The sequence below is a fragment of the Miscanthus floridulus genome, chromosome 8 (genome assembly GCF_019320115.1).
Source record: "Miscanthus floridulus cultivar M001 chromosome 8, ASM1932011v1, whole genome shotgun sequence".
Taxonomy (NCBI): Eukaryota; Viridiplantae; Streptophyta; class Magnoliopsida; order Poales; family Poaceae; genus Miscanthus; species Miscanthus floridulus.
Genome location: NC_089587.1, coordinates 224332201 through 224403524, shown reverse-complemented (window position 1 = coordinate 224403524; position 71324 = coordinate 224332201). Strand labels below are relative to the sequence as shown.

Here is a 71324-nt window from a genome sequence, read left to right as displayed (position 1 = left end):
TTCCTTACTACTATCCCATCTTAATCTTGCTTGTTTCTAAAAACCCATTTGGTTCCAATCACATTATGTCCCTTTGGTCTTTCTACTAATTCCCATACTTGATTTCTTGTGAAGTTATTCAACTCTTCATGCATAGCATTCACCCAATCAACATCCTTCAAAGCTTCATCTATCTTCTTTGGTTTAATGGATGACACAAATGAGAAGTGTTCACAAAATGATGTCAATCTTGATCTTGTTTGTACACCTCTTGAAATATCACCAATGATAGTGTCCAATGGATGATCTCTTGCAACATTGGTTGGTTGGAGGATTGAAACTTGATTGCTGGCACTTGCTTGATCATTTGGTTGAGATGATGTACTAGCCACTTGATCTTGTTTATTGTCATGAGAGCTGCTTGTACTAGCTTGATTTGTATCATCTTGCACATTTCAGTTGGAGAGCACTTGCACTTGATCATCTTTATCATCATTCACTTGCCTAGGCCTCAATTCACAAATATCTATGTTTTTCATGGCATTTGAAAGTTGAATGCCTCTAATATCTTTCATATTCTCATTCTCTACTTGTGAACCCTTAGTTTCATCAAATTCAACATCATAAACTTTCTCAAGAGTACCACTATCTAAATTCTAAACTCTATATGCTTTGCTTATAGTGGAATAACCAAGTAGGAATCCTTCAACACATTTCTTGTCAAACTTGCCCAATCTAGTGCCTTTCTTCAAGATATAGCATTTGCAACCAAAGACCCGAAAATATGCAATGTTGGGCTTTCTACCATTCAAGAGCTCATAGGGTGTCTTCTCTTTGAATGTGTGACAATCCACCGGTGGAGTTTCTTACCCTTGCACCCAAACTTCACCACCCTTGATCCAATGTGCCAACCACCAAGTGTATCACCTTATGCACATGTGTTAGCGTATCTTCACAAACATTTTCAAGGATGTTAGCACTCCACTAGATCCTAAATGCATATGCAATGAGTTAGAGCATCTAGTGGCACTTTGATAACCGCATTCCGATACAAGTTTCGCCCCTCTTAATAGTATAGCTATCAAACCTAAATATGATCACACTCTCTAAGTGTCTTGATCACCAAAACAAAATGGTTCCTACAATTTATACCTTTGCCTTGAGCCTTTTGTTTTTCTCTTTCTTCTTTCCAAGTCCGAGCACTTGATCATTACCATGGTATCACCATCATCATGTTATGATCTTCATTTGCTTCACCACTTGAAGTGTGCTACCTATATCACGATCACTTGATAAACTAGGTTAGCACTTAGGGTTTCATCAATTCACCAAAACTAAAGTAGAGCTTTCACTATGGCCCATTTAGGCCCTGGAGTTCGAAGGCTGGCCCACCGGTGGGTTTGTGGCCAATCTAGGGCACCCTAAGAGCGAGGGGTGGAATGGGATGGGCCTGCTAGTGGCCAGTACCTAAGCGCACGAGCGTCACGGGCATCCCGGCCCACGTTTGAGTCTTGGCCAGATTCGATCCATGGTTTTTCCTCGAAGAAAGGCTGAGTGCCCTCGGGACCGGTCGAACGGACCCGAGAACTATATGGATTGATCGCTGACAACCTAGAGCCGGTCACTAGCTGACCCAAGCTGGATCCCCACGAAAGGGATGTTGGGGCCCCACTCGGACTAGCCTGTTAACAGCTCACCGAGTGTCATGATTCGTCCATACATGAAAATCATGACACGGCTCGGCCCCTCCGTTTTTTCGGAAAAACGCTTGAGCGAAGACAATCGAGAAGACGACCGATCATTGACCGAACCTCTGCTATAGGTGGGGGCTCGAGGAAAGTTGGACTCGCACAAAGGCCGAACGCTCGATCATAGAATGACAGACCCCCATAGGGGTCAAAATCAGGAAAGACCTTTTTCGACCTACCAGATCTTGCGGCTATACCCTGAGGGGTTCGATCTCGACGAAAGGAAATCATCGTCCCTAGGTCACGCTGTGGGTGACAAAAGAAGGCCAAGGCCCTCAGAGTCCTCCCATTCAGAAAAAGCCTCCGAAGGAGTATTCTACTCCTCCGCGGGCTCAGGGGCTACTATCGGGGACCAACACTAGGGTAGGGTACCTGAAGAGGAGAGGCTAATGGTCATCAATATTAATTCATCTGAGTAGTCAAGAGTGCGACTACAGCTCCAATCGACCCCCAGGTGTGTGGGCTCCTCCTCGCCTGACCTCTGGGGGAGGGCACCGCCTCGCCTGACCCTTAGGTCTACGCTCCGTCTCGCCCGACCCTGGGGCCACGAATTCCGCCTTGCCTGACCCCGAGGCCGCGGGCTCCGCCTCGCTCGACCTCTAGGAGAAGGCTCCGCCTCGCCCGACCTTTGGGTTTGACCTCTGCCTCGCCCGGACTCTAGGGGAGGGCTCTGCCTCGCCTGACACTGAGGCCATGGGCTCCGCCTTGCCCGACCCCAAGGTCGTGGGCTATATCTCGCCCGACCCCGAGGCCACAGGCTTCGCCTCGCCCGACCCCGAGGCCACAGGCTCTGCTTCGCCCTGCCCTTGGGTTCGTGCTTCGTCGCGCTCGACCCCAAGGCCACGGGTTTCGCCTCGCCTGACTTCTGGGGGCAGGCTCCACCTCACTCGACCCTTCGGGTGCGGGCTCCGTCTCGCCCGATGGGGTCCCATACCGCCACCAACCACTCTAAGTCCAGGCATATGGGCCTAGATCAAAACTCTGACGCCAAGAGACCGGCACGCCCCGATGTAACCTGTGGCCATGACGGGCCATACCTATGGATTCACATCAGGAACGGTGTCAGGCATACCGGTGTTGTTCTGCCTAACCCCCGTACGAATGCTGACAGGCGCGTCAGCTCACCATGACATCCACTACGATAGAATGGAATGCCATGACCGGCGGACGACGCCTGCGCATGGTGCCAGTGATGGAGAGGGCCGCGACATGGTGCTGTCCCTGTACAAGGTCGGCGGGACCCGCATGAAGGAGAAGAAGGACCCAACGATTCTAAATAACTTCTTCTCTCTCTCGATCTTCTCTTTTCCTCCGTTGTAACTCGTGCTTTCCCTTGGCCTATAAAAGGGAAAGCAGGGCGCCCCATGAAGGGGATCGACCGATCGATTCAGGCCAGACCCGATCGAACCATCACGAACCCATCGAATCTCGAACCGATCAGAACGCGACACAAGCACACCGCTGAGGAGCAACCGAGCTCTCGGCACCCGTTCACTTCTTCCATCAGAGACTTGGGACCTGTCCCTCTCTCACCCGTTTGTAACCCCTACTGCAAACTTTCAGTGCTAGTAACACGAGCAGCAGCGACGAATTGGACGTAGGGACATTCTATCCGAACCAGTATAAACCTCGTGTCCTCTAAGCACACCATCCGAACCAGACGCGCAATACTAGAAATTTACTCGTTGGTGGTAACTCAAAACACCGACAAGTACCATCCATTCCACCACCTGAAGCTAGGCCAGTAATTCACAAATTTTACACAAGAAGAGATCGAAATGTGCTCCTAATCAGGAACCTTGGAGTTGAAGACAAAGATATTTGAGCTGATATTTTGTGCTGTATTTGTGGCTATCTACAGGCAGTCACCACTTGCAGCCAGGTAGAGTATAGTAGACTAAACTATTTGTTTGTTACTTGTTAGCTGTCCAGATTCATGTAACAACCTCCATATTAACAGTAGTAATAGACTTAGCTGTGGACGGTACATTGTAGTAGCATGCACTGTAGCAGCAGCCATTTTGGATATAAAAGGAGGGGTACCTCCATATGTAAGAGTTGAATTCTGTTTTAGTTCAGTTCAGTTCTTTTGGAAACTACTACTTGTGTTGTCTCTTGTGTCGGTTAGACCAACAGACCAACCTCTACTCAAAGTCTCATCTTAATATTTTACTATATACTTATAATTTCAGATTGCTTGCACCTTGTTCTTGTTGGTTTTCTTCTATTTCTTGTAGGAACAGACCCTAGTGATCAGGTCAGCTTGGTTTTAGCTAGGCTGATAACATCTCAAGGGTTGGTTCAGCGGTTGCGAGGCTATTGAAACCTCTTGGTCAGTAGCCTGGATCGTGTGAGTCACCCTCACAATTAGAAGGCATCTCATTTCACCCAAAGGTTGGGCCACTAAAGTGTCACATCACACTCACAATACCCTATATTAGGAAAACGCCACCCATGTATATATGCTCTTCTTTTTGTGAAAAAAATAAAAAGCCAATTCAGTGACCATGATGGCACTATGCGCTTTTTCTCGTAAGAGAGTATCGAAAAACGTAGTGTTATTGCTAAAAAGAGGTTAACATTATTGGCTTGGTCCATGTATCAAATTACCACCTTTTCTCATGCAGTAGCTATCAGTTGGAGCTTTGCTAAAGCGTAGACGGCATCATGCTGGAATAAACCCTTGGTTGTTGTAATGGGAGCAAAACAAAATTCAGTTGGAGCAAAAGGCTCATACAAATCTATGGACATCTCATGACCATTGCATCTCAATTTATGCGCTGTTTATCAATCTGCCGCTATGACAGCTACATTATGTAGAGCCAAAAACAGAAAGAATCTGCAGCGAAACTGAACTGAGAGACAGCAACGCAATGTGCGCATTTCGCTTCTCATCATGAGCAACATGAACTCAACAAATCCGGGGAAAAAGATTGCTTTGGTTTTGTTGCATCGATCATGGAGTCTGACGAGCCTCCGAGGGATCCATCTTTATCGCAGCTCGCTAGTTTCCAGAAACGTATGAAACTCTCCCGGATCCATGCAGGATATCCAGATAGAAGCCTGAAAGGATGCACATTCTTAGGTGGAATATCTTAAGCATGCAAAAGCCCATTTACTTACGTGAAGATTACAGACTCGTTAATTAGTAGGGTATAAAGTTAACTTGCTGCCATACAGACACTGTAAATAAATTGGGAAATAAACTTTGGGGCTAAACTTTATGAAGACAAAAGCTAAGTGTCACTAACCAACGGCCCAAGCCATGACGATTGGCTTTGCTCTACCGTTTAAGTTTGTAGCCAAATCACATAGCACTATATTGAATTAATAGAGTTTCAGAGTTTTCCATTCCAATCCATGGTGAATTAAAGTGCAATCAAGAGGAAGCTGTGTGCAATTAGCCACAGAATTGTGGCATGCATTGGTGCTGTCTGAACTTACTCACTCATACATGCTCAGAATGAAAACAAGGCGTGCACGAGTTAAATTCAGACTCATACTGCAATAACAGACTTAAACTATGGACATGTTACCAATTACGTGGCTCCTAGTGTCCTGCAACCTAAAATGGAATAGGAGACAAGGCAACTTAGCCAATGATTAGCCTAAACATGGGCCGTACCAAGAGGCCAAGTATACAATATTTCAACACCAGCAAGATAGTGGGGTGAAGTTTTCAGGGTCGATCAGAGTGGCCTCTTTTTTCTTATTTGTGTAAGCATTGACCAATAGGGGATGGGATGGCTTAGGAGAAGAGAGAGCGCTACTAATTGTTGCAGCCATGCAATGATCTTCCCATTCTGGAAAAAGGGTGGCCTCTCAACCTCTCTTTCATTTTGGGTCACACATTTATTTGTGCTCGAGTGGACACTCATGAAATGGCAGCAGCAGCAACAGTAGCAGCAGCAACAGGCATAGCAAAGGGAGGAGTAAAGGGGCTTTATTTTTGTCATGCGTTCAAGCTGAGGAGCATTTGGCCCTGAAAAAGGAGGCGTTCGCCAGTGTCTTGCAACGTTGGTGGCTTGGTGAGGTTTCTTCAGAATTGTTTAAGCTATCTCTACAAGGCTCCGATCCTCAGGCACCTTGAAGTTTGCCTTTTCTCCGGTTTGTGCTCAGTGACTAGGTTTCAAGAAACCAGGATGAAGGTTCCAGCAGAGAACAGGAGCAAGGAATGATGCGTGTGCCAGTGTGCCGTGTATGCATGCACACTTCGGCACTTGGCTGATGGGGCAGTAGTTCACGGTTTTGACCCTGGCACAGGAGCAGCAAAGGTGAACAGCGTCCGGAGGAAAGATGGATAGAGATGTGCTTGAAGTGCTTCCATAACTGACACCTGGTCTTGAGTATATTTTGAATCATCGTCGACTATTATTAGTAGTATTAGTCGACTATTATTAGTAGTATTAGTATTAATTATTTCTTACTCTCAGGATGTAGTTACTCTCATACGTATGCCTGTAGATTTAAGAGAGTATATGATCATACTAGACATCTATGGTGGTTTGTATGTTAAGTATACAAGTATACATAGAGTATACGATTACAATTATTTTATATACTGCTAAATAATCCACCAAGTAAGATTTGGAGTCTTGAAGTGAGTATATAAACATACTTAAACAGATAAATGAGTACTGCTTTCGCGTAGTACAAGTTTTGTAGCACTTTGGATCCTGCTTTTGGCTTTAAGCCTTCTGTTTTTTCAAATGGGTGAAAATAAAGAGACATTTTACAACTGTTTCAAAGGATATAAAAAGAGGGTGGTATGTTTCATAATTGTTTTAATCAAACAGCGTACGGTTTTTTCGCAACACATGGCTCACACCAACTTTCCTATAGCTCATAGAATACAACTTTTTCATAACTCACACAGCTGAACCAAACATACACTATGACTTTATGATTAAACCTTGGATTCTACAGATAATAAAATTACTGGGGAGAACAATCATTTGATGATGCTGAACTTTATTATGCAAATAATGTACCATACATCTGCATTTACTAAATCATGTATATATGTCATATTTTGAGTTTCAAACTGACCACTTCGTGGAAATATTTGTTTTTAATATAAAAAAGGACCGGCACAAGTATGTTTTTTGTTGATATTCTCACAAGGTAAAGAATTTATAATTTCCAACTGTATGTCTCTTTCCACATCTTTTTTCAAAACGTACAAACATATGAGACTCTTTGAGATAGAAAAATCGGCATACCACCAGTGGTGGTGGACTCATATTTTGTAGTCTGAGCGAACTTTTAAAACAACCATTAGTTTCTTATCAATGCTTGACTATTTCACACTGTTTTTAAAATTTTTCTAGTATACTTATTTGATGCCATAAAATCTTTATAATTCTCTATATAATTTTGATCAAACTTGAAATGTTTTGACTCTCTTCAAAAGAATTAAAATGACTTATAATTTGGAACAGATGAAGTATGTTAAATTGACATGTGCAGGTTCAAGGACACTTACCGAGGAGGCAAGGAGATCGTCGTACCCTAGATCCATCCGCACGTGCACATGGTATTCAACTAATAGGGTGTTCGGTTTAGCCTAGATCCATCCGTACGTGCACATCCTATTCATCTAATAGGGTGTTTGGTTTGAGGAGCCATCAATCCTAGATGAGGTGATGCATCATATGAGTTTATTCCTTAAATTTTGAGTAATTATTAGCTTGTGAAAAATGAGGTGACGATGCATCAACATATTCTATTCCACGAATGAAACAAAAAAAAGTGAGGAATAAGTATGCGATGGACCTCCTCATTCCTCAAATCAAACACATCCTAAATGAAATGGCCGTAGTAACAGCAAGACTAATAATACAGCCAGCATGCTGGCTGTAAGGTTCTTTACAGTTCTCTCTCGGTCCACCCATATAATAGTTAGTTTTTCACTGATAATACATGGCCCACTCGTCTCTCTCACAAAGTTTCTTAGTTCTTATGCCTAAGCTGTAGCCCGCGCTTCTCATTTCTCTTCTCTCCCCTCTCCTTCACCTCAGTATTTAGCCAACTTACAACCTGTTGTTATACTTGCTCTAATACAACGTGTCAAACCTGAGGTTTGATTCTAAGTTATTGTTTGGTTGTCGTCTCTTTCATCGTTGGCTAGACTATTATCCTTCTGTTTATACACGAGCCCTAATTATAATATCAACGTTGAGAGAGTGGTCCTGTGTACTTGAGCGTAGGCACCGGAGTGTTTGAACCCGATCGGCTGGAGTGCTGGTCCTTCTCTATATATCGCCGTTGTATGGTCTTCCAGTTAATTTGGCCACTATTTTTCTATTAAAATTTATAATATAGTATCAAATAATCATGATATTATGAAATTAGATTTTTGTGTTTCCAAAGTTAAGAATTTGAAAACTATTGGTGGTCAAAGTTCTTAAAATTGACCATATTTTGGCCAAACATAAGCATCTGTGACCACAATGAGTATGTGTAGCCATCCTGAGCTGCGCATACTTTTACTTTTATATTCCTGATGACGAGGGATTACGTACTGAAGGTTTAATTAATCAATGTTTTGTAAAGTCAACCTGAATTTTCATGAAGATATGCAACGCAGTGCATCCATGATTTGTGAAAATGAAAGCATGCATGTAAGAGGGGAGGTAAGAGGTATATAAAAGTCTACATGGTACACGAGGGTACAGTAGAAAAACGTTCATTCCACCAAAACATGCACACGGTACTAGTTGTGGGAAAAAAAACACGTGTCAATAACCAGCGCCCGTCCGGCCTCAGGCTCCGCCCAGACGCAGCTCCGCTGCACCATGTCCTGTCTCCCGCGTAACAGGGAGCCCGCTTGCTCGCCGCGTCCGCTTGGGGTCTCAACCTCGTCGCGCCCGCGTCACCCACCATAGCCAGGCTGCATCTCCATCGCGTGAGGAGATGCCACAAGCTTCTGCTCCAAGTGGAGTGAACGATAAGAGATGGTGGGAATCAAAGTTGTAGTGCACGTCTCACCACTCGTCCGTCCGGAGGGAGTCATCGGCGTCGGACGTCTTGTGGCATTATTGCATATATATACTGTACTCCATAGTTGCGACAATGTATGGACCCACTCGTCAGTTGTGCAGGGCAGATCACATGCATGTGTTGGAACTGAGATATGTGCACTAGTAGAGAACAGACCTTTGATCCTCGGCCAAAATGGGCTCTAGTCCCGGAATTTTTTGCCCCCGGAACTAGAAATACCTTTAGTCCCGGTTGGTGGCTTCAACCGGGACTAAAGGTCCCTGCCCAACGGCTACTGCGCCAGACAGAGGTGGCAGGGACATTTAGTCCCGGTTGGAACCACCAACCAGGACTAAAGGTATACTTTTACTCCCGGTTGGTGGCTCCAACCGCGAGTAAAGGTCTACTCCCGGGCCGTGGCTGCACCCGGGGTTGGAAAGTTACCTTTAATCCCGGTTGGAGCCACCAACCGGGACTAAAGGTCCCCTTTATATATCGGCCGTCTCCTTCTTCCTCCCCGAGCCCGAGCTCAGCGTATTTTGAAGCTCACTGCAGTAGTGTTCTTGCTTCCTCCCTCCCTCCATTGTTCCTCCATCCATTCTTCGATTCCTCCGTCGATTTCTTCGATTTCTCCGTCGATTCTTCAGTTGTAAAGGTTACCAATCTCATACTCTCATTTTCACCATTGTCTTATCTCATTTTGTTCACTATATATATATATGGTTCTTTATTGTGGGTTTTTTCATTTGTAAGCAATTTGAGCTCAAAATCACTTCAAGCTTGCATATTTACATGAAAGAAGGTTAAAGTAGCTAGTTGAACTTGCGGACCGTGTTCATCTCAGCGACCATGTTCTCTGCCGAGCGGTAACAGACGTCAAGGAGGAGCTTTGATTCTACGAGGGAGAGCGGCAACGGTCGTGGGAGACCGTGTTCCCTTCCTTGTAGAATCAGAGCTCTTCCTTGACCAAGTACGGTGCCGTCCGGTGGAGAAATACTCGCCGAGATGATCACGTAAGCAAGTTCAACTAGTACGGATGGTTATTTATTCACATGTTCCGATATCGTCGCAGTAGTTTGTCAATCACCGTACTTTTTATTTTAACTTTTTATGAAATGAAAAACTTAGAAAATAGTTAGAAAATTATAGAAAATCCGTACTAGTTGAACTTGCGGACCGTGTTCAGCTCGACGAGCATGTTCTCTGTCGAGCGGTAACGGACATCAAGGAGGAGCTTTGATTCTACGAGGGAGAGCGACAACGGTCATGGGAGACCGTGTTCTCTTCCTCGTAGAATCGGAGCTCTTCCTTAACCAAGTACGGTGCCGTCCGATAGAGAAATGCTCGCCGAGATGATCACGTAAGCAAGTTCAACTAGTATGGATGGTTATTTATTCGCATGTCCCGATATCGTCGCAGTAGTTTATCAATCACCGTACTTTTATTTTAACTTTTTATAAAATGAAAAACTTAGAAAATAGTTAGAAAATTATAGAAAATCCGTACTAGTTGACTAGCGGACCGTGTTCATTTCGGCGAGCATGTTCTCTGCCGAACGGTAACGAACGTCAAGGAGGAGCTTTGATTCTACGAGGGAGAGCGACAACGGTCGTGGAAGACCGTGTTCCCTTCCTTGTAGAATCGGAGCTCTTCCTTGACCAAGTACGGTGCCGTCCAGTGGAGAAATGCTTGCCGAGATGATCACATAAGCAAGGTCAACTAGTACGGATGGTTATTCATTCACACGTCCCGATATCATCGCAGTAGTCTGTCAATCACCGTACCCAAACGTAGTATATATATAAATATAAATGATAATCGATTGTTATGTGTGTACACTCCCAATCTTCTGTTAATTTGCAGAAATATCATGTGAATTACTTACCTGCCGCAGTAAAAGACGAGAACACAATGACCATTAAAAATATCATTGTTTAGAGATCTAAATAATTTTATAGTTTCTTAATTTTATTTGTTTATAAAAGGAGAAATTTATAGTGTATTAAAAAATGAGTATAGAGAGTAGATGGCAACTGCTTCCGGGTCCTCGGCCTCTCATGGGTTTCCAAAGCGACTTAGGCCGGGCCTCCCTCTCATTTCATGCGGCAAGTGTCGTGATGAGACGAAGATTGTGATGGAGTACCGAGTGAAGAAGGAGGGTCCCAACAAGGATCGTATCTTCTACAAGTGTCCGGATCACAATGTGAGTTATTTTATCGTATTTAATGATTATGGTTAGTTTATACCTATTTTCATGATGGTTGTGATTAAAGTTCTAATTTTTTGTTTTAATTTTAGTGGGATGGCAGTGGACGATGTTCAGGCTTCTACTGGGAGGAAGAGTATGTTAAACTCATGCAAAAATATCTTGCACAACAGGCAGATACGACGGCTAATGAGGCAGTGATCCAGCCGAAGAAGCCCAAAGATATTGCACAATCGGGGGATCTGTCTGTTTTAGTTGAGATTGGTCGCGAAATCCTTGTGCTCCTGAAATATATTTTAGCTTTAGTTCTTTTAGTGGTAGTTGGGATTGTCTACATTGTAGCGATGCTTTCATAAATTTGTATCTTTTGTGGTGGCACGCATGTTGTATAAATAATTAATTATGATCTAGGTTTTAATATGATATTTATGTCATGTAATGCGGATGAGCCATCATTGGATGTATAATGCTGATCGCCGCTCCCAAGAGTTTATTGACGGCGTGCATTCTTTGTTACGTGCGGCCGAGGCAAACAAACACGACGGTTTCATGTGCTGCCCATGTGCCATATGTAAGAATACGGTGGAATATCCTTGCTCAAGGACTCTTCATTCACACTTGTTCAAGTCGGGTTTCATGCCAAACTATATTTGTTGGACAAAGCACGGAGAAACCGGTGTTGTAATGGAAGAAGGTGAAGAAGAACAATGGGACGACAATGATATTATTCCCGATGGTGCGTGCTTCAATGATACTGCAATGGGAGAAGCTGAAAAAGAGGTAGCCGCAGAAGATGAGCCGGCTGATGATCTTTCTCAGGTCATTCGTGACGCACAAAGAGAATATGAAAGTGAAAAGGAGAAGATCAAGTTTGAGCAGATGCTAGAAGATCACAAGAAATTATTGTACCCAACTTGTGATGCAGGGCAGAAAAAGTTGGGAACCACACTAGAATTGCTGCAATGGAAGGCAAAGAATGGTGTATCTGACAAGGGATTTGGAGAGTTACTAAAAATCCAAAAGAAGATGCTTCCGAAGGACAATGAATTGCCCGCCACTACCTACGAAGCAAAACAAGTTGTCTGTCCTATGGGGCTAGAAATAGAGAAGATACATGCATGTCCTAATGACTACATCCTGTACCGTGGCAAAGAGTACGAGAAATTGGATGCATGCCCGGTATGCCATGCGTCGCGGTATAAGATCAGGCGAGATGACCCTGGTGATGTTGAGGGCGAATGTCCACGGAAGAAAATCCCTGCCAAGGTTATGTGGTATGCTCCTATAATACCACGCTTGAAACGTCTGTTCAGAAACAAAGAACATGCAAAATTGTTGCGATGGCACAAAGAAGACCGTAAGGTAGACAATATGTTGAGACACCCTGCTGATGGGTCCTAGTGGAGAGCAATCGACAGAGAATTCCTGGAGTTTGCAAATGACGCAAGAAACTTAAGGTTTGCTTTAAGTATAGATGGTATCAATCCTTTTGGGGAGCAGAACAGTAGTCATAGCACTTGGCCTGTTACTCTAAGTATCTACAACATTCCTCCTTGGTTATGTATGAAGCGGAAGTTTATTATAATGCCTGTGCTCATCCAAGGCCCAAAGCAACCTGGCAATGACATCGATGTGTACCTGAGACCACTTATTGACGAACTTCTCATTTTGTGGAATAAAGAAGGTGTACGTGTGTGGGATGAGTACAAACAGGAACACTTTGATCTGCGAGCATTGTTGTTCGTAACAATCAATGATTGGCCTGCTCTAAGTAATCTTTCAGGACAGTCAAATAAGGGATATAATGCATGCACACACTGCTTCGGTGATATTAGAGGTGTATTCTTGAAAAAATGTCGAAAGGTTGTGTACCTTGGCCATCATTGATTTCTTCCTACAAATCACCCCGTAAGAAAGAAAGGCAAGCATTTTAAAGGGAAGGCAGACCACCTGACCAAGCCTCGCAACCGAACCGGTGAGGATGTACTCGATATGGTCAATGATGTGAAAGTCGTCTTTGGAAAAGGACATGGAAGCCAACTTGTTCCGAACGACGCTAACGGTCATGCACCCATGTGGAAGAAGTCCATATTTTGGGACCTACCCTATTGGCAAGTCCTAGAGATCCGCAGCTTCATCGACGTGATGCACCTGACGAAGAATCTTTGTGTAAACCTGCTAGGCTTTATGGGTGTGTATGGAAAGCCTAAGGACACATTTGAAGCACGACAGGACCTACGTTGTTTGAGAGAAAGAGACAACCTGCATCTAGAGAAGACATATGATGGACGCCATTACTTATGTCCTGCTAGCTACACTCTAAGCAAAGAGGAGAAGGAAATCATGTTTGAATGCTTAAACAACATCAAGATGCCATCTGGATTCTCCTCGAATATAAAGGGCATTATAAATGTGCCAGAGAAGAAATTCTGTAACTTAAAGTCCCATGACTGTCACGTTCTCATGACGCAATTACTTCCAGTTGCATTAAGAGGAATTCTATCTCCAAATATACGTCTAGCCACCATGAAGCTATGTGCATTCCTTAATGCAATTTCTCAGAAGGCAATTGATCCAACTGATCTAGCTAAACTACAGAATGATGTGGTTCAATGTCTCGTCAGCTTTGAGTTGGTGTTCCCTCCTTCCTTCTTTGATATTATGACACACCTCCTAGTTCACCTAGTCAAGGAGATTTTCACTCTCGGTCCTGTGTTCCTACACAACATGTTCCCCTTAGAGAGATTCATGGAAGTCCTGAAGAAATATGTTCATAACCGTGCTCGCCCAGAAGGAAGCATCACCAAGGGCTATGGAACAGAAGAGGTCATTGAGTTCTGTGTTGACTTTATTCCCGACCTTGACTCGATTGGTGTTCCTGAATCGAGACATGAGGGGAGACTAAGCGGAAAGTGGACACTAGGGAGAAAACATATATTGGTATGGATGATGATTATTTCAATAAAGCGCACTACACAGTTCTACAGAACTCCTCTTTGGTAGATCCGTATATTGAGACACACAAGGATCTCTTACGATCCGAGTTTCCAGGGAAGACTGAAGCTTGGATTACGCGTAAGCACATGGAAACTTTCGGCGGTTGGTTGCAAAAAAAATGTCAAGGTGATGAGAGCATCCATGAGCAACTGTATTTATTGGCTATGCAACCATCATGGCATATCGTCACATACAAAGGGTACGAGATAAATGGGAACATATTCTACACAGTAGCCCAAGATAAAAGGAGTACCAACCAAAATAGTGGTGTCCGCATAGATGCCACAGACTCGAATGGGAATAAGCAGACATATTATGGACGTATAGATGAAATATGGGAACTAGAATATGCACCTACTTTGAAGATCCCATTGTTCAAGTGCCAATGGGTCAAGGTGACCGGAGGCGGGGTAACAGTAGACAACGAGTATGGAATGACAATAGTAGACCTTAGTAATATTGGGTACAAAGACGAACCATTCGTCCTTGCCAAGGATGTGAATCAGGTGTTCTATGTCAATAATATGTCTACCAAACCAAAAAGAGGGAAAAACGATAATGACTCAACCAAAGAGCCAAAGCGCCACATAGTTCTTTCAGGGAAAAGAGTCATCGTGGGAATTGAGGACAAGTCGGACATGTCAGAAGATTATGAAAAGGATGACCGAATTCCACCATTTAAAGTGAACAAAGACCCTAGCATCTTGGTAAATGAGGAGGACACTCCATGATTACGACGCGATCATAACCAAGGGACATACGTAAAGAAGAAGTTCACTGCTGTGCCCACTTGATGATCTAGTGATTTAATGTAGTGTGTGTTTGAGATATTATGTAATAATTGTGAATTCAGATGTTTATTATGTCATGTTTCAAATTAAATCAATGTTTGATTTGGTGGGATTTCTCTCTCAAAAAGGTAAATTAGGATATTGAGTGATAAAAAATTAAAATATTAACGTTAAAATGATGTGAAAACAAATTTCCTGTCTAAAACCAATAGTTTCAATAATTTTAATTAAACACTACATTTTTGCATTAACGAAATAATAAATATTAGTTACATTATGTTTTATAATTGTAACAAAAAATAAAAAAAGTTAGGTTATAGATTTTTCCTATGTGCAATAAAGAAAAAGAAAATCCATATTTTTAACAAAATCATTTTATGCCTTTTTTTAATTTACTATGTATTTAACAAAAACTATTGCATTTCTATTGTATTTAACAAGACTATTGCTTAAAACAGGCGGGAAACGAAACTACAGGCTACCTTTACTCCCGGGTGGGAAGCCCACCCGGGAGTAAAGGTGGGCTGCAATTTCGTGGCCCGCCAAAAAAAACCCTTTACTCCCGGTGCGTGTTACCAACCGGGAGTAAAGGTATATTTACTCCCGGTTGGTAACACGCACCGGGAGTAAAGGTACCTTTACTTTCGGTTGGTAACTCGCACCGGGAGTAAAGAACCTTTACTCCCGGTTGGTGGCTGGCACCGGGAGTAATTCTCTCTGATATATAACCGCCAGCGCCTGGCGCAGATCAATCCGCTCGTCTTCTTCCTCGTCGAACACCGCCGCCCTCTTCTTCCTCGCGCCGCCGTCCGTTCGCCTTCCGTGACACCGCCGCCCTCTTCTTCCTCGTGCGGCCTCCACCGCGCGCGCCCGTGCCCCTCCACCACGCCCGAGGCCCTCCACCGCGCCCTCCTCCGCGCCCGAGGCCCTCCACCGCAGCTGCCGAGCTCGAGGTGATGTTCGTCGATCTCTTTGTACATTCTCAGACGGTGGCCGGAAACTAGAACATTGTTTCATGAATCTAGAACACTGCCTTTGCTCAATAGAAGAATTTTTTCTATCTTCATAGATCAATGTTTGTTAACGAAATTTTATTCAAATATATTCATGCAGGGTCTTTTTTTTGAAGGATTTGTTGTAGGATATATAATGGTCAAATAGGAACTCAATTTGGATATCCAGTTTGTAAACTAAGCGTTTTTTAGTTTATAAAAAATATCACATGTGATGATGTAAGCAGTTTTGGTTGGACTTGCATGCATGGCTACAGACAATGAAGGAAAACTTCAACGTTTCTTCATTTGTGAACTTTGAATATACAGATATAATATATTAATGTTGCTAAAGTAATATGAGCATTACATATTTTTTTCGGGAAGACTATCTTCAAACTTTATATCATAGCATCAGAGACGAAGTACTGTGCCTGTAGAAGAAGAAAATAAATTCTTATCATTTCGGAAATAGTAATGGTTATATTAGCAATAAGACACATATACTTACATTTCATAATGACTTATACTTACATTATCAGCATAGAATTTTCTCATATGATGAATGACTACATGGTTCACATGGTACATAGGATCACAACATCACGCACCGACACCGCCCCGGCCCGCCTCACGTCGTCGTCGTCAGCACGCCGGCCCGCCTCACGTCGTCGTCGTCAGCACGCCGACCTGCCTCACGTCGTCGTCGTCAGCACACCGGCCACCGTGCCGACACGTATATATACGTCATTTGTATTCATATGCATGTATATATACGTCGCGGAGCACCGCCGCCCTCGTTCGCCCATGCGTTTCTATGTATACGGCAGAGCACCGCCGCCCTCGTTCACCCATGTGTACAGACATATATACGGCGGAGTGGAGCACCGCCACTCTTGTCACACTGCCCTCTCTCGCGGCCTAGTCGATCAACATTCGTATTATCGTTATCGTTAACGCTAAACAATCACACCAAGGCGAACCGCGCTGTTGATGTCACCGACGTGGTTCGCCCTAGTCACCGACGCAATTCGCCCTCGGCCGTTTATGTATAGCCCTAATTCGCCCTAGTGTGGCGAATTGCGTCCGTGACCGAGGGGCAAGATTTAATAATGCATATTGTTCGTAGATTTTACGCATGTAAGCAAAGATTTGACGTACTATATATTGGTTTTGTTTTTTGAAGCTAGATGGCCGACCCGAGAAACATGGATGAGGAGGAGTTGATGATGAATTTGATCAACACTGGCACTCAAGTTGCCAGCGATGATGGTGCTAAAAATAACATGCAAGAGGATGCAGATGACGGGAGTCAGTACTTAGCTCTTGAACAAAATGAGCAACAACATATTCTGTTTGTGGCGCACAACCAAAGAGAGGAGTGAGGTGTAGGTGGGGCGCGCGACGGGCAGGGGAGAGGAGCGAGGAGCAAGCGGCGCAGGGTCAAGGTGCTGTGGGATTCCTCCGAGTGGAGTGAACGATAAGAGATGGTGGGAATCAAAGTTGTGGTGCATGTCACGCCACTCGTCCGTCTGGAGGGAGTCACCGGCGTCGGACGTTCTGTTTGTGGCATTATTGCATATATATACTGTACTCCATAGTTGCGACAATGTATGGACCCACTCGTCAGTTGTGCAGGGCAGATCACATGCATGTGTTTGAACTGAGATATGTGTTACCGTCTGCATAGTTATAAAAAAACCGTCTGCAAGAGCATTGGTATCCTTGTCATCACCTGTCAATATTCTTGTCAGTGAACTCAAAGCCTTATTTATTTGATGAAATATAAGTTGTGCACGTAGTTTCTGACCGAGAGGGAAAAATAAACTAATAAATTAAGGAACAAGAACAAATGATGCATTGCCCTTAACTTGATGCATGTGAGCTTTCAGTCCTATTTTTTAACGTAAAGCTGGCAGGAGTTTTGCCAGAATTATATTAGTAGAGGAGGCATGTTTGTGCTAATATAAACTCATAGAAGTGACGAACAGAAACGAAAAGTAACGGACGACATAAAACTGTACAAGGCCATGAATGGTCTTTCAGTCCTATGATGACTTGCATTGCTGAATTTATGCTATCTATGTATCTGTCTACAGGCTAGCCTTTTGTGGTTCGTGCTGAGGCTTGGCTCCCAGCATGGATTGGAAGACTAACACTAGGAAGCAGCTTTTCCGGCGCCGGCGCCGGTGCCGTGCAGCGTGCATGCATACTAGTGATTTGCGCGCGCGAGTCACTGGCCGTGCTTGTATCTAGGCAACGGAGAATTCGCAATGGAAAAGCACTGATAGTGAATGCAACAGGTATTTGCCTGCACCGTTCAGCTAACCGGAAGTCCAGCGATGTATTCTAAAATAGCTGCGATCACGTGCGATATGTCGAAACAGCACATATATATTTTACGCGAGACATAAAGAGTGTTCAAATAGTATTTAGTTTTACACGAGACAGGCCTACACTGACACGTTAGATGTCTAAGCAGTACATATATTTTACATAGAACAGTCTTAGGACAGAAGACAAAGGAGACATACATTGCAAGATGGCACAACATAGCATACTGCATACAGCAAAAGTCATAGTAGCAGATGATAAGATGTAGCCCCTAAGGAAATTGGCATATGCTTGAGAGGCTGCACTGATCTCTAGTGCCATAGGAGCACAATGCTTAGCACATATCATAGGAGCACAGTGTTAGCTATAATATTTAAGGAAAGTAGCTACTGCTCTTGAGCTTCTCCTGATCTTGGTTATGAAATGTCAATGTATTGAAGCTTTGGGTTCTAGTTGAATATCACCTCTACGCTGCTGCTCATAAGTTTCTTCAAGGATCTCCGTACCCACGTCGAATTCTTCCGCTGGTATACAAACGTAAGAGAAAGTGTTCATTGAAGTAAATTGGCAGCGAGAATGGTAAATGACATATAAGATTATTGTTTGCTCTATCTATAAAAAAAAAGATGACCATCTGTTCATTACTTGTGCTACCACCGAAGCATAGTTTTTTTTATGTTTGTATGTAGGTCTGTTGAATCAGAGTGACCGCAAAGGTGAACCTTAATGAAACTATTTTTGTAATATCCCGTGAAAATGTGCGAGTAGCTGTGGCTGCAACCTGTTTTCTCTTGACTACAATTTTCCTGACCTTCAAACTCTAATATGTAAATAGTATATCAATAATAACATATTAGTAATATAGAGGTTACATCTTATTTTGTGTTATTTTCTAATTTGCATACAGAGTTTTTTTAGGATGTCATACATAGTGCATCTGCTTAAAATGGTCCAGACCCTGAAAAAAGAGTGATTAAAATACCCTAGCTAGAAGCAGTGTTTCCACTCTATTCTTGGCTTGATATGCTCCTATTAATATCAGTAATTGGATGCCTGATTCTAGGATTTTCCAAAAGCAGTAAAATGATAATTAAATTACTTGGGTAAGTCTTTGCCAGGCTCCAAACAATAATAATATTTAGTTTAGCTTCAACCTCAATATACACCTGGCAAACATACATTTACAAAAATAGAAAGCAAATCAATTTGTAGGGCACATTCATAGGACAACACTAAAATGCCAGCGAAACGTATAGAAAGACAGGTTACTGGTGCTTAATTGCTCTCAAACTTCAACCTCGCATAATATAATAGGATATACTCAAAGCATCAGATGATTCAGTGTCAAAAACTACAGAGTTGAACATATAATCATAAATATATTTTATAGACCGGCTATCCATTTGCTTCCTATGCGATAATAACCGTATGACCAGACTATAATTAACAACAAAAAAGAGCTGGCAGGAAACATTGTTCGTGCTTTCAGTTCTAGACCTTCTTGAACACCAGGCAACATTTAACCCAATTACCCAATATTGTTAATAAAATGTTGACACCTAGATGGCTTGGAGCAGCGAGGATCGTCGAGCGGAGGTTGGTGATTGTCTCCGGCTCCGATCGTGGTGATTGTGAGGGGTTCTTGACTTTTCCCCGACGGAGAGCCAAAAGGTACTCTAGTAAATTGCTCATGAATTGTGTGATCCTCATCTTGTGTTGGTTGTACGGCACCCTATTGTGGGTTTGGCGTGTGATGCCAATTAGCGCGTGAACCTCCAAGTGAGTGAATCACCACAACGAGGACTAGCTTGCCGGCAAGCAAGTGAACCTCGGTAAAAAAATCATTGTGTCATCATTTGATTTTAAGGTGATTGGTCTTCATTGGTATTCATTCTTGTGATTGATTGGTTCATTCCTCGACACAGCGGTATAACTATCTTGCTCTCTCTCTCTTTACATTACCACAAACTAGTTGTCAAGCTTTTTAGTGTAGCTAGTTGTGAGAGCTTGTTAGTTTGGTTAGTGTAGCTCTTTAGTTAGCCATTGAGAGCACACTAACTTAGTGTAGTGACATAGCCTTTGTGTGGATAGACACTATAGAAACTAGAATTGTGGTAGGTGGCTTGCAATTTTAGTAGGCTAGCGCAATACTTGTTTCGCCTCATAATTGTCTAACCGGTTTGTTAAGTGTTGTTGTAGATTTTTAATAGGCTATTTACCCCCCTCTAGCCATTAGGACCTTATAGGTGGTTTGGACCTTAAAATCATAGGCGGCGGGTTTGACCGATTTGGGCCTCATCAAAACCGAGGAGTCACAGATCGGTAGACATATGGTGGAATCTTGAAGCTTGCACCGAGACGAAGCGAACGAAGTCGAGAAGGCACCGGGTCCATTGTATCAATGACGAAAAGCTTGGATGATTTTACCCCTCACTTATTTGGGATGAATACTTCATGTAAGAAAAATTTGGGAAATAAGCAAGTGTTTATATATATGAGAGATGGCTGGTTGTGAGGACACAACTTGGGGGATTAGAAGGATCGATTGGACTCTCTTTTTGTTAGGTGCATAGTTTTTGCTTAGATCTAGAGAAAGGGAGAGAGGAGAGGCTCTTTGATTTGAGATTTTTGTCATCCAGCTTTGGATCTGCTAAAAGTGGCTTGCGATCGCACATCTTGAAATAATCTAAAGTTTAGTTTCACGCTCAATTTGTTCTCCTCTTCCAAATTTGAAAATTCATTTTTTTCATTGATTTTTTGGAGCCATTTTTGGGTGATTTTCGATCTGCTATATTGGATAAGTTGTAGGATTGATTTCAGAGTACTTTGGCATCCTTGGAACTTGTTTAAATCATGGCCTGAAGCTCAACCCTTATCTCCATAGTTCCAATCTTCCTTTTTTTAGCCTCTTTTGATGATTTTCTTCAATATCTTTGTGTTGAGTTTTTGGGACGTCTTTGAATGATCTTTAGGTGCTACGAGGGCTAGCAAATACACGTAGCCAGTGCATTTGACAGATTTTCCACGAGCACCTTGAAATCCCTATTTAGAGGAATCTTAGCAAAACCTCCAATTTGAGAGAAGGATTTTGAAAATCCCATCCAAGATTTAAATTTTTTTGCTAGATCTCTTTGGGATAACTTCAAAATGGGTTAGTTAGGGTGTGTGCAATGTTTGGTAATTTTTGGAGCTTATTTGAATTGGTTTTGGTTTTTTCTCAGAGGAGATTCTGCTGAAAACGGCGAAAACCAGCCCACGCCAGTTTTTCAAACTTGCTCCAATTGAGGTAACTTTTGGTGAAGATGTTCTCTGTAATGTTATAAACCCCTCCACCAATTTTCACGATTTTATGAGGTCATGTGATTAGGTTTCGACATTTGTTCTTCGAGTTCTGAGTGGTGCGTTTTGACCTCCATTTTTTTTCCTGCATCTGTCTAACCTAGTTTGTAAGATCTGTAGATTCGTTGTGACTTTAACTAGATTTGTTCGAGAGATTCATGAAATATAGACCTCTCTGTTAGTTGTCATTCCTGAGAAGAGAATTTTGAGGTTTCCATTCACCCTACTTTGATTGTCGCTTCAATCCTTTAAATAATTTATATTAAATTATATTTATTTGGCTCCCTAAATGCTAAATGCTATTATTGTTTTATAAACTTCGTTAAATTTAAAACTTATTGATTCCTAGGAAAACAAGAATCGCATTTTTTAAGGCCTAGAGGGGTGCTATGCTGACCGCTGGCCATCAGTTGAGAGCGGTTTCGCTTGCATTGACCCTTTGCAACGCAAGAGAGAGGTAAGCTCGTGCGCGTGGCTGAAAGAGAGACATGCGTGCATATGCATGCATGGATCGTTAGAGCATCTTCAAGACTTTTAATAAACCTTCCAATCTAAGATTATTGGCAAGAATAGAAAAAATTAATCTATAAAAGTTTTCAATTCCATCTCCTACTCTTTAGGCACTTGGAAAAAATCACTGAAAATGCGGATATATGCACGTTTGGAAGACGCACGTATCGGTCTCCCAATCTAAGGTGGAAGGTTGTGGGAAAGAATCAAAGACGATCTTATTTATTTCTTCTGATACTTTTTGACGAGTTGAAAAACTTTATGATTTTAGCAAGAAATTGTTGAGAACTCTTGTAGATGCTCTTAGCTTCCCCTTCTTGGTACGGTGCGGTGCGCTCACTGTCAGCCGTAGCTGTAGGCCAGCGCGCGGATAGCTGAACAGGAAGACTCCGAAAAGCTTGGCAACGCTCGCAGGTTTTCCGCTTGCGTCCCTTGGCACCGGCCGGGACACGCTATGTATAGTGTATTGCCTATGCAGCCAGATCGAATACGATGATGTGCGATGCGCCCATGCCGTGCGTAGCATAGGCTGTACGTATGTGGCAACAGCGCGTTTTCGGTTGCGGGAAATCGCGGGACGCTACAACATCACCAGTCACACACGCACACTGACGCAGCCAAAAACTTTTAGGATCGGAGCTTTGCTCTGACGATTTTCATTATGCACAAATGTTTTTTCTTTGATATATATACACAATTTTTCTTTGGGCGTGGCTCGGAACGTCACGCAGCCCGCCCTCATCCGCCTTCGCCCCGCCTCACGAGTGCGCAGCATGCCAGTCTTTCACCTGACCCCCTCCTCTCTCTTCGACTCTCCACGCGGGCGACACACGAGAGCCGGGATGAGAGGCTGAGGACAAGCATGCCCCCAGCGCCCCCATCCGCCAGCGCCCAACACCCCCATCCGCCGGCCCCCCGGCGCACCGCGTGCCCCGTCCGCCGCCTCCCGGTTCGCCCCTAGCCAAACAACATAAAACACTTGCAATATGAATGCAACATAAGACTGAAATAGATGAAATATTTGGAATATGCTTTAGACATGTGTGAAACACATGAAACATCCAACATAAAATATTTGCAATATGAAACCACTTGCTGCAACATCAGACTAAAACAGCTAAAATGTTTCGAACACACTATTGCAACTACATACTTATGAAAACAGATGAAACATTTTGAACAAACGATTGCAACATGTCTCTGCAACACATGCAACATATGCAACATCCCGATCTACTTTTGCAACATCAAGATGAAGTAATTGCAACATACATCTAAAACGTCCGAAACACTCATGCATATGCAACATAGCGTAAGGGAAGGACGGGCCGGTCGATTTCGACCGCCGGTCCGACCGTCGGAGTGGGACCGGTGGTGAGCCGCGGCGCGCGAGCACCACCAGCACCGCCCGCGCTTGTGGCTGCACTTGGCTCGGCCGAGGAAGACCTGAGGCGTCACGGCACGTGCGCCCCGGCCATGGCGGGGTCAACGGCGTGCGCGACGGCGATGGGAGATGGACATACGGACGGCGAGGGAGCGAGCGGCACAGGTGACTGGGACAGGCCGCGCCATCAAGATGGGGCGTGGGGCAGTGGGGGGGGAGGGCACAACGAGTGGGGATTCATTTTTCTGTTTTTTGAGAGAGATGGGGCCCGCTCCTGCGGAGCCGCTGCCTGCGTCTGGATGGGAGTCACGTACAGACGACCGTGGCATATCATTATCGTTTTTCTTTGCGCAATTCGCCAAGCCCTGGGGCGAAGATGAAGACATAGAGGGGCTGGAGTCTGCCCCCCTCCCACCCCCACCTCACCCTAACTTGGTTATTTCTCTAGTACACCCCTCAATGACCTAGTTAATTTATCATGTAACAGAAAAGTAAATGCCTCCCTCCCCGGCTCCCCTCCCTCTCCTCCAATTAGAACTTCGGGCTTCGCCACTGGTCGAGCCCGAATAGTTGCTCGGGTCTCGGGGTGGCAGGGCGATAACCTCGCCATTGACAACTACTATACTATACAAAGTTAATGTTTTCTTCTTCACACTTACACAAAGTCAATATTAATTCACACAAAAAAAATAGAACGCGAAAGTTTTGCCCTTAAAGGGTAAGGGCACACATGGCCTCATGTATCGTTGGGTGCATGTTGGGTGGGTGCGTAAAATCGATTACAAGCCGGGCCCGCTTGTCAGCGCGGTATTAGTTCAGCGGGACATGAACAGGTCTGGCCACGGGCCACGGGCCTCGGCGCCTGCTCTCACTGTATGTCGCTCGCTCGTTGTGACCGTCGTGTCACCGTCCGAGTTGTTGGTATACTCCGACTCCTATCCGCTTTTTCACCTCTTGCTCGTGCTCCCATCCGCCGGCCGCCCGGCCTCTGAAAACACACATGCATGCATGCTAAAAACCGTGTGAACGCAACAGTAATTAATCAATCCCAAGAACTAACGACCGAGTTTGTTAATTGATCTATATATTAAAAAGGCAAAATAGCCGAATTCGTCCCTGAACTATCGTGCTGGGCTCAATTTCGTCCCTCAACTACGAAAACGTCCGATTCAGTCCCTGAACTATCGTACTGGGCTCAATTTCGTCCCTCAACTACGAAAACGTCCGATTCAGTCCCTGAACTATTGTGCTGGACTCAATTTCGTCCCTCAACTATAAAACCGTCCGATTCAGTCCCTGAACTATCGTGCTGGGCTCAATTTCAAATTTAACACAGTTGTTTTTTTATTTTTAAATCTAACCAGGTTAATATACTGCTAAAACTTGGTTTGTTTTTTTTTTTCTGAGCATCTTAAAGACCTCAAATTAAAAAAACTTAAAACTAGAACGTTATAGATCTCATCGAGAACTACAATTTTCATATATAAAGTATCTCCATTTGACCACATATATGAGAGATACGATTTTATCGCGTACACGGGCTCAGGTGCGCATGCTGTTGCGGCGTCACCGCCACGTCAGAGCCTCGCCGCCGGCCGACCTGCAGCTGCATGCACCACCACTCCACCACCAGTCCACCACCACCATCGGCGATCGATCCAATTGACATGCGATCGAGACGTGTAAAGCATGCAGCATTGGTGCATTACACACATGCACGCAGTGACCTGTAACTGTAACGTACCTAGCGCACTGCACTAACAAGGATTGTTTAACTTAACAAGGGTGTTTTACGGCACCACTAATCCTCCGATCATATATCCAAGCTCACGGTTTGCACCCACGCACGCAGCTGATGACGATGAGCCAGCAGCACTAGCAGGCGTTGCGTTGCGTTGCTTGCATAGAGAGACCCAGGTCGCCCGGCGGCCTGCTGAATTCCTGGCACGCAATGCAATGCAGTCCCTGAGCCATCCATCCATGGATCCACCTGTCTTTTCACCAGAAAGATGGCACGGCATGCACGAATCACGAAAGCAATGCAAAACGCCCGGCCCCCACTTTCCTTTCTCATGCCAACAAACAAATAAAAGCGACCGGCCCGCCGGCCTCATTGCAAAACTCAACTCTGACTCAACCGAGTAATTCATCACTATCTATACACATATTTTTTTTGGGTGTTCTGCAAACGTGCCTGAGCACATTTTATCAATATCTATATCTATGTATATATATTTCGGCGGCGTGCAGCATCTACCTATACATTGAGCGCGTGGAGTGCAATAGTAGAGATCGAAGACGCGCTATTTCTCAAAAGAATATATATCTATCTACACATTGGCTCTGTGTCTGCCTGCGACCGACCGCAGAGACCAGAGACATTCCATTTTCTAAAAAAATATATATCTATATATATTGTTTTTAAGGAAGCAGCGGGCGAGTTGTTTGTTATATTAAAAAGTAGAAAAACCCAAGACGATGTGTGTGTGGCTGGAGTGACCGAAGACATTCCATTTTTTCTAACAAAATTTATATCTATACATATAGATGCACACAACAAATATTAATATTTAGTATTTACACACACACGTGTGTGTGAGAAAGAGAGTGGGTGCATTGTGGGAGCATGAATAAATTGCAAGCTCTATCTCCACTACAAGCAATAGCAGCAGGAGGAGGAGGCATGCATCCACAATGCACATTCCACCAGTTTCTTCGTCCATTCATTCCCCTTTGCACTGGTTACCTTTCTCCCTCTACATACCTAATATTGTTATTCCCTGGCTGGGCTAGCTAGGTGCCGTTGCAGCACCACGCACAGGCTCACTAGCCAGCCTCTATCTATCTGAGCGGGCGGCGAGGCACGCTTCCTCTTCCTCCTCTGTCGTCCATCTCCATCTATATAAGCCGCTCACGCAGCAGGGTTGCTTCCGCCACCACTCCTGCGTGTCCCTGTCCCCCGGCCCTCTTGCTCCTCTCCCCTGCTGATGTGAAAGAGAGGTCCTCCGGCCGGCAAGCAGCGACGACAGGCACGCGCCCACGCGGGCGTGCCCGCCTACTACATATACGGCAGGGGGGGCAGCTGGCGGCGGTCGCGGAGGATGGTGAAGTTCTCGCGGGAGTACGAGGCCAGCATCATCCCCGAGTGGAAGGACGCCTTCGTCGACTACAAGGGCCTCAAGAAGCTCGTCAAGAGGATCAAGATCGCCCGCCGCGACGCCGCGCCGCAGCAGCTCGCCAGGAGGGAAGCCGGTGCCGGTCGCAGTAGAGACGGCGACGGCAGCTACGGCTTCTCCGTCCTCGACCCCGTCCGCGCCCTCGCCGCCCACTTCGCCGCGACGCCGGCCTCACCAGTACGTCGTCGTGTCGTGTTGCTCGCCGCCGCTCGTGTGTGTTCGTGTCGTACGTCGTCGCCGCCGCCGCCGCATACATACATATACTCCAGCCGTACGTGTCTTTCTGAGTGAGTGAGTAGAAATACGGCGGCGGCGGCGACCGGTCGCCGAGTGTTTTCTGACGCGCGTGGACGTGCTTGCGCGCAGACGCAGGTGGGCGACGACGACGGCGACACGGACAGCTTGGAATCGGATTCGGGGGAGCTCGTAAGAGCCACGGACAAACATGTAATATATACAGCCGTCGATAGATCCGAATTTTTTATTTTTCAGTCTTTTTTAAAAAAATATTTACAAATAGACCCTTGGTGGTTTGATTTTCGTTTATGGACCCAGACTTCGGCGCCATGGCTTTTGGCGCCGAGAAACACGTCTCGGCGCCATGGCTAATGGCGCCTAGGTCTTGACGAGGCGTCGGACGTGGTGGTGACCTGACGCCGACGTGGATAAAGCCTCGGCGCCATAGATCTTGGTGCCATAGATCTTGGCGCCGATCTATTACCCTATAGATCTTGGCGTTTGAAATAAAATAAGTATAATTATTCCGAGAAACATGCAACAATACCATTGCGGTTCAGCTGGTTAGGACGCGCGCGACTTAGCTCAAAGGCCTGGGTTCGAACACTCCAGCGCTGAATCTTTTTTGCTATATTTTTATAAGCAATAGAATAAGAAAAATTATTTCGAAAAACTTGTTATATCTTAGTTGTAGTCTAGTTGGTTAGAATGCTTGGCTCTAACATGAGACCTAGGTTCAAATCCAGCAGGCAAATTTTGTTTGCTGTATTTATTAATCATTTTTTTGTTTAATTAGTTATTACTAACATCCTGAGTTCGACCAAACTTTATTATTATTAACATGAGAGAACACTATTCACTAATTTGTAATTTGTTTTGGATGAAGGATACATCTCAAGGTGCATTTATTTATATATTATCTAAATCCAAATCCTCCTTATATTATCATAATCGTGGATGTATTTATTTATTTATTAGTTTATATACCTCGGTAGTAGTGTTTTTCTTACGAGGGGGAGATTCTTCTTCATTCCTCACCAAACTTAGTTGAACGGTCCAAATGATAATAATATGAAGCTCTTAGTTAATACATTAAGCTCATTCTTCTGGTTAATTCTATTTCATGTAAAATAGGGAGGTATGCAAATTAAAGAGCTCAACTTTGAAATAGGGAGGCAAAGAAAATTACACTTACTTAATGTAAAATAAATTCTTTTATTTATTTACTCCCTGTCTCGGAAGCCTTCAACTTATATATGATGACCAAAGCCATATGCATGTAAGTAAAAGGACGGCCAAGCAACAAGATATATATAAACATGTCACTCAACTCAACTCGATCAAGGTACGTAATGTTTCAAAATCAAATAAAAAATAAATTAAATATACAGTGTATGGTGGAACAATGGAATAATAATATACAGTGTGCGGTGAAACCCAGGACGCTAATAATAAAAGAATAATATTTCTTGTTGTAATTGCTTATAAAAAAAATTTAACAAAAAATATTTGTTGCTTGGGTTCGAGCCCAGGTCTATGGGCTGAGATCCGTGCGTCCAAACCAACTAGAACACAATGGGATCATTGCATGTTCCTCGAAATAATTTTTTTGGTTCTATTGCTTATAAAAATGTAGCAAAAAAAGATTCAGCGCTAGGGTTCAAATCAGGCCTTTGAGCTAAGTCGCGCGCGTCCTAACCAGCTGAACCACAATGGTGTTGTTGCATGTTCCTCGGAATAATTATACTTTTTTCATTTCAAACGCCAAGATTTATAGGGTAACAGCTAGGCGCCAAGATCTACGGCGTCGAGACCTTGTCCACGTCGGCGCCAGGTCACCGCCACGTCTGACGCCTCACCAAGACCTCAGCGACATTGGCCATGGCGCTGAGACATGTTTCCTCGGCGCCAAAAGCCATAACGTCGAGGTCAGGGTCTATAAACGAAAATTAAACCATCATATGTCTATTTGTGAATATTTTTCAAAAAAAAAAGACTAAAAAATAAAAATTTGGTCGATCGATCTCTCACTCCATCAAAAAATAGCATGCATGCCAGTACTAGGAGTGGTACATTGTTTATTCGATCTATTTGTTATTTTAGCATGCATGCTAAGATTATTTATGCGTACACATGACATGTACTCACTCTATCCAAAATAGAAGTCATTCTCGTTTTCTGATAAATCAATATTTTTTAACTTTAATCAATTATATATAAAAGAATATTAATATTTACAATACATAATTAGTATTATTAGATAGATAGTTGAATATATTTTTATAATAAATTTATTTAGAGATATAAATGTTGTATGCATTTTCTACATCTAATCAAAGTTGTCAAAGTTTGACATGCACCTTCTTAAGTATGTGCAGGAGCAAGAGTTTCTGGAGAAGGCGGACGAGCAGCTGGAGAAGGTGAACAAGTTCTACGCGGCGCAGGAGGCGGACATGCTGGCGCGCGGCGACGCCCTCATCGAGCAGCTCCGCATCCTGGCCGACGTCAAGCGCATCCTCGCCGACCACGCCGCGGCGCCCCGGCGCGGGCGCGCGCGGCTCGCCCGGACGGCCTCGTCGCCGCCGTCCGTGAAAGGGTCCAACAGCGGCCGCCACCTCCTCTCCTCCCCCTTCGTGGCCTCGCCGCAGTCCATGTCAGGTAGGTGAGGTGGATCGACCAAAACCGCAGCCACGTCATGTCTGCACTGCACGTCAAAGCTGCAGGCACACATGAACCCCACCGGTCGATGGATCGATCGGCCGCCGCCTTTACGTGCTCGCATGCATGCCCGCACGTGACCTGACTGCTGACAGATCGGCATTCTCGCAGACGGGGGCGTGGAGATGCAGCAGGCGCGCGTGGCGGAGGGCGCGGCGGTGGCGGAGGAGGTGATGGCGGCGCTGGAGCGCAACGGCGTCAGCTTCGTGGGCGGCGGACTGGGCAAGGCCAAGAAGGACGGCAGCGGGAAGCAGCTCATGGGCCGCGCCGCGCTGCTGCAGCTGACGGCCACGGTGCGCATCGACATCCCGCCCACCAGCCCCGGCCGGGCGGCGCTCAAGGTGTGGGAGGAGCTCGTCAACGTGCTCCGCAAGGATGGCGCCGACCCCGCCGCCGCCTTCGTCCACCGCAAGAAGGTCCAGCACGCCGAGAAGAACATCCGCGACGCCTTCCTCGCCCTCTACCGCGGCCTCGAACTCCTCAAGAAGTTCAGGTATATGTATATATGTTTGGATGTTTGTCTCTCTTTCTCTTCAGTTGCAAGAACTCGATCGCTCCAACGTATAGGCAGCTGCAAGAGTGTCTGTCGTCACGTCACTTGCGTGTTCAGTTCATCTCACTACACGTCACTCTCAACACTTGCTCTGCTCTGTTGCTATTGGATCCATGCAAGTTTCCAAATTTGAGCCAGATTGAAACTTTGAATGCATGGAGGGAAGCATGTGACTGTGAAGTGAGTGAACCACGTACTACACCGGAGCCATGCTCTACTGCACATTTTACTAAACCTGTCCCTTTCTCCTATTGTTAATTCTAGCAAGTGTAGTTTATGATATGTTATTATTAGACCTGTCCTTTTCTCATGTTGTTAATTCTGGGACTTTTTGTTGTGCGGTTATGGACTGATAAGCCTTTTTTTGTTTCATTTTGGGTGGCGTATCTGTGTGGATGGACGGATGCAGCTCTCTCAATGTAAAGGCATTCACCAAAATACTGAAGAAATTCGTCAAGGTGCGTACTGCGCTCTGCTCAACTAGCTAGGCATCATCATGTATGCCATATATATGTGTTCTTTTGAAACGGATGGAGTACAGGAGAGAACAAACTCCACAATAGGCAGAATAAAGGGAACTGGTACATTACTAAACACATGTACAGGAATATAGATAGATGCATCCCTTATTAAAAGAAAAAAAAAACTACTGCAAATTTTGTAAACATAGAACATTTGTACCAAGAATTCAGATAACAACTTAAATAGTCCGATATTTTAGTAGCATATCATGATTTGTACCAAGAATTCTGATGCCACACGCTGTGTTTGTGTGTGCTTCAGTTTTGCTACCCACAAATGACAAGAAATTCATTCTCTGCATTCCATTCCAGGTGTCGGAGCAGCAGCGGACAACTGACCTGTTTTCTGAGAAGGTGAAGAGGTCACCGTTCAGCAGCTCTGACAAGGTACCATACATCCAAGATCCTACTGAAATCTGACGAGCATGCTACACTTATCTGAAGAAAGCTAGTAGTATCTGAAGAAGGAATTTATTTTACCTGGTCTGGTCGAGCAGGTGCTTCAGCTGGCAGACGAGGTGGAGTCCATCTTCTTGAGGCATTTCGCGGGCAACGACAGGAAGGTGGCCATGAAGTACCTCAAGCCGCAGCAGCCCAGGAACACCCACATGATCACCTTCCTCGTAGGCGAGTCGCCGCCCTAGCTTACAAGACTGAGTTGACAGATATATGGGATTGCATTTTCTCAGTCTGGTGGAGTTGCTCATACTGTTATTTTTTGTGAGTGGTTTCAGGCCTGTTCACAGGCACATTTGTGTCCTTATTCATCATATATTCAGTTCTAGCCCATGTCGCCGGCATTTTCTCTTCTGCCGGAAACACAGCCTACATGGAGATTGTTTACCATGTCTTCAGGCAATTTCTGAATCCAACTCTTCAGGCTTTAGGATGTACGGACAATCTTACCTCCAAGTAACATTGCTGACGGCCTTTGCTTCTGCAGTATGTTTGCACTCATCAGCCTGCACGTCTTCCTGTATGGGTGCAACCTCTTCATGTGGAAGAGCACCAGGATCAACCACAACTTCATATTTGATTTCTCCTCCAGCACCGCCCTGACACACCGGGATGCCTTCCTCATGTCGGCATCCATCATGTGCACCGTCGTCGCAGCGCTGGTCATCAACCTGTTCCTCAGGAACGCTGGGGCAACCTACGCCAACGCACTGCCCGGGGCACTTCTGCTTGTAAGCAACACAGGCCATTTGGAGAATCTGTTTTGCTGTAACACACACAAGTTGTACTGATTTCAGTCCTCCACAACCCTCTGCCTCTGTTTCAGCTGTCAGCAGGGGTTCTGTTCTGCCCATTCAATATTTTCTACCACTCGACGCGCTACTGTTTCATGCGTGTCATGCGCAACATCATACTCTCACCATTCTACAAGGTAAGGGCCAAGGAATTTAGAGGAACACTGTCTGTGTGTTGGAAACATCTATCTGATCTACCAGGATGCCTTGTAATGCAGGTTCTGATGGCAGATTTCTTCATGGCTGACCAGCTAACCAGCCAGGTAAACTAATATGTCGTATACTAGACATGGAGCATTATAGTGCAGGTTCTCATGAGTTCAGGTGTCTTATTTTCCAGATCCCACTGTTAAGACACCTCGAGTTCACAGGGTGCTACTTCATGGCTGGAGCTTTTAGAACTCACGCGTATGGAAGCTGTACCAGCAGCTCTCAATACAAAAACCTGGCATATGTGCTTTCCTTCCTGCCATACTACTGGAGAGCGATGCAGGTATACATTGAATCTAGTGATGTACTATAACATTTAGCAATTTGTTCAGAGTAATTCAAACTAAATGTTCTGCTGCTATGTGGTAGTGTTTGAGAAGGTACCTGGAAGAAGGTCATGATCTCAACCAGCTTGCTAATGCAGGCAAGTACGTATCAGCAATGGTAGCAGCTGCTGTTAGGTTCAAGTATGCTGCGACACCGACATCATTCTGGATGTGGATGGTCATAATATCATCTACAGGCGCCACCATTTACCAGCTCTACTGGGATTTTGTCATGGACTGGGGCTTCTTAAACCCAAAATCTAAGAACTTTTGGCTCCGAGATCAACTCATCCTGAAGAATAAGTCAGTCTACTATGCTTCCATGGTACTATACATTGTTCACCTATTTTTCAATACTACTGAACTGATTTAGGGAATTCCAAGTTCAGTAGCGCTAAGTCGCTAACGCCTTTACAACACAGATGCTCAACCTTGTGCTGCGCCTAGCCTGGGCACAGAGTGTAATGAAACTCCATCTTGGTATGGTGGAGTCTCGCTTGCTGGATTTCTCACTCGCTTCGCTGGAAATTATCCGACGAGGGCATTGGAACTTCTACAGGTAATTGGGTGGGTGGGAGAATTAGTAGAAAGCTGCAAACATTAGTCGCAATTTCGATGTTTGGCTATAACTTGGTGCATATTGATCGTATTGCAGGCTGGAGAATGAACACTTAACCAACGCAGGAAAGTTTAGAGCAGTGAAGACTGTCCCATTACCATTCCGTGAACTTGAAACTGATTGATGAAGACAAAGATAAGAACTTGCCAGCATGTTCCCAGTATGAAAGGAATTGGGGGGGGGGGGGGGGGGGGGGGGGGGGGGGGGGGGGGGGCAGAAGAGTTCCAGGAATGGATACACTGTCCCTGCTAGTGCTTGCGCAAGAATTGGTGTCTAAGTGGTAATAAAAAAAATCAGAGAGCATAACTGCACAAGACCAAGACGTTGCAGATTTTAAGATGGAATAAGCTCAGACGGTGCATTGTAAATGAGGCGCCAGGGTACAACATGAGGCGTTCTGGTCAGGAAAGATGATGTGGATTTACTTACTGGTCGATTGAGAACTGTTGCATGTTAATTGACTAACAAGATCTTAATTTTGTCAATCATTAAGTTACGAATGTATCTGGGAATTGATGACTGAAAAATATTGCATGAAAACATATGGTCGTAAAGCAGAATTTGAACCATGTTTCCATAAATAGTGTTTCAGCTGAGAGCCGAGAAAGAACATAAAAACATGCGAAGCACAAAATAATAATAAAAAAGGTACACAAGAGAGAATAATTTATAATTGCAGGGGTAAAAACTAGATGATATCTGCCAGTACAGTGAAAGCAAGATGCTTGACACGGCAGATGACACCACACCACATGTGAAGCATAAATAAAGTACATATATTACATGACACACATTGACACAGTGCACACAAATAAGCATTAAATAGCTAGCTACAGCCTACAAGTACCTCCAATGTGCTGGACGATCTCTTGAGACAAGAAGAACCCTTGATGATGAATAATCAAATGTAGGACAGTACAAATCATCAGGGCCAATAGCTTCTCTCACTCCAATGGTGTTTCCACGGTCAAAGCTGTAGGTTGGCTGCATGTCTTCCTTAAATGTGTCAAAGGCAAACAGCCCCATACCACATGCAGCCAAGACAAGATTTGAGTCACCCCACACCTGGGTTATTGCAGAGTGATGGATATGAGCGTTGAATTCTGGTAACTCATAGGTGGTGACAAGTTTCCCCTTTCTCAACGAGTATTGCTGAACTCGTGATCTCAACCCTCCTTTTATTTGCAGCCTTCCTTCTGTGCTACCGATAAATATTGCGTCTCCACGTGAGAAGATTGAGTTTGCTGTGCCACCATGTCTTGCTATTTTAAGCCCAATGCCAGCAGGTACACGAAAATCAAATACATTAACACTTTCCTGTGTGCTGAAAACACCATCATTTCCTTCCACCTCAGATGAACTAACCCTGCAAACACACACACACACACACACAAACAGGTGTTAAATGATTTGACCAGGGCAGATGTCACAGAATATATTTTTATACATCTCTTTCAGATAATCAGATACTTCATCAACAGCAAGACGAGATATTAAAAGCTGTTGATACTAAAAAGAAGAAAAATTTCGAGTTTCAATAGCATAAGCTGAGGTAAACTTGATAGGGTCTTTAATACACCTAATACTTGGTGCATTCGATGTAATGTAAGGTTTACTGATTTACCTTTGACGCACTCCGCCGCCCACCTCAGCATCAGTGTTATTCACATGAAGGCAGTACACTTTCTTACCAGAAGCAACAGACAACAAGGGTTGTGGGTTAAGTGAATTCACATCCCACAACCCTATTGATTCGCTCCCAGCAATTACTACTTTCCCCCTGCTACGCCACTGTAGTGGGCTGGAGTATTCCATTCCCATTACTGGATTGCTAACTTCCCATTTCATCACAAGATCGCCATCACGTATATCATAAGCTGTGACCATCTTTTGCTTGCTAGCAGTAGAAAGCAGGAGAGGTCCGCACGGTTTATACCACCATTGCTGCCTTTCTGAATTTGACAGCATGGAGCTGGATCTTGATGAACCTACATTAGAGAGAGCACCAAGAATAGCCCTGGATGTTGGAGCAAAAGCTTGAGAAGCTTCCTCCTCAACATGAAATGATTTTACTTCTCTGGTATAGTAATCCCAGCTGCAAAACCCAGGCTCCAATGCGTTCCCAGCTGATGCAGCAACAACATATCTACCAGAACATCCGTCTACACCTGGGGCACGAATCAACCAGCAATCACCCCACATATTATTCGATACCATGCTGGGAGGCTTATACTCAGATTTGAACTGCATAAGTTCAGTTGAAAGAAGTGAGCACTCAGGGTATCTAACAAAATGTCAATTAAAAATGAAAACAGAGCAAATGTAGGTAGAAAATAACCAAATACCTCATGGTTTGCAATGTCATAATAGGAGCATGTGCCATCTCCATGAGCAAGAAGAACAGCTTCCCCCTCTGAAACAAACCATCCACCAGTTGAAGACTTGTTTCCTATACCTGATAACTGACTATTGCATGACTCCTCAGTTTCTTCCTGTAACATCATGGAGGACTTGTTTTCCTGTTCATCAAATTCTTCTAGCTCCTCTGTAGCAAGAAATTCAATTTCCTCCTTATGATTGGGACCAACTGGATTCTTTGAGCTACCTTGACTTGATGTCTTGCCGGTAGCATCTGCTACTTCACATATCTTATTCTTTTCCAATTTCTTAGCTTGATGATCCTTGAAGAAATCATTTTCTTCACCATCTAAAGAAGCCAGAAACTCCATGGCTATACTGCTCTCATCATCGTCAGGGTTAGATGCAGCAGGTCTTGTTTTTCCATTACAATCTTTCTTCATATCCACAGATGACTCCTGTTGAGTAGAAGTCGAAGATATGCGACCCCTCAACAATTTGTGGTGTGGAAAGAACCTTGCCTCCAGCTCATCAGCATTCAAGCCTTTTCCAGCTTGCTTCAGGTCACCTGGCTTTGTAATGGTACATTTTTCAGCTGTTTCAGGGTGAGAGCTCTCACATTCACTGCTATCTACAGTACCCAGCTGTATCTTATTATCATCCTTGACATGAGAAATTGCCTTCTCAATGGAAGTGATTTCCTTCTGAATATTTGACAAGATTTGCTTTGGCTCGTCCGGGTTGTTCTCATCGAGCATTTCTTTGGTTTTCTTGATATCGGTAGCAATCTTCTGAACCCTCCCTTCCAGTGCAGCTAGTTTCTCATGAAGTTTGCTTGGGTACCTGTTCATAGCAGACACGGGTTTTGCTGACCCTCCATCCCCACCTGCAGCCACTTTCTCAAAAACTCTTATCCTGTCTGCCAATTTTCCCTTTTCTTCCTGCTTCCTGCCCTCTTCATTATTCTTTTGCTGTTTCCTTATTGGATCAGGGACAAGATTTGAATCCACCACATGGACAGTGAAAACAGGGATGACAGAAGTGTTGCCTATCTCATCATCCTTCTGGGTGGCACAACATTCCACGGATTTGGAAGAAGCTTCTCCTGAATCAGCTTTTTTGGTATGCATCTCCTTCACCAATTTATTGGGCCCCTCTTTCTTCATATTGATTTCTTCACCTGCCTCTACCTTCGAATCAGAGCCCTCTCTTCGCCCACCAACATCTTCACATTGCTTCTTCATATTACTCACGAATGCATCTGTTTTCCCTTTGATCTCATCACATTGCTTCGACACATTCACAACAAAGCTCTCTCTTTTCCCACCGATCTGCTTGGCCTTTGCATCAAAGCTCTCCCTTTTCCTGCCAACCTCACCAGTCTGCTTCCCCTTGGCATCAAGGTCATCTCTTCTCCTGCTGATCTCACCCAGCCCCTTGACCTTCGCATCAAACCTCTCCCTTCTGCCAGTGTCATCACCACCAGCGCCAGCACTCCCTCTCCTAGCCTCCGAGGCCCTGGATCCAACAACACTAACCGACCTCCTCCCTTTGTCTACAGAAGAAGCCCTGATCCCACCACTGACGCTCCGTCGCAAGCCTGCCTCAACCACGGGATCCTTACCGATGGAAGGCCTCCCCGGCAGCACGGGAGCCCTGAGGGTGGAGACGAGCTTGGAGGAGTCCACCGAGCTTTGGATCCTGCTGGCCCGCGGGAGCGACGACGTGGACCACCGCACGGCCGAGGTGGGCTTGGACGGCTTGGACGCGGTGTTCTCCTTCCCGCCGCCGCCGGCGGCGGCGGCGGTCGTCCGCCGGGCGGATGACGAGATGGAGAAGGGCTTAGGGGTGAGCGGGCGGGTTGCCGCGGCCGTGGCGCTGCCGCCGCCGCGATCCTTGAGGCGGGAGGACATAGCGGGAGGCGATGCAGGGCTAGGGTTTGGGGGGATCCGGGGGAGATGGGACAAGAGGAAAGGTCGCTTTGATTTGGATTTGGGAATGGTTGATCGATTTGAGATTTAGGGGAAGGGGTGTTTCAAATTTCGAAATCGTTTGAGCGGGAGGCTTTAAGGTGGGCCCGTGGTGCTGGGCCCAGCTGCAGTTCACGAGGTAGCCCCACATGGAAGGGACAGCTAGACCACTTTATTTTTGTCAGAAGACAGAGGAGAATATGGGACAAATGACAAATCTCATTTTGCATTACCAAGTTCCAAGTGGTCTACCGCTAAACTACTAGTATAATGCTCGTGCTAACGCAACGGCAGCATTTCAGGGATGTACAGGACAACAATCAAACAACTATATTTTTTTTCTAAGAAACAACCAAAGTGGTAGGAAGCTGAGTAAAGCACCAATTTTTTTCATGTAAAAGAAAAATTACAAGGTTGCAATTGAACAATTAGGACAGCTTTCCTGACATCACAAACCATTAGTTCTTGTGGCATGATGGATGACTTCAGAGTAGAATAACAGAGAATCACATCACAGACATACAAATGCACATGTCTCAAGAACACGTCAAAACTACACTAAACATTTGATGATTTTTTGATAATTCGTAGCAACTATTTCAGCCTTCAACATTGTCTCCTTGGTAGCTCAGATGTCTTCCGTCGATGGAGACAACGACAAAGCTTATTTGTTGTCACCTGTCTAATGTATGGTTCTTGGAGCTGCAGGCAAATGGACATAGTTCAGAACCATACAAGAAGTATTATAGCTAAATGAAACAATTCACCAAATTACAGATTCCAAACTTAAGTTTCAGATTCAGGCACGAAGACAGAACTGTTAGCTGCAATATATAATCATCTTATTATTCCATTATTTTTGTGCTCTGTTATCAGCCAAGAGTAATGATCTATGCATACAAGCTACAATCCGTTTGCGGCCAGGATACAGTTGCACCTAATAGGGATGACTTTGCCTAACTTCTTGTCTCATTTCTGCAATATAAATACAGGATAGATCCGAAAGAAAACAAATCATCTCTACATTCCATACAGCTTCTGTCATGGTTGGATTTATGTTCCATTTTCTATGGCAATAAGAATCTAGATTGGTACTAATTGACTAATGGTGATGTGATAGTGTGGAGTTCCATCACAAATCGAAGAATATATGTGGCCCATCACTTGCTATTTGCATCAGATCAGAGTGATTGAAAAGAAATCAGCAGTCTTATGTAATGTACCAGTAGAAAAAAATAGAGATATGCAATGTTCCTTGACCACTGGAAAAATTTGTTGCTACTAACCAGTCCTATAAGAATTCTTGTCAACTATTTGCGGTATGATACTTACCCATTCCTTGATTCTCACACACTATTTAAAGGGTACAGTCTGACCAATCAGATCAATGCTTCATGTGCCCCATTGGGTACCTTGTTGGTATGAGAGGACAAATCATCTTTGTGAGATACAAATGACTGACTGAATGAAAGCAACACATATGAATATCTATATTTCTGGACATGGACCAAAGGCCTGAAAAGTTTCAGGTTTAGCTGCATGAATTTGAATCGGAAAAACCATCATTCACATGTTTGTGAACAGCAAAAATCCATACCCTTTCAAAAAAATCAAGGCGTGTTACAAGTTGATATCCAACATTTTCTTTTTTCATTATTGAAGGGAATACTATAGTATTATTCAATGAAGGGAGAAACAATTGAAACAATCAAAAGCACAAAATAATTGATCGAAGTACTTACTGAATCAACAAATTGAGGTGAAATGACATAGTTTGCAGGAGACAGGTCACTACGATGAACCTTGTTGGATAGAGGTGAAACGCCTGATATAGATTTTGACTCATATACAGCCATACAGGTAAGCCCATTAGTACTTCAGGGGCAGAGTGTGAAATGTAGTATCTGTCAACAGGGTTGTAGCTGCAAGTACTTGCCTAGAACTCGCAAAAGATGGAGAGAAGACCTTTGCGCAACGATTGAGTTCAAATTCCTGAAATAATGTAGAATTGTTTTATTGATGTAGGAAAAAACCATTCATAAGAACCCACATAATCATAATTCTGGGTGACATCACAATATCGAATCCGTAAAACCTACCATAAACATCCTGGTGACCTGCTTGCTCAGTTCAATTTAAGAAAACAAATGAACAAGTACCTATCACTGTCATCTCAACTATATATATTATGATTTGAATACTGTTGGCACCTAAAACTACAATGCACGGCAAGGAATAAAAAAACAATATAATGGTTAGGAGGATTGAGGATTAAAACCTGGACCAAGCAGTAGAAGATGCGTAGGCCTTCTGGGTCTTTGTTTATCTGAACATCGACAAGGGATCCAATCTTGGAGGTGGTCAAGCAAACAGTGGTAAAATAAGAAATATTCAACATTCTAACATTCAATGGCTACAAAATAAACTAGAGCCCCCAATACTACATCACGGGCTAATCAGAGAAAACAAATTGGATACATAGAATCCTAATCTAGAGGGGGCTATTGAATGGGGAGGCAGAATCGCACGGCTGTTAACCGTTGAAGATGACGTGCGCAACATGGAGGATGCTTAGCCGATCTCCATCTCCCCAAGTGCCGCTACAGCGACCTTCTCCATCACCGGCTTGGGGCGAGGAGTGGTTGGGGCGGGGCTCGTCCACTGCGGTGGACCTGGGGTCACGCCATGGAGGGCCGGCGGCTGGCTGCTAGCGGCCGGCCTAGGCCAGCGCACGGGATGGGCCGCGGCCGCTGGCGGCCTGGGGGCGACGGCCTTCGTCGGACCTGAGGAAGATGGATCTAGGGCGGCACACCTAGGGGCGGACCATGGGGCGGCGGGCGGCGGCGCAAGGGAGGGGCTCACGTGCGGGAGTTGGAGGTGGAGATCTGGGCATGTGCGAAGTAACCGCTGTCAATTTTGATTTTGTCTATCTGTACGAGTTGCAAGCTTCATCGTCGCCACCTTCAGCTTGGTCGAAGCACCGGCGGCGGCCTTCGGCGGGTGCCTGTCGCCGGTTGCCGCGTTGTGCTGCATCCGTCGCCGAAGTAGGCTGAGACGGCGATGCGGTGCATGCCGTGGGGGAGTGGGTTCCGGTCGTGGTTGATGTGGTGGTAGGAGAGTTCGACGGCGGAACTAGGGGCGCCCTCCTCGACGACAACGGGTGCGAGTTGCGTGGTGAAGCAGAGGGCGAGCTCGGGGGCCTGGGTTGGGGCGGCGGCGTGGATCGGGACCGGAGGGTTGAAGGAGGGAACGAAAAAGCAAGAGAAGGCACCGGCGTCTGCGCGCGTGGGTGGGGTGGAGCGGTGAAGCAGGGAGATCAGGAGTGGGAGATCCAAAGAATATCGGCCATCGGATATGGTAGAGTAAGAAGAGAGAATGAGTGAGAGTTAATTTGGTGCGTACGTTTTTAATGTTATTTTTTTCTGTGTGTATTTTATGGGGTGGACGTAGTTTAGGTCGTGACTGTAGAGGTGGGATTTGTTTGGTGGTTGTAGGATAATTTGAAGTGGTATATTATAGGGGTAGAGATAGAGATAGAGAAGAGATAGAGATAGAGATGGAGATTTATCTATGATGAAAAATAGGATTCTTTAGTTCGTTGATATTTAATTTAACTAAATGAATGAAACTAATCATAATATAAAAATGAACAAAAGAAATTAGTGCGTTGTTGTTTTGGCGCAAGGAATGAATATGAGCATGTGTCGATCCACTATTAGTCTAGTACTAATAATTAATCTTTTCCTTCTAAATTAGAAGTATAAGATATTTTGGTTTTTACAAGATACATTACTTTCATTAAATATCTAGACATATATATCTAAGTATATTGTCGGTGCAGAATGTGACCAACTAGTAAATATTTGTAGTTTTGCTATACGTTGTGATCAGAGGTGGTCTAGCACTCAATGATACAGGATTTATACTGGTTCAGGCAACGTGCCCTATGTCCAGTCGGGGTCGGTCGATGACTTTATTCCTGAGCCTAGGTGCTCGAAGTTTGCAGTGGGATTACAAATGGGAAGTAGAAAGATGGGGTGTACAAGAGGTCTGGTCGGAAGGGCCAAGAGTGACAGGAACTTCGCTATGAGTTAAGTGTTCAAGCGGATGCTTGAGGTCTGAACCTGGTGGTTCTGTGGTTGTGAGCTATCGATCTAAGGAACTCTAGCCTACTGAAATCGGTCTCTTTTGTTGGAGGAAGCGTACCCCTTTTATAGATGAAGGGGACGACTTTATAAGTGAGAGGGAAATGGTGCGTATGCTACCGAGCCTTGTTGTCCACGCCTACCGAGCCTTGTTGCCCACACCGGCGGGTGCCAGATAATGGTAGGCGCCTACAACACTGTTGATGTCACTATAGAATGTCAGAGCATACGGAAGGTCGTGCTGCCTTTTTCAGGGATAGTGGACGTTAGTACCTGCAAATACTGTTTAACGCCTAGAGGCATGTGAGGAGTCACGATATGTTCACCCGGTACAGTAAATCCTAGCGCCCATACCGCTATTGATGCCCAGAGGCACGTGGAGGGCCTTACCGTATGGAGTTTTAGCGGCCCCTACAATACTGTAGAGGGAGATGTCGGTGCCTACAATACTGTTCCGTGCAGGGTATGGTCCCTGGTACAGTGGTTTTGACTTATGAACCTTGCCTTGCCTTTCTCCGCACGTCTTCTGGTTCCTACCGAGCGGGCGTCCCCGATCGGATGGCTCTAGTCGGCTCTAAGTGCGCCGGACGGAGAAGAGCGGCGAGCAGGGTTCCTACGAGCCTCGGTTGGAAGGACGCGGGGTCGGAGTCAGAAGTAGCGCTTTGGGCCAGGCCTTCTGATCGGAGAGGGCGTTCGGAGGCGGCTCGAGGCCGAAGCAAGTGCTCCGATCAGAGTGGTGGGCCTAAGGGGTCAACGAGCGGGCACCGCTCCTTTCGGTCCAGACCTTTCGGTCGGCGACTGGGCCGTCCTTTCGGCCTGTTGTATTTAGGCTCTTGGGCCGAGCCTTGGCGCGGAAGCTAGTTCCCGAGGGACCCTAGGTTTATGAACCCGACAGAAGCCCCCGAGCCCTCGGGCGATTCAGGTTGAATCGTTTGGGGGATTTTTGTCTTGCCGACGGGTGCGCACGAGCGCACCCGCGGGTGTAGCCCCCGGGTGGTTCGGGCAGAACCGTCTGGGGGTGTTGTTCTAGTGGGCGTGTGTGCGTGTTTTTAGTCTGAGACGGAATTTTGTCGCCCGAGGCGTCGTTGTGCAGCCGAGGTGGTTTTTTAGTTTGTTTTGAGAGATTGGGTGAGAGGGAGCTTGTGGATCCCAGCGTGGGTGCGCACCATGGGATCGAGCGAGGGAGTCAGTCAAGGGTTTTGGATGATACAAAGCTCACTGATCCTGGCATCGATACGCGCCGTGGGATCAGGTAAGGTAGTTAGTTTTGGACAAGACAAAGCTTACTGATCCTGGCATCGATACGCGCCGTGGGATCATGTGAGGGGGTTAGTTCCAAACGAGATAGAGCTCACTAATCCTGGTGTCGATGTGCGTCATGGGATCGGGTGAGGCAGTTAGTTTTGGACGAGACAGAGCTCACTGATCCTGGCGTCGATGGGCGCCGTGGGATCGAGTGAGGGAGTTAGTTCAGTCGTGAGAGAGCTCACTGATCCTAGCGTCGATGCACGCCGTAGGATTGGGTGAGGGAGTTAGTTTGGACAAACCCTAGCGTCGATGTGTGCCATGGTTTCTAAATAGTTAGTTTAGGGGTCGGACGAGACCGAGACTATGGGTCCTGGCGTCGGTGCGCGTCGTGGGACCGAGCGGGTCAGAGTCGTGGATCCCAGCCTCGACATAGCCTGGGCGGCCAAGGTAGTTAGTTTAGTTAGTTTTCATGCGAGTTTGGAGTTGCGGTCCCTAGAATTTTGGAGCATAGTCGGAAGTGAAGTCGTTACGCGAGTTCGGAGTCGCGGTCCCTGGATTTTTTGGAGCGTAGTCGGAAGTGAAGCCATTACGCGAGTTCAGAGTCGCGGTCCCAAGCATAGCCGGATGTCATAGATCCTATCGACATGAGTTTGGGGTCGTGGTCCCAGGGTTTTTGGAGCACAGACGAAGCGTAGTTAGTTAGTTAAAGATCGGACGAGGCGGTGCTCGTGGATCCTGGCGTCGGTGCGCACCGTGGGACCAGGCGAGTTAGAGTCGTGGATCTGGCGAGTTCGAGGTCGCTTCCTTGGCATTTGTCTTGAGCCCCCAAGCCCTGTCGGGCCTTCGTGGGGGTCGATGTGAGTTGTGTGTGTTACCCCATCCGGTTCCTCACAACTAGAGGGGTTGAGTTTCGTCGCTTGTCCTGATCACTTGGGCTCTAAGACTAGCTCGGTGAGTTCGCTAACGGGTGTGATCGAGCGGAATATGGGTCTGTCATTCATGATGGGGTCGACATAGCCCTCTTGTGACTTTCCACTACTCCTTTACCTACAACCCGGCAGATGCCTAGGTCGTTCCGAAGACCGACCCGGGTGGCCTAACGGCCTCCCCTCGATGGAGATTATGTGTGCCTGGCGAGAGGTTCAGGATCGAACAAAAAGGTTGAGATGACCCAGTCCACCAGACCAGACGAGGGCCACACGGTGCTCATCTACGGTTTTCTCCCCTGGCTCTGTTGGTTACTCAAGTCGAATGAGGCAACCGCCGCTTCGTGACGCAACACGGAGCATTCTGATGCATTTCGCTGCACGTGCGATGCTTAGTTCCTGAGCCCCTAGGCGGTTCAGGGCCCAAATCATTCGGGAGGCATAGGCGTATGGAATGAGATGCGCGTATGGATGTATGAAATGATTTATAAAGAAATAGAGGGGTTCGGTACTGCTCACCTTGATGGCTTAAGTGACGGGGTTCAGAGAGCTTTAGTCGAAAATGTCCGACCGGGACCTATGCTCATCAATCGTGGGTGAGCCCTTGTGTGAATAGTTTTTGTATTAATGAACACATGCTCACCTTGATGACCTGAGTGACGGGGTTCGGAAAGCTTCAGTCGGAAATATCCGAGCGGGACCTTGATGACCTTGGTGGCTGTGCCCCTACCCAGGAGCTGCCTTGATTGCATGAGAAGGTTAGGAGCTCCATGTTCTTCTACTAAGCATCTATGGGTGTGATGCCCTTGAGGTACCCGTTGCGCTTGCCGAATCTGAGGGAGCGGATCCCTTGCGGTCGTAGTAGTATTTGCAGTAGTAGAAAATGTAAAAGTTAAGTTTGTGGGTGAGTCCCTGTGTGAATAGTTTTTTTGTATCAATGAATACATCAGTACTGCCCTTGTGATAGAACCACGATATCCATTCTCTATTTATATCCTAGCATAATCTTTGTTTTTATCCCCTCACTCTCGTACCTGCACGTTTGTCCCGTAGGGTGCGAGCTTGGGAGTCCAGGGCGTGGCCCGTGGGGCTCAGCTGCTCGTATCCATAGGGAAAGGCGGGGTGTGTTCGGTTGGGAGTAAGAACAGAGTTACGTAGGGTAATCAAAGACATGGAATGTGTTTCTGTTTGGGGACAAAGTTGTTTATTATGTGATAGTAAAAAGAAAAGGTGGTTAGACTCAATTTAGGGGGAAAATGACGTAGCTGTTCAATGTTCCAAGTGTTGGTGAGAGCATTGCCATTGTTGTCCTCCAGTCGGTAGGTGCCCGGTCGAATTACTTCAATCACCATATAGGGCCCTTCCCATGGTGGAGAGAGCTTATGTTTTTCCTTCGTTGATTGGATCCTTCGGAGTACGAGATCGTCGACTTTGAGTATCCTTCCCCTGATCTTTCTTTTGTGGTACCTACGGAGAGTTTGTTGGTAGCGAGCGGAGCAAATGACGGTCATTTTGCGGGCCTCTTCGAGTAGGTTGACCGCGTCTTGTTGAGCCTCTGTGGCTCGGTCACGGCCGAAAGCCTTCACTCTTGGTGCGCCATGGTCGATGTCGGAGGGCAACACTGCCTTAGCTCCGTAGGCCAGGAAGAAGGGTGTGAACCCCGTGGATCGGTTTGGGGTCATTCTTAGGCTCCAGAGGATTGCTGGGACCTCTGCAACCCATCGCCTAGCATACTTGTTGAGTCGGTTGAAGATGCGTGACTTAAGTCCTTGGAGGACCATGCCATTGGCACATTTGACCAGACCATTAGTTCATGGATGTCTGGCCAAAGCCCAGTCGATCCTGATACCATATCCGTCGTTGAAGTTTAGGAACTTTCTTTTAGTGAAGTTAGTCCCATGGTCAGTGATGATATAGTTAGGAACACCGAACTGGTAGATGATGTCGAGGAAGAATTTGACTGCCTCTTCCGACTGGATGTTGGTGATGGGTTTGGCCTCTATCCACTTGGTGAATTTGTCGACCGCTACGAGTAGGTGAGTGAAACCACCTAGGCCTTTTTGAGGGGTCCTACCATGTCACGGCCCTAGATCGCAAACGGCCAGGTGATGGGGATGGTTTGGAGCTCTTGTGCCGGCAAATGGGTTTGCCGAGCGGAGAACTGGCATCCATCACACCTGTGGACGACCTCCTCCACATCTCATAGTGGGGTGGGCCAGTAAAAACCTTGACGGGAGGCTTTTTCGACCAGCGACCTTGGGGCCATGTGATGCCCGCAAATGCCAGCATGGACCTTGAGGAGGAGCTGCCTCCATTGGTTGGAGGGGATACACTTCATGAGTACCCTTGATGGGCTCCGTTTGTAGAGCTCATCACCAAGCACGACGAAGGTCTTGGCACGTCGAGCAATCCATCGGGCTTCAGTCCTTTTGAGCGGGCTAACCTCCTCGAGGAGGTAGATGACTAACGGTACTCTCCAGTCATTTTGATCGAGTGCTAGCATGGCGACGTTCATGGGTGATGTCATCATAGAGGTGTTGGGATCAGAGCCCCCGAGCGCTGGCTTGACGCTGGGGTCAAAACCCCTGAGCACGGACCGAGCATCAGGGTCGGAGACCCTGGGCACTGGCTAGGCGTCAGGGTGTGCCTAGATCGGACTTTCCAGGATGCAAGCGAACGACTCGTGGATGTCGTTGATGAAGACCCCGCTCGGGGATGGATCTCGCCTGGCGGACAGTTTTGCGAGGAAATCGGCGGCATCATTGTCCCTTCGAGGGACGTGATGTAGCTCAATCCCCTAGAATTTGTCCTCGAGTTTACGCACCTCCTGGCAGTATGCTGTTATGAGGGGGCTTTTGTAGGAGGACTCCTTCATGACCTGATCAACGACTAGTTCCGAGTCACCACGAACGTAGAGTCACGTAGCTCCGGGCTCAATGGCGATGCATAGTCCATTGATAAGGGCCTCATATCCCGTGGCATTGTTTGAAGACAAAAAGTGGAGGCGGATGGCATAGCGGAGCCCACTTCCATCCAGGGAGATTAGAACCACTCCAGCTCCTGAGCCGGGTGCCCTTACTGACCCATCGAAGTACATTGTCCAGTACTCATGGGTGACGTCCGGGGTCGGTAGCTGGACCTCCGTCCATTCGGCGACAAAGTCTGCGAGAGCTTGAGACTTAATAGCGGTGCGAGGGGTATACCTGATTTCATGGCCCATGAGTTCAAGCGCCCACTTGGAGATTCATCCTGCTGCATCATGGTTGCAGATGATGTCTCTGAGTGGGTATGAAGTGACGACTTTAACTTCGTGGTCGGTGAAGTAGTGCAGGAGTTTCCTGGTTGCCATTAGTACATCGTATAGGAGTTTCTGCACCTAGAGTTACTGGACCTTGGGGTTGGTAAGTACTTCTCCAATGAAGTATATGGGTCACTATATCTTGAGCTGGTGTCCCGGCTCCTCCCTTTCGACAACCAGGGCGGCACTCACCACATGGTTACTTGTCGCGATGTAAAGGAGGAGGGGTTCTCCCCGTTTGGGAGCGACGAGGATTGGGGCTGATGTTAGGGATGTTTTGAGGCTTTTGAGAGCCTACTGGGCTTCCTCCGTCTAGACGAAGGCGTCCATCCTTTTGAGGAGCTTGTAGAGTGGCATCCCCCACTCACTGAGCCAGGAGATAAAGCGGCTCAGGGTAGCTATACAGCCAGTGAGCCTTTGTATGCCCTTGACATTGTGTATGGGGCCCATGTTGGAGATGGTCGTGATCTTTTCGAGGTTGGCCTCGATGCTGCGCTCAGATACGATGTATTCGAGTAGCTTCCCCTTTGAAACCCCAAAAACACATTTTTTAGGGTTCAGCTTGATGTTAAACCTTTGGAGGTTTGCGAATGTCGCGACCAAGTTCGCGATCAGGTTACAAGCTTGAGCCATTTTGGCCACTATGTCATCAACATAGACGCCGATTGTTGGTTTCGATCGTTTGGTCTGATCGGGCCGACCAGGTGGGTCGATTTTGTCGGCGAAGCATTGCTGCATGCACCTTTGGTAGGTGGCGCTAGCGTTCTTCAGGCCGAAGGGCATGGTCACGTAGCAGTACGAACCATGCGGGGTGATGAACAAGGTTGCGAGCTGATTGGATTCTTTCATCATGATCTGGTGGTAGCCTGAGTAGGCATCCAAAAAGGAGAGGATCTCGTAACCCGAGGTGGAGTCGATTATCTGGTCTATGTGCGGTAAAGGAAAGTGATCCTTCGGACATGCTTTGTTGAGTCCAGTATAATCAATGCACATTCTCTACTTTCCTATCTTTTTCCTAACAAGGATGGGATTAGTGAGCCAGTCAGAGTGGAAGACCTCTCTGATGAATCCCGCTGCCAGGAGCTTGGTGATTTCTTCGCCTATGGCCCTGCGCCTCTCATCGTTGAAGCAACGCAGACATTGTTTGGTGGGCTTTGAGCCTAGGATAAGGTGTAATGCATGCTCGGTGACCTCCCGCGGTATCCCCGGCATGTCAGAGGGCTGCCATGCGAAGACATCGCGATTGTCGCGCAGGAAGTCGATGGGCTTGCATTCCTATTTGGTCGGGAGCTGGGTCCCGATCCGAACCGTCTTGGTTGGGTCAGTGGGGTCGATTCCTACCGCCTTGGTTTCTTCAAGCGGATGGAAGGGCATCGAGGAAGTTGGTTTGTTGCAGTCTGGGACTACTAGAGCCGATGACTCCCTGAGCTGCGGGAGCTCAGACGAGTTGACGACCACGGTGGCGAGCTCGTAGTGCTCGCGGTCGCACGTGAGGGCGTGCGAAAAGGCGCTACTCATGGTGATGACGCCGTTTGGTCCCGGCATCTTTAGCTTGAGGTAGGTGTAGTTGGGGATCACCATGAACCTTGCATAGCATGGCCGCCCCAAGATGACATGGTAGGACCCTGGAAAGTCCACCACCTCGAAGGTGAGGATCTCTGAGCGGAAGTTGGCCCAGCTGCCGAACGTGATGGATAGATCAATTTGTCCGAGCAGGTATGCCTATGCCCCCAGGATTACCCCATGAAAGAGGGAGCCCATCAGGCAGAGCTCTAATCAGGGGATGCGCATGGCATCGAGGGTGTCGACATATAGGATGTTAAGGCTGCTGCCTCCATCCATCAGCACCTTGGTAAGGCGCTTCTTGCGGATGATGGGGTTGACGATGAGCGGGTAGCATCTCGGTCTCACGACGTGGGAGGGATGATCCCTCTGATCAAAGGTGATCGGAGATTCCAACCAGCTGAGGAAGGAGGGGATGGCCGTCTCGGTGGCACATGCCTCTCTATAGCGAACCTTGTGCTGGTGCTTGGACCAGACGATGTCGGATCCACCGAAGATCATGATGCACTCCTCAAGCTCGGGGAAGCCGTCTCCATCCTTACCTGTTGTGCCCCCCTTCTTGGCTGCCGCCCCTTTGCTGTCTCCCTCCTTTGGCCCACCGGCCTGTCGAAGGAAGTATTTGAGGAGCTTGCATTCCTTGTAGAGGTGCTTGATGGGGTAGGCGTGGTTGGTGCATGCATCGTCCATGAGTTTGTTGAAGTGGTCAGGTAGTCCCTGTTGGGGCTGCTTGGCCATGCGATCGGCGTTGATCTTTTTTGTTTTTCTTGCCCCTCTGCGTGGAGGGGCCTTCATCTGGGTCCGTGCACTTGGCTTTGACCTTGTCCCGGCCTCTGCTGAAGACCGCTTCGACCGCCTCCTTGCTAGAGGCATGGTTGGTGGCAACGTCGAGCAGGTCACGGGTGGCATGGGGTTTTAAACAGCCCAGCTTGTGGATCAAGGACTTGCAGTTCGTCCTAGAGAGGAACACGCTGATGACGTCTATGTCGATGACATCTGGGAGGGAGTTGCATCATTGGGAGAACCTATGGATGTAATCCTATAGGGACTCGTTGGGCTCTTGTTGGCAGCTCTTGAGGTCCCAGGAGTTTCCCAGGCAGACGTACGTCCCCTGGAAATTCCCAATAAAGGCCCTCTTGAGGTCTGTCCAGTTGTGGATACTATCGTGCGGAAGGAATTCAAGCCATGCCCGAACATGTTTGCCCACACAAATGGGAAGGTATTGAATGTTGAAATAGTCATCATCCACTCCTCCACCCCGACAGGCGAGTTGGAAGTCTTCAAGCCAAATGTCTGGGTTTGTCTCCTCGGTGTATTTGGTGATGTTGGCGGGTGGTCGAAAACGCTGTGGGAATGGCGCTCTCTGGATGCACCGGCTGAAGGCTCATGGCCTTGGGCCCTCAGGGCTAGGGCTCCGGTCGTCAAGCCGATGATCGTGCCTGGGGCACGTTTCACCGCTCCCCTCGATGGTCAGCCGAGATCCATGTCGGCTGCTACCGTTCGGCGGAGATCACCATCGTGTCGGGCCCGATGCCAGTTGCTGATGATGCTATGAGCATCCTGGTGCGGATCGAGCTGCTCATGTACCGGCGGTTGGTGTGGAGCGGGCGCCGGGTTGGATCGTGGCATGATTGCCGCTTCTCGAGCTACGCCTGACTGTTGTAGCGGCGAGTAGATGGAGTGACCTGTCCAGCGCGTCCCTGCTCCCTTGATGGGGAGAGAGGGCGCGGGTTGGAGTCGCGATGTGGAGCTTTCCACCTGTTGGACGGCAACGGCTTCTACCAGAACCTAGAGGTTCTAGTAGACTGTGCGTTGCTGGGGGTCGACGGGCCCAGGAACACCGCGCAGAAGGATTGCCGTAGCAGCGATGTTCTGGCTAGCCCGGGCAAATTGTGGGAGATCGCTCCCCTCGTTCATGATGTCGTGTTGGACCTGATGGGCGCGACCCCAGGCGCCACCCATCGGGCCAAGCACATAGGGTGCAACGTGTCGCACTGACTGTGTCGGCACAGGCAGTGGCTGGTTCTGTTGTCATTGTCGTAATTCCACGGCGTGTGCTTAGGCAGACATAAGGGCCCCGCACGTGGGTCTAGAGGGGTGTGAGTTTGCGTAGACTCCACAACTATCGGTGGCTATTCCGGAGCGTCCGCCATAGCGCACTCATAGGACGAACGGTGGTGGGGTGCCATGTCACTGATGCTGGAACCGTCGCTCTCGCCCTCGTCATCCGGGAGTTTGTGGGAAACGGCAGGAACGCAGCCTGCCATTCCCACGAATTTAGACATGAGGGGGGAAGGTGCTGGGATCCTTCGGAGCCCTCGAGCGTATGCATCCATGGAGGACGTGGGGCCATAGTGGAACCGATCGTACGGTGTTTGTAGTGTGGGCGGTACATTCCCTCTGGGTGATGGGTGGGAGATAGTAAATAAAGGTGAACAGTAGTACGCATATTACTTACAGTGGGGTTTGGGCAGAGAGTTTGCTCGGAATGAAGTGTAGATGTCACGTCGTTGAAGTCGCGTGTCCTAAAGTCGATGGAGGACGTCCCTCCGATGAGTGCTGGGTCATGAGCCTTCTCACAAAGGTGGAGTACACCGAGCTGGTCGGCGACAAATTCTAGGCTTCCGAAGAGGAAGGCCTAGGATGGCTCGAAGATGGGTGGAACCTACATCCCAGCGGGTGAGAGTGCGAGAAACTCCAGCGAGCCGAAGCGAATCGTATCGCCCGAGCCCACCACGGCGAGGGTGGCAGAAAAGTGGGCCATCCGATGACCAAAAAGTGTTGAACATACAGCGTCTTCCCCACGGACGGCGCCAACTATTGGTGCAGAATATGACCAACTAGTAAATATTTGTAGTTTTGCTGTACGTTGTGATCGAAGGTGGCCTAGCACTCAATGACACATGATTTATACTGGTTCAGGCAACATGCCCTACGTCTAGTTGAGGTCGGTCGGTGACTTTATTCCTGAGCCCAGGTGCTCGAAGTTTGCAGTGGGGTTACAAATGGGAAGTAGAAAGATGGGGTGTACAAGTCCGATCGGCTCCGGTCGGAAGGGCCGAGAGTGACAGAAACTTCGCTATGAGCTAAGTGTTCAAGCGGATGCTTGAGATCTGAACCTAGTGGTTCTATGGTTGTGAGCTATCGATCTAAGGAACTCTAGCCTACTGGAATCAGTCTCCTTTGTTGGAGGAAGCGCACCCCCTTTTATAGATGAAGGGGACAACTTTACCAGTGAGAGGGAAAGGGTGCGTATGCTACCGAGCCTTGTTGTCCATGCCTACCGAGCCTTGTTGCCCACATTGGCGGGTACTAGATAATGGTAGGCGCCTATAACACTATTGATGTCACTATAGAATGTCAGATGCATACGGGAGGTCGTGCTGCCTTTTTCAGGGATGGTGGACGTCGGTACCTACAAATACTGTTTGACGCCTAGAGGCATGTGAGGAGTCTCGCTATGTTCACTCGGTATGGTAAATCCTGGTGCCCAAATCGCTATTGATGCCCAGAGGCATGTGGAGGGCCTTACCGTATGGAGTTTTAGCGGCCCCTACAATACTGTAGAGGGAGATATCGGCGCCTATAATACTGTTCCGTGCAGGGTATGGTCCCTAGTATAGTGGTTTTGACTTGTGAGCCTTGCCTTGCCTTTCTCCGCACGTCTTCTGGTTCCTACCGAGCTGGCGTCCCCGGTTGGATGGCTCCAGTCGGCTCTGAGTGTGCCGGTTGGAGAAGAGCGGTGAGCAGGGTTCCTACGAGCCCCGGTCAGAGGGATGCGGGATCAAAGTCAGAAGTAGCGCTTTGGGCCAGGCCTTCTGATCGGAGAGGGCATTCGGAGGCGGCTGGAGGCCGAAGCGAGTGCTCCAATCAGAGTGGTGGGCCCAAGGGGTCAACGAGCAGGCGCCGCTCCTTTCGGTCTAGACCTTCCGATCGACGACTGGGTCGTCCTTCTGGCCTATTGTATTTAGGCTCTTGGGTCGAGCCTTGGCGTGGAAGCTAGTCCCCGAGGGACCCCGAGTTTAGGAACCCAACATATATATTAAAGTTAGAAAAGCTAAGACATCTTATAATTTAGAATAAATGTGCTGATGATGATTTAAATAGGTCTACTAAGACCCTGTTTGCGTCAATATAGATAGGGCTAATAGTTAGAGCATCTCCAATAACCTTTCTAAATCCCACTCTCTAAATCATCAATTAGAGAGTCATTTGCATAAAAATTATTTTCTATATCTTTTCACTCTCCAACAGTTTTTCTATATCTCATGCACACTCTATAGAGTCATTCTCATCTTTTATTTTTGGCTAGCGAAAAATCCAAAATAAAAGATGGTTATATTTGAATAACCATTTAGATAAGCTGTTGGAGGCTAGTTTTTCATTAAAATCTTAATTCCTAACATTTAAGAAGGATATATGCCATGTTCGCTTCTCTTATAATCCATTTTCAGCTTATTTTTTTAGCCGGAACAATATTTTTTTCTTACAATAAATCAGCCGAAACAGTGTTTCGGCTTGTTTTTTCAGCAAAACGAACGGGGCCATAGAGAGTCTCTAGGAGATACTCTTAGATGTTAATAATTAGCTTCTTGGATCCAAACAGATCTAACTAATAATTTAGACCAAACTAGTTAATAGCAGCTAATATTAGATATAAACTATTAGCTCCTAATGGATCTAAACAGGACCAAATAAAACCTACTTGCCATTAGCTATGAAAGTGTAATCAAGCCTTAATTGTGGGTTTTGGTGATAATGACCACGTAATTAGAGAACTAATGAGATTTATCGAGATGACCAGTAGGGAATTTATATTCGAGGATGCTACATAAAACGGAGGAGCCCCCAATTATAAATATAGTTGACTTCAAACTCAAAAGAGATTTAAGATTCTTTTATATCTTGAATTTGAGTGTAGAAAAAGTCGTACTATAAAGGGGGACATAATGCTTAAGCTAATATATACTATCAAGTGCTCAAACAACCACAAGCATCCTCAGATTCATAGCCAAGACAGTCTGCACTTCACTGTTACCCTTGCTGTCTTGCGTGGGTGCGAGCTCCATCTTGCCTGACCCCTTGGGTGTGGGATCCGGCTCGCCCAACCCCTTGGTCATGGGTTCCATCTCGCCTGACCCCTTAGGTGCAGGATCCGGCTCGCCCGACCCCTTAGGTGCAGGATCCGGCTCGCCCGACCCCAAGGTCACGGGATCCACCTCGTCCGACCCTAGGGTCGCGGGATCCATCTTGTCCGACCTCAAGGCCGCGGGCTTCGTCTCGCACAACCCCTTGGTTGTGGTGTCCATTGAGGGCTAGGGGGTATATATACCTTTCCCTTTCTTCACCAATGGCTATCTACGATTTGAAGTAACCGTTGGGGGCTGGGTGGTATATATATATATATATATATATATATATATATATATATATATATATATATATATATATATATATATATATATATATATATATATATATATATATATATATATATCTTTCTCCTTCCTTCCCAACGGTAAGCAACCTGCTCTCTTCTTCCTCACTTTAGCACGCACAAAATAGAGTAGGAGCTCTCTCGCTCTCTCACTCCATTGTTGACCTCAAGCCCCTAAGTAAATCCATTGATTTTCACATCAATCCTTGGGGAAAAGGGTCTAAAACTTGATTAGAGAGCATCTCCAGTGACTCCCAAACTCTAAAGAGCACTTAGTTCATGTTTTGGCTAATGGTTGTGTGTACTCTTGAAGCTTGGCTCCTAGCCGGCTAGAGCGTCGCCTGTGGAGCTTGCCAACTTGTGTGTTAGCTCCGGGAGGTTTGTAACCATCTCTCGAAGGTAGTAAACTCACCCCTCATCTCACGAGTTAAATCTCTTGACTTGAGAATGAGGAAGGGCTGGAAAGCTTTAAGCCTTAGTGGCTAACCTCAACAACATGGAGGTAGGTAAGCCTTGGTGATGAGCCAAACCATGGGATAAATCATTGTGTCACTTGTGCTTGATTTATATTACTTGCATGACATATTGTTGGTGAGGTGATTTCTAGAGTTTGAGGCTGATCAACTTGTGTGTGGTGTTCCCACCACTTTTAGCTATTGATTTGTGATCTACTACCCTGCAGGAAGCTAAGAAATATACCTGATCTAAATTTTGTTTGGTAGATTTTGAATTATGAACTAATCTCTCATGCAAGTGCGGCAATGCCACGCTCACAGAGCAGCAGTGTCACTGATGAATTTGACTTTAGTTTGAGTTGAATTTTTACAGACCTATTCGCCCCCTCTAGGCGTACTAGAGATCCTACAAGTGGTATCAGAGCTAGGTTACCTCGTGTGTGCTTCACTGCATGAGGTATGAAGCCTAGGGGAGGATCCGGTGTTGTGAAGCCTATCAACGTCGATCTGGAGGACGTTGGGCTGCATGACACCGACAACAGCGAGTTTAGCACCTCTACAACGAGCAACTCCACGCTCCCACAGCTAGAGGCAACCGATGCCGAAAAAACTCATAATGAAGAAGAAAGAAGAAGAAGGCTAGCTATAAAAGAGAAAAGAGAAGCAAGAGAGAAGAAGAGAAAGGAGTAGCAGCGGTTAGAAGAGAAGAAAGCAAGAAAAGAGGAAAGAAGACTCAAGAGAGAAGCTAGAAGAAAAAGAAGATGAACAAGAAGCAAACGCCTCCAATGCATCTTCAAGTGAGCTATCTAGCAGCTCCGAAGATGATGATGATGATGAGTCCTACCAAGTGCATAGCAAGAAGGACAAGAAAGGAAAGGGCAAGAAGAATGATGACAACAAATATGCCACCGTATCCTTTAACTATTCTTCTATGTCTATGACTAACCATGATCGCAAGTATTTCATCAATGTGCCCATGGGTAAGTTATCTCATTTCGATGGGACTAATTTTGCCAAGTAGAAGCACTTGATGAGAGCCTATCTTATAGGTCTTTATCCCAGCATTTGGGAGGTTGTTTGTAATAGAGTTGAGCCACCGGTTGATCCTAAGAATCCAACCATGGAAGAAATAAGAATCATCCACCTCAACGGTCAAGCTACTAGTGTGCTACTTAGTGCCTTGGATGGTGATGAGTACAAGAGAGTGATTGGTGTGGATGTTGCCAAGCAAATTTAGGATACTTTGCATCTTGCACATGAAGGGGTTGACAAAGTGAGAAAGGCAAGAATTGATTTGTGATGTTCAAGCTCAACCGATTTGTTATCTCGGATGGAGAAGGGCAACAAGAGATGTTTGATAGGTTGATGACAATGGTGGGAAAGATTAGAGGCTATGGTTGTGATGTGCTAGATGATCATAAAGTTGTCAAGATTATGTTGGAAGCTTATTCATCTAGAAATGAGACCGTAGTCACTCTAATTAGAGACAAGAAGACGTTTGAGTACTTCACACCAAATGATGTACTTAGGAGGATCTTGACCATTGACATGCAAAGAGAAGAAGCAAATGAGAGGAAGAAATTTAGAGAATTCCAAGCAAAGTTAGAGGGCATCAAGATCAAAGATGTAGCTCTCAAGGCCAACAAATCAAACAAGCAAGGCTCTACAAGCAAGTCCAAGATCAACCAACAAGCTTCAACTAGCAAGCCCAAAGTAAGCAAGCAAGTTCAAGAAAGAGTAGAGACCACATTATCTTCAAGTGAAAGTGAAAATGATGATGCTCAATATGAGAAAGTTGATGATGTTGCTCTCTTTATGAAGAGGTATCACAAGGGGCTAAAGAAGCAAGGGTACAACATAGTAAAGAGAAAGTTTCCAAACAAGAAGAAGAGGACATGCTATAATTATGGAAGCACCGATCACTTCATTGCCAAGTGCCCACATGAGATCAAGGAGAACAAGTATAAAAAGGAGAAGGACAACAAGGCCGACCGGAGAAAGAGTAAGAAAAATATGGGAGAAGCTCACATTGGGCATGAATGGGATTCATCTATTAAAAGATCAAGAGAAGAAGATGAGAAAGTTGCAACCATTGCTATCCATGAGCCATCTTCTTCACCAAGACTATTCATCAACATATCCAATGATGACTACTACTCCCCTCACATTTATCTTATGGCAAAGGGTGAGAAGGTAAAATCTAAATCCAAGGTCAAAGCTCCTCCACCTCCACCTCCTAGTGATATCTCTAGTAGTGATATTAGTGATAGCTCTAGTGACGATGAATCTAGTGATGAAGAAATAAATATGATAACTAAAAATTTGGATGGAAAGACCAAATTATTCATCACTAAACTAATAGAGGACTTAGAGAGTGTCCAAGCCGAGCTAGAATCTAGAGAGAAAACTCTTATCCAATAAGAGGATCTCTACATTGCTAGCAAGAAAACTCTTGCATTAGAGAGAAATGAGGTGGAATCCTTGAGCAAGGCCTTGGCCAAAGAACAAGAGGACCATGCTATCACAAAGAAAGAAAATATTGCTCTCAAGAAAAAGTATTGTGACTTAGATGAAAAGCACAAAGAACTTGAGCTGCAATATAACATTCTTTGGGATAGCAACTCACATCCCTCTAAGGCAAAGGATGCCTCTACTACCTCCACTAGTCAAGGTTGTGGAAAATGTTATAATATTGATTTGAATGCTTATTCCACTAACCTTGTAAACATGGAGGCAATGAGAAAAGAAATTGCTAGACTCAATGAGATGATTGGCAAAGGCTGCTTGAGTGGTAAGTCTCAAGTAAGTGATAAGAAGACAAATGATTCAAAAGTGCTTCAATTCAAGCAAGGAAGACACCCCTCAATTAAGCATGGGCTTGGGCACACTGCAGGAGCCAAGATAAATGGAAGAAATATCATAAATGGCTATGAGTATGTCAAGTTTAAGAGAAAGGAAAGAGTTGGTATAGATCAGCCTGCACAGACAGTGGCAATACCATGGTCTAGAGCGGTAGTGCTGTAGTGAAGGCCAGCTGTGTCGCTCCCTGCAAAAATGGAAAGACTACCAATTCTGCTCCTGATCAAACTAAGCCTAAGTAGAAGGTGTCCCAGCAAAAATAGGTTCAACAGAAGCCAAAGGAATTAGTGTGGGGTACTATGAATAGGTATGCCTACCAACCAAAGTTTCAACCACCTTGATAAAGCTTGACTTCATGTTTTGTTTTAAGGAACAACAGCAGTGAAAAAGTGGTTGCCAAATATGTTGGAAAGGAAACCAACATATATAGGAATACTTCTATTTAGGTTCCTAAGATTCTTGTTTCTAACATGCAAGGCCCCAAGTCAAATTAGGGACCTAAATCAAGCAACTAAATCTATTTTGTAGGCATACTCCTCCGATGGATCAAGTTGAGTGCTTGATAGTGGATGTATAAATCATATGACCGAAGAAAGGAGTATGTTCTCATCGTATTCCCCGATGACGCACTCAAATGAAAATATTGTCTTTGGAGAAAATTCAAAGGGGGATGTGATTGGTCTCGGTAAAGTTGCTATAACCCTTGAGCATTCAATTACAAAGGTATTACATGTTGATTCATTGAGTTACAATTTATTGTCCGTTTCTCAATTGTGTGAGATGGGCTACAATTATCTCTTATCAGATAAGGGCGTGGAAGTATTTCGAAGGGAGGATTCCTCTATTGTCTTTACGGGTCAATTAAAGAACAAGCCTTACTTGGTTGATTTCAACAAAAGTAAAGCTAATCTTGAGACTTGTTTAGTGGCCAAATCTAGCACGGGGTGGCTTTGGCATCACTGACTTGCCCATGTTGGGATGAGGAACTTGGCCAGACTTCAAAAGGATGAACACATCCTTAGGCTAACAAATGTTCACCTTGAGAAAGATAGGATATGTAGTGCTTGTCAAGCCAGAAAGCAAGTTGGCGTACCTCACCTACCAAAGAGCATCATGACCACGATGCAACCATTGGAGCTCATACACATGGATCTCTTTAGACCGGTCGCCTACCTAAGTATCAGGGGTAACAAATATGGTCTTGTTATTGTTGATGATTATTTCCATTTCACTTGGGTATTTTTCTTGTTTGATAAGTGTCAAGTTAGAGACAAAGTGAAGACTTTTGTTAGAAGAGCTCAAAAGGAGTTTGGTCTCCCCATCAAGAAAATGAGAAGCGATAATGAGATCGAATCCAAGAACACCCAAGTTGAGGAGTTTCTTGATGAAGAAGGCATCAAGCATGAGTTCTCGACTCCATACACTCCTCAACAAAATGGTGTAGAAGAGATGAAGAATTGTACACTAATTGACATAGCAAGGACAATGCTAGATGAGTATAAGATGCCATACCTCTTTTGGTGTGAAGCCATCAACACCGCTTGCCATGCCATCAACCGCCTCTACCTACACAAGAAGTTGAAGAAAACTTCATATGGGCTTCTAACCGGTAACAAACCAAAGGTGTCCTACTTTAGAGTGTTTAGGTGTAAGTGTTTTATACTTAATAAGAAACCTAAAACCTCTAAGTTTGCACCTAAAGTTGATGAAGGTTTTCTTCTTGGTTATGGATCAAATGAGCATGCCTATCATGTTTTCAACAAAACCTCCGGGAGAGTTGAAATAGCGGTAGACATGACATTTGATGAATCTAATGGATCTCAAGTGGAGCAAGTTGATTCAAGTGTTGTAGGAAAGGAGGATCTACCATGTGAAGCAATCAAGCAATTGGCTATTAGTGATATAAGACCACAAGAAGATGAAGTCACTGAAGTGGAGGTTCCTCAAGCTGCTGATGAACAAAGTTCTGCTAACATACCTGATGCTGAGGGGGAGCCAACCCCTACTACAAATTAGTAGAGCGACAATGCCGCACTCCCTCTGATAGCAGCAGCAGTAAGTCCAACTCTGATTCAAGGACAGAACCTACAACCTATATTCGAGCAAGAAGATAATGAAGATCCAAAAGATAGACATGAAGCCATTGATCATCCAAGGCTAAGGCAAACAATACAACAAGATCATCCCGTTGACAACATCCTTGGGAGTCTTCAAAAGGGGGTAACAACTCGTTCACATTTAGCAAACTTTTGCCAATATTACTCATTTGTTTTCTCTTTGGAACCTCTTAAGGTTGAGCAAGCACTTGGTGATTCGGATTGGGTGATGGTCATGCAAGATGAGCTCAACAATTTCAAAAGAAATTAAGTGTGGACCTTGGTGGAGAGACCCAACACCAATATCATTAGCACCAAGTGGGTCTTCCGCAACAAGCAAGATGAGAATGGCGTGGTGACAAGAAACAAGGCAAGATTGGTTGCTTAAGGTTTCACTCAAGTAGAGGGCTTGGACTTTGAGGAAACATATACACCAGTGGCAAGACTTGAAGCAATCCAAATGTTTCTAGCCTTTGCCGCTCAGCACAATTTCAAGCTATATCAAATGGATGTGAAGAGTGCATTCCTTAATGGCCCCATTCAAGAACTTGTCTATGTTGAGCAACCATTGGGTTTTGAAGATCCCAAGTTCTCCAACCATGTCTACAAACTCCAAAAGGTGCTCTATGGGCTTAAGCAAGCACTAAGAGCATGGTATGAATGCCTTAAGGAATTCTTGCTTAAACAAGGCTTTGAAATAGGCAAAGCCGACCCTACCTTTTTTCACTCATAAAGTTGGTAAAGATATATTTGTGTGCCAAATATATGTCGATGACATAATATTTGGTAGTATTAATCATACTTTATGTGAGGAATTTAGTAGGATCATGACAAAGAGATTTAAGATGTCCATGCTGGGTGAGTTGAAGTTCTTCCTTGGATTTCAAATCAAGTAAGTGAAGGATGAAACTTTTATTAGTCAAACAAAGTACACCCATGATATACTCAAGAAGTTTAACACGGTGAATGCCAAGCCTATCAAAACTCCCATGTCAACCAATGGACATCTTGATCTCAACATTGAAGGGAAAGTCGTGGATACCAAGGTATATCATTCCATGATCGGCTCTCTACTTTATTTGTGCCCATCTAGGCCCGATATTATGCTTAGTGTGTGCATGTGTCCTAGATTTCAAGCTAATCCGAAAGAGTGTCACTTGGTGGCCATTAAGAGAATCTTGAGATATTTAGTACACACTCCAAACCTTGGTTTATGGTATCCTAAGGGCTATAAGTTTGATCTACTTGGGTATTCGGATTCCGAATACACCTGTTGTAAAGTAGATAAAAAAAGCACTTTGGGAACATGTCAATTCCTTGGACGATCCCTAGTGTCTTGGAGTTCTAAAAAGAAAAATTATGTAGCCCTTTCCACTACCGAGGCTGAGTACTGTGCGGCCGATGTATGTTGTGCCCAACTACTTTGGATGAAGCAAACTAGTTTTCATGATATGACAGAGACAAGAAATAACGATTACAAAAAATCCTTCCTTTTTCTTTCATTTCAAAAGTGCTTAAAATTATATTGCCAATTCCATTTTAATTATATTATTTTTTCTTAATCTTAATAAAAAAAGTTTCTTAATGTTAATAAAAAAGAAGAAAATTTTGGTTTTTTCTTTCCAAAATTCGATATAGGCTCAGAGATAATCAGATCGATTTTCTCTTCAGCGGGCAGTTCCATATAGAATTTGTTAGAATAAAACAAGCGGGTTATAAAAACTCTTTTTTGATCCACAAAGTACCTTGGACGATCCCCAGTGTCTTGGAGTTCTAAGGCTATCTCCAACAAGAAAGACCCATACCAAAGACCCAAATCGGGATTTAGGTGATGCACAGTGAATGAGTCCCGCAACCACAACCTCTCTTCTCCAACAGCAAACACAAAAATCCTCCCCTGCTCCCTCTCCTTCGGCGCCGCAGTTTGACCGAGCCATGGCATCCCCCTCTCCTCCGGCGCTGTAGTATGACCACACCACGCTCCTCAAGGTCTTCGACAAGGCGCTCACGGGTGTCTGCGGCCTCATCGAGTCTAGCGTCTCTTCTGTCCCCACGCTCTTCGTCCATCCAGACCCCTATACCTCCACGCCCCTTGTGCCATCGGGCATCTCAATCCCCGTCGTCGACCTCTCCCTCCCTACGCCCCTTGCCGCCACCACCATAGCTGAGGCCGCCCGCAGCTAGGGCTTCTTCCACCTCGTCAACCACCACTAGGCCCTCGGCAGCATCCCCAAGGACTACCCCGCGCGGTCCCGATGGCGGCCTGAGGACGATGGCACGCATGGCCGTGGCCGCGCTCCTCCATGGACCCGCCTCGCTACGCCGGCTGCACCTCACCGCGGCCGCTCCTCTCCGTGCCGGTGGCTCCCCGCCGCGGTCCCGCCTGGCCACGTAGGCCGCGCCTGCTATGGACCCACCTCGCCCTGCTCCCTGCCTTGCCCCATAGGCCGCGCCCCACCATGGATCCGTCTGGAAGCGCCAGCGGCTCCCCGCCATAGGCTCGCCTTGGCATGGGCCCACCACTTCAGGTGTTAGAGATTTGCGTCGTCTCGGTCGAAGACACTTTTTTGCGCTTCGCCTCAGATGGTAGCCAAAATGGGTCATCTGTTTGCGTGTTCCGTTGGACTGCGTTTCTTGCGATGCTAAACACTATGTAGGATGCATTTTGCGTTTGGGTTACGTTATTGGAGACAGTCTAAAAAGCAAAATTGTGTAGCCCTTTCCACTACCGAGGCCGAGTACGTTGCGGCCGGTGCATATTGTGCCCAACTACTTTGGATGAGGCAAACTCTTCGTGATTTTGGATGTTATTTTACCAAAATCCCATTATTATGTGACAATGAGAGTGTCATTAAGCTTGCAAACAATCTTGTAAGTCACTCTAGAACCAAGCACATAGACATCGATATCATTTCTTGAGAGACCACGAAACCAAAGGAGATATCGAAATTCGCCATGTGAGCACAGAAAAGCAACTAGCTGATATCTTCACAAAGCCCCTCGATGAGTCAAGGTTTTGTGCTTTGCGTAGTGAGCTAAATATACTTGATTCTTGTAATGTGGTTTGAATTTTAGCATGCCTCTATTTGATACACTAGTATCTAGGCAAAAGAGTTGAAAATTTTCATATTGTGCATGAAAATATTTTATAAAAGGCAACTTATGTATCATGATCATGGTCCGTATTGATTATTTGTTTTTGGTCATGGTATATAAGTGATATGTGTCCATATCTTAGACAGAGAGAGTCATATAGATTATAGCTAACTCCCACTGTTTTGGGGAGTGCAGCAGTGTCGCGCCTGTCGTGCGGTAGTGCCGCACTTTGAATCTTAATTGAGATTCGGCCCAAACGGTTTTACTACAGGGCCTATTTATTCTTCCTCTTATCCTCAGGTCCACAGTAACTTTTTCCCTCTCTCTCTCCCCTCCGACGCCGCCACCCGTGCCTCTCTCTCATCTCGTGTCCGCGCTGTCACCGTCGCTTGGCCGCGCATTGTCGATCTCTGGTAGTGCCACGATAGCTGCCAGCACTCCCTTAACATCACTGATGGCTGCTACTGCCCCTAGCCCGAGTAGTTTCTTCCCTCTCCTCTCCATTCCTCATCTGAGAAGATGGAGCATGGAGATAATGACCGAAGGGGGGAAAGGAAGATGAATGAGCAAAGAGACAAGGATCCACCTCGCCGTGGTCGAGGGAGGTCAACAGCAACAGGCAATAGTGCAGCTCCAAGGGGACTTGGTGACAAGGGGAGGCGCGAGCAATACATTGAAGATGAGGAGAGGCTAGAGATGATAGGTCGTACCACTGATACTATTCCTAACACCCCACAACATCAATCTGAGTTTGATGACAGATACATAAGAGATTTTAAGGGTGAGATCATCATGAGACCTCTAGATGACTCCCGCTAGCATGCAATTGTCAACTATTCCAAGAGTTGGAAGCTGGTGGAAGAGGCAAGGAGGATCAATCCCTATGTAGTGCGCAAGAATTTGTGCATTGATTATAGATTCTGAAATGAGTTTCATTCCAACTTTTATGCCACTGCCATTCTTATATCCAAGAAAACCAAGATCATCAAGATGCAGTATATTGATTGGATTGAGATGCAGGAGGAGGAGCCTGAGTTTGACAAGGTAATCAAAATTTGTGACATGTTCTAGCTTTTAGACATCATGGGTTTCTAGTACAACTATAATGAGGAGGTGCTTGCATAGTTTCATGCCACATACTTCTATGACCAGACCTCTGATGAGATTCACTAGATGACTGATGGTCAGCACTACCGAGTTGATTTTATCACTTTCAGCCGGATTCTTGGCTTTAGGGAGGAGCACAGAGGTTACACTTACATTCATGATGAGCCCTGAGCTGAGATCCGTGACATTAGTTACATGTGGAGAAATAGAAAGATTGCAGATGGCAAGAGGAGTGGTCTACATAGCTTCTATTATATCCTCAACAACCTCATCAGGAACACCATCAACCCAAAGGATGGAGCAACCTCAGATATTAATGGCTATGTGAGAAATGTGTTGGCTAGATTTGCTCCAGGTGGGGACAGGTTCAATGTCCCTAGATTCATATGGACTGAGTTGAGATTTGTAGTGGAGGATGGGAGGAGGGGGTTGCCCTATGCCCCTTACCTCGTGTTCATGATTGAGAGGGTCACTGAATTTTTTTTCCGAAGGATGGGATGCACACCATCTACAAAATTGAGAAGACCTAGCCAGCTATAGCTAATCAGGGAGCGGGGAGCTCTCATGCTCATGTAGGCATCCCTAAATCTTCTCGCTCTAGGTCTCACAAAGGAGGCAAGATGAAGAAGTTTGGCAAGTGGTTGAAGGCAATCTTTGGCAAGTGCACCTATGTAGCTGATAGAGCGTATGAGACATAGCTTGAGTAGCATTAGCAGCATGGATAGGACCTTTCACCACTTCCTCCTATTCCACCACCTCCATAGTATGACCTTTTGAGTCTCTCTGACATAGATTCAGATGATGATGATGAGGAGGAGGAGGAGGAGGAGCAAGGACAAGCAATAGATTGGGATGAGACCCTAGATGGATACCGTCAGAGACAGGAGCCAAGGCATTCCACTCGTTCCACTCGCTACACCGCCACTACTCACCATCAGGGCCATGCACGTATTGACTCCGACGACAATGATGGTGATAGTGTGTCGATGTTTTACCACCGATAGCCTACCACGGGGGTCCCCGGAGCAGTATTATTCGGGCTTCAGCATATGCGGAACTCGACGGTGAACACAAGAGACAGTTGATTTGTCCTGGTTCAGGCCCTCGACTGTGGTCGAGTAAGAGCCCTACGTTCAGTCGGCGTTAGCCTTTGCGTTGGATTGATTATGTTGTAGAAATCATGATCTCCCTTCTCTAGGAACCCTGCCCTCCTTTATATAGTCAGGAGGTTAGATTCCTAGTCGGTTTACAATGAGAATTCCTAGAAGGATTACAAAATAATGCTACTACTAAGATTACATGGAGAGAATCCTAGTTGGACTAGGTCTTCTTCTCTCTTCTCCGTATGAAACCCCATGGGTCCCGTATCGACAAGCCCCCGAGCATCTCATGGATGAGCTTCGGAAGCCTTCTTGTTCTTCTTGGTCTTCGTTGAGTTGTTGTAAATCCATTCCAGGCTCTTCTTGAAGTGAAACCTTGAGATGGTCTTCTTTGTCTTTTCTTCGGCTGATGTGCACTTTTGGACAAAAGTGCACTCAGTGAGTGTAGCCCCTGAGCCTCTTGCTTGTTGGGACAAGAAGCCAGAGGGTCCCTTTAGTCTTCTTGGTTGCTCCGAGTTCTTTTTTGGTGGGTGCAATTTTTTGCAAAAATTGCACTCACTGAGTGTAGCCCCCGAGCCTTTTGCTTTTGCTTGCAAAAGTTGGAGGGTCCAGATTCTTGTCTTCAAAAAAATTTTTGGGAGTTATGTATCCCGTAGCCCCCGAGCCTTCTCCGAGTACTTTTCCTTAGAATAGAAATCGGATGAAGGGTCTTGATGTGTTGTCTTTGTTGTAGTCTTGCGTACTTGTATTCTTGGTCTTTCATCCTTGAATTCGAGCCCTCGGGCGTGGTTGAAGCGAATGCCGAGCCCTCGAGCTTAGTGTTTGATTAAGCCGTGTCGCTCTTCCGAGTTGTTTTTATTCATCCAGGTCATTTCTAGACTTCTCTGGTTCTTGATGTACCTCTTCCAGGTTGTTTGCACTTCGTCCAGGTTCTTTCTGAACTTGTATGTACCATATCCGGGTTGTTTTCTGATTTGACTGAGCCGTGATGCTCTTTCGAGTTGTTTTTATTCATCCAGGTCATTTATAGACTTCTCTGGTTCTTGATGTACCTCTTTCAGGTTGTTTGCACTTTGTCTAGGTTCTTTCTGAACTTGTATGTACCTTATCCGGGTTGTTTACTGATTAATCCGGGTTCTTTCTGAATTTGTCTTGGTATTTGCAGCACCTCTTCGGGGTTGTTTTATGATCGATTCGGTGTAGCCCTCGAGCCTCTTACTGTTTGGAACAAAGAGTTGGAGGGTCTTGAGTCTGATTTGTTATATGAACTAAAATTTAACTAAAAATTTCTATTGTTGTGGTAGTCTGCCGTTTGCCAGGTGAGGTTGTATGGTGGCGGTTGGGTATAAATGTTGCCTGTTCACGGGTTGCACAGTGTTGGTATATTCTTCCGAATATGCTCGATTTCGAGTACTGTGCCTGAGTCTTCTATTATTGAGTCCTGTCTTTTCACTGTGTCCTTTGTAAGGCCTGTTTCGTTGGTACTCCTAGTCCATGTGCACCGCTCCTTCTATCTATAAATACCCTCCTAGAGTGCTTGTTTTCTTCCATTGAATATCTTGAATCTTTGTAGTCATGAACATGGTAGTTTGCGAAGTAGAGCAGCCCCCGGGTGTCTTTTGTAGTTCCTGTGCGTCTTGTTGTAGCTGGAGGAAGTCTTGTGATAGGGGTTAGAGGTAGACTAACCCCGCAGCAGCAATGTACCAGGAAGTACATAGCAGTAGTTGGAGGAAGTCTTGTGATGTGGGCTTCGTTCCTTCATCCGACAGTTCTGGGTTGATCTTCGCCGTCTGTCTTGAGATTGTCCGGTGCAGATCAACACTTGATCCTGCATCACATCAGGCTTGGGTAGACAGATGCCTACTGACTTCCCCTGGTCTTTGTTGTCCCGCCGTGCTGCTGATTTCCACCTTGGATGCACTTCGTCCGTCCTTTGAAGAAAACAGTGCAACCGATCATCGTTTGTTCTACCAAGTAGCAATTTGGAGCACGTAGTCGTTCCAGAGCCTAGTTGCGTCCGAGCTCCTCTTTGCTACCTTGATTGTCGTAGTGCCGAGTTCATTGGGTCTTGTAAGATGTGTAATTTTCTATCTTTGAAGCCATTTGTAATGGAAAGAATCTTGTCTTCAGAGTTGCCGTTCATTTTTCTACTGTAATCCTAGTTACTCATGAGATTCCCGAGTTCTTTCTTTAATAACCGGGTTCTTTTGTTCCTTATGAGGTAGCCCTTTCTTTCTTCTTGGTTGACGGGTTGTTCTTGTGGTGATCTGACAACCCTGCCGTGGTGCTGAACGGATAAGTCTGAAATCTGCCCGTTAAATTATACCATTGTGTGGGTTTGTGCCGTCCGCCATTTTAGCTATGTTAGTAAATGGACCGTTGCATTCCCACACCGTGCTTTAACGGGCCTTGTGGGCCGTTTTTATCACTGAAAAATCTATTTAAAGACCTTTTATCTTCCTTTCCTTTGCTGCCCAGGTCTTGCCTTAAAACCCTAGCTTTCAGAAATCCACCGCCGTCATCGTCGTCGTCACCCGAGCACCACCATCCTAGCTTCATCTTCTCTAGTACCTTTTTGCTTCTGTTAGTTTATGGGTAAGAAGAAAACCGTGAGCAAGTCCCAGGCGACCTTCGTGGACAAGGAGTCATCCCTTTCCTTGATCGAGAACCAAGAGTTCGTGGCCATGAGGGCTGCTTAGAAGGTTTGGCCAGCTCCAACAACAAGCGAAGACCAGCTACGCGAGCTCACCAGCGACGACTTGATTCAAAGCAAAGACATCGCTGAATAGAGAGTTCTGGGCGAGCATCGGGTTCCTGCTCCGGGTCCTGGTGAGATTGTCCTTTTCATTTCCTTTGTCCATGCTAGACTTTACCTTCCTGCTTCCACCTTTCTTCACCAGTTTCTTGGTTATTTTGGGGTTAGTCTGAACCATCTAACCCCTAATGCCATTCTCCATCTTTCCGTTTTCATTCATCTCTGTGAAGCTTTCCTTGGAATCCCTCCTTCTCTATCTCTTTTTCGCTACTTCTTTCGTCTGAAGCCTCAACCCCATCGCGAAGAGACCAATGTTCTCGGCGGCTGTGGGATCCAGTTTCACCAGGGTCTTAAAAGCAAGTTCTTTGACTATGACCTAGTTGATTCTGTGAGGGATTGGCGTGCTGATTGGTTTTATGCCACAAATTTGATTCCTTCTCTTTCCATATATTTTGGGTCTGGTCCCTTGGTTAATGACCGGTGGGATAAGAACCCCGTGTCGCCCGCTGAAGTCCAGGCAATCTAGCCACTCCTTAATAAGATTAGTATGCTGAAGCAGCAGGGTTTAACTGGTTTTGGGATTGTTTCAAGTTTCCTTCGTCGCTGAGTTCAGCCTTTGAAGGAGCGTGAGCATTTTGGCTTCGAGTACTCTGGGGCTGAGGATCCTTCACACATGGTCCCAGCTCTTGAGCTGACCGATGAGGAGGTACTTGAGCGTCTCCAGAAGATGTTGAAAGGAGCGAGCGTCGTCCCGCTTACTGTCTCCAAGTTCTCTGCTAACAACTCGCCCCCAGCTGTAAGTTGTTTATCTCTTTGTCCGGGTACTTTGTGTACTCTTGTTGTATCCATTTTTGTTTAACTTTTCTCTGTCTTGTTGTATAGGAGTTTGGGCACAACTTTGTTGACCCGATCCCCCTAGATGTTCTCCCTGTTTTGGCAAAAGCTGGGGAGAAACTTGTTGGAGTTTCCGCAACTAGTAAGTTCCCGTTCTCCACAGTGCTTCCTAGAGTTTCTTCTGGATTTGTTGACGTATATGAAGAATATGTTCCTCGTCTAGTCCCTCACGGTCCTCATAGTGTCCCGAAGAGGGGGCGAATGGATGGGTCTTCATCTAGCCTGCCTGTTTCCAAGAAGTCTCGCAAGCCAAGTACTCTTCTAGGTACTCTAGTTGTAGCTAGCATGCTCTTAGGTGAGCATATTTAATACTCTTTGTCTCTTTGTCTTCTCCTTTCTTTTTATCTTGAACCGGGTACTTTTACCCTTCCTTCAGCGGGCGGTCTGGTGGCCTTGGTTGAAACCAAGGAAGAAGATGATGAAGTTCCCCTCATCGTGAGGCGGTGAGTTGCTTTTATATTCCCCTTCTATTGCATTCCTCCTCTTTGTCTTGATTTTTAGTCTTGATCTTTTTGAAGGAACCGGGCATCGGGTACGAGTTCTTCTGAGGTCTCTGCACCGGCTTCTTCTGAAGCTCCAGTGTTGAGTTCCTTGGTACCGAGCTCCTCCGCACTTTCGATGCCTAGCTCTTCTACGGCCTCAGCTCTGGCTTCTTCTGAAGCTCTGGTATCAGCTACCCCGCTCCTGTCGCTAAGTGGTGGGAACGTTTTCGCCGCCGTTGTTCCTCCTACGAAGCCTTCTTTGTGTTTTACGAAGAAGAAGATAGTCGGGTGAGTAACTTCAGGCTTCATCTTTTTGCATCTGTTTCCCTTTTCCTTTGTTCTTATTGGTAAGTTTATCTGTCAACTTTTCAGGCCTTTGTTTTCTCTTGTCCCTCTGCCGACTTCTTGCCAGTTTTCTGGTGTGCTACCGAGTACCGAGCCTCAAGGTTCGGAGCGCTCGGTAGGCGAAGCAGTTGGTGAGGAGACGAGGTTTCCTAGTGACAGCGCTGTTGTTGGCTTGGTTGCTTCTGAAGTGACCACGGCTATGGTGGCAGGTTCATCTGAGGGATTGGTCTTGACTTCCCGTGAGATTGCTCCGGTCGTGCCTTCTTCGCCTCGACCGGCTTCTCCTTCTCCTTCTCTTACTTCCGGTGGTCTGCCTTTTGCCGATGAGGTGGTGCAGCAGTTTGATGCCACCCATCGACTATCGGAGTTAACCGCTGCCTGGGGGAGCTTATCGACCCTCGCAACTTCTTTTGGTGAAAAGCTCCAGGTAAGTTTTACTGCCACTCCTCATTTGTATGCTCATTTTTATTCTGTCCTTATGCCTTGTTTTTGTTTGTCTCTTCTTGCTTAGTCTTTCTCTCGTGATCATTCTGGCTTCTTTTTCTCATCTGAAAATGAGAAAAAGTTGTCTTCTGAGGTGAACGCTCTGAAAGCCAATCTTGACCTCCTCCGGGCTGAGTTGGAGACAGAGCGTCAAATGCACCAAAAGGAGGAGAAGACCCTTCATTCCCAGGTAGTAGAGACGGAGAAGCAGAGGGATGCCGTGGTGGAGTCTGTGAAGAACGAGTGCAAAGGTGCCGCGGGTTCTGCTTGTTTCTTCTTGTATTTTGACTTGTTTTTTTTCGCTGACTTGTTTTTCGGTGCCTTGTCTAGTTCTCTGAGTTGAAAAGTAGAAGCTCTCAGAGAGTATCGATGAAATGAAGGCTCTTGTCTGCTCTAGTCATAACAAGGCTAAGGAGGTAATTACTCATGCTGAGGAAGAACTCGCCCTTGCTAAGCTGATTAGGCGTGGAGCTGACAGAGATCTTATGCAGGCTCAAAGAACTATCGAAGACTTATCTGGCAAGTTGGGGACGGCTACCGAGAACTAGAAAGCTTTATGGAAATCCTTTCGTTCAGTAGCCGATGCACTCCAAACTCCAGCGAACGATGGGCAATCTTGGGCTCAGTTTATTCCCCGAATTCCAACTCGTTTTCAAGAGTTCGTGAAGAGGTGCGCCCAACTGTGTACCAAGAATGTCTTGGCTTAGGTCCGGGTTCTTGCTCCAGAGGCGCCTCTGTCTAAGATAGTAGAGGAAGCCGATAGTCAAGAGTACATTGACGCCGTTGAGCGGATGGAGCCTGAGGTCGAAGACTTAGCCAGTAGAGTTGTAGATAGTCTTAATGTTGTTATCTCCTCTCCTGATGATGATGCTTGAACATAATCGACCTCTGTACTTTTGATTTTTTATAACAGAGTAGTTATATTCTTTTTTGAATGAAGATACTTTGTTGATACTTCCTCTGCTTGGTTGCCTTGTTTATTCCTTGGATGAGTTGTCCATGTGATCAGAGTTGTTCGACTCACCGAGTACTTGGTCTTGCCTTCGTCTTTGCCATGTAAACAAACCTGCATGTTGACAACCTTCTTTGATCTATTGAGTTCTTGTCTGGCTTTTGCCTTTGCCGTATAAAACAACTTGGTGTAGATCGTTGCCTTGACAGACTTTGTGGTCTCAAGTATCCTCAGTGTAGCCCCTGAGCCTCTTGCTTTTTGGTACATGTTTTGTTTTTGGGTGTTAGCTTGTTAGCTACCCTTGTCGGTAGGCTTAAGCATCTTTTCAGCTATTTTGCTCTCGGCCGGTAGGCTCAGGCATGTTTCAGCCATTTTGCTCTTTGGTTCGGGTGTTAGCTTATTAGCTACCCTCATCGGCGAGCTCAAGCATCTTTTCAGCTATTTTGCTATCGGCCGGTAGGCTCAGGCATGTTTCAGCCATTTTGCTCTTTGGTTCGGGTGTTACCTTATTAGCTACCCTCATCGGCGGGCTCAAGCATCTTTTCAGCTATTTTACTCTCGACCGGTAGGCTCAGGCATGTTTCAGCCATTTTGCTCTTTTGTTCAGGTGTTAGCTTGTTAGCTACCCTTGTCGGCAGGCTTAAGCATCTTTTCAGCTATTTTGCTCTCGACCGGTAGGCTCAGGCATGTTTTGGCCATTTTGCTCTTTGGTTCGGGTGTTAGCTTATTAGCTACCCTCATCGGCGGGCTCAAGCATCTTTTCAGCTATTTTGCTATCGGCCGGTAGGCTCAGGCATGTTTTAGCCATTTTGCTCTTTGGTTCGGGTGTTAGCTTATTAGCTACCCTCATCGGCGGGCTCAAGCATCTTTTCAGCTATTTTGCTCTC

The 71324-nt window shown here is 45.9% G+C and overlaps 3 protein-coding genes across 5 annotated transcripts; 1 reads left to right on the top strand and 2 right to left on the bottom strand.

Annotated features, from left to right (window-relative positions):
- Positions 1-26212: 26212 nt before the first annotated feature.
- On the top strand, positions 26213-33043 carry LOC136475158 (phosphate transporter PHO1-2-like). 3 transcript variants are annotated; one of them, XM_066472715.1, is made up of 15 exons: positions 26213-26614; positions 26804-26884; positions 29053-29332; positions 29504-29885; positions 30355-30403; positions 30779-30853; positions 30964-31093; positions 31201-31321; positions 31410-31653; positions 31749-31853; positions 31935-31979; positions 32057-32209; positions 32296-32577; positions 32675-32811; positions 32908-33043. In XM_066472715.1, exons 1-15 carry the CDS (start codon positions 26363-26365, stop codon positions 32993-32995), a joined length of 2424 nt encoding a protein of 807 aa, XP_066328812.1. In that variant the 5' UTR covers positions 26213-26362; the 3' UTR covers positions 32996-33043. The 3 variants fall into 3 exon arrangements, with proteins under 3 accessions (XP_066328812.1, XP_066328811.1, XP_066328813.1); XM_066472714.1 differs by having other exon boundaries at positions 29044-29332; XM_066472716.1 differs by lacking the exons at positions 32675-32811; positions 32908-33043 and having other exon boundaries at positions 29044-29332; positions 32351-32509.
- A 402-nt stretch (positions 33044-33445) lies between these two features.
- Positions 33446-37220, bottom strand: LOC136475157 (KIN14B-interacting protein At4g14310-like). The gene is made up of 3 exons (XM_066472712.1): positions 35217-37220; positions 34496-35115; positions 33446-34237 (listed from the first exon to the last, which is right to left on the bottom strand). The coding sequence occupies exons 1-3, from the start codon at positions 37140-37142 to the stop codon at positions 33709-33711; spliced, it is 3075 nt and encodes a 1024-aa protein (XP_066328809.1). The 5' UTR covers positions 37143-37220; the 3' UTR covers positions 33446-33708.
- Positions 37221-48091: 10871 nt separating this feature from the next.
- Positions 48092-48397, bottom strand: LOC136470719 (uncharacterized). The gene has a single exon (XM_066468464.1). The coding sequence runs from the start codon at positions 48395-48397 to the stop codon at positions 48092-48094; it is 306 nt and encodes a 101-aa protein (XP_066324561.1).
- Between the last annotated feature and the right edge of the window lie 22927 nt (positions 48398-71324).

What these genes read in the sequence shown, in the direction of transcription:
- LOC136475158 (XM_066472714.1), top strand. Translation starts at nt 26,363, where the DNA reads ATGGTGAAGTTCTCGCGGGAGTACGAGGCCAGCATCATCCCCGAGTGG. An exon ending in CTGACCAGCTAACCAGCCAG is followed by an intron (nt 31,980 to 32,056) that starts GTAAACTAATAT and finishes CTTATTTTCCAG; the next exon opens with ATCCCACTGTTAAGACACCT. An exon ending in ACTACTGGAGAGCGATGCAG is followed by an intron (nt 32,210 to 32,295) that starts GTATACATTGAA and finishes GCTATGTGGTAG; the next exon opens with TGTTTGAGAAGGTACCTGGA.
- LOC136475157 (XM_066472712.1), bottom strand. Translation starts at nt 37,142, where the DNA reads ATGTCCTCCCGCCTCAAGGATCGCGGCGGCGGCAGCGCCACGGCCGCG. An exon ending in ATGACATTGCAAACCATGAG is followed by an intron (nt 35,116 to 35,216) that starts GTATTTGGTTAT and finishes GAACTTATGCAG; the next exon opens with TTCAAATCTGAGTATAAGCC. An exon ending in GGCGGCGGAGTGCGTCAAAG is followed by an intron (nt 34,238 to 34,495) that starts GTAAATCAGTAA and finishes GTGTGTTTGCAG; the next exon opens with GGTTAGTTCATCTGAGGTGG.
- LOC136470719 (XM_066468464.1), bottom strand. Translation starts at nt 48,397, where the DNA reads ATGGTGATCCCCAACTACACCTACCTCAAGCTAAAGATGCCGGGACCA.